The 72,089-nt window shown below is 39.8% G+C and overlaps 1 protein-coding gene, 1 long non-coding RNA gene and 1 other non-coding gene across 4 annotated transcripts; 1 reads left to right on the top strand and 2 right to left on the bottom strand.

The window, feature by feature from the left end:
• Nucleotides 1-24,826: 24,826 nt before the first annotated feature.
• On the bottom strand, nt 24,827-26,646 carry LOC122194765 (uncharacterized). Of its 2 annotated transcripts, XR_006184593.2 has the most exons (3): nt 26,287-26,646; nt 26,172-26,212; nt 24,827-26,083 (listed from the first exon to the last, which is right to left on the bottom strand). It is a non-coding gene; the product is annotated as an uncharacterized LOC122194765 (long non-coding RNA). The 2 variants fall into 2 exon arrangements; XR_006184591.2 differs by having other exon boundaries at nt 26,172-26,646.
• Nucleotides 26,355-26,437, bottom strand: LOC111899592 (small nucleolar RNA snoR35). Its single transcript, XR_002853006.1, has one exon. It is a non-coding gene; the product is annotated as a small nucleolar RNA snoR35 (small nucleolar RNA).
• Nucleotides 26,647-28,431: 1,785 nt separating the features above from the next.
• On the top strand, nt 28,432-49,110 carry LOC111899569 (subtilisin-like protease SBT5.4). Its single transcript, XM_052767436.1, has 15 exons — nt 28,432-28,582; nt 29,462-29,576; nt 42,413-42,443; nt 42,538-42,543; nt 43,279-43,311; nt 46,042-46,136; nt 46,261-46,358; nt 46,450-46,614; nt 46,740-46,842; nt 46,957-47,494; nt 47,593-47,687; nt 47,763-48,008; nt 48,101-48,215; nt 48,303-48,492; nt 48,572-49,110. Exons 1-15 carry the CDS (start codon nt 28,432-28,434, stop codon nt 49,108-49,110), a joined length of 2,520 nt encoding a protein of 839 aa, XP_052623396.1.
• Nucleotides 49,111-72,089: the final 22,979 nt, after the last annotated feature.

The raw sequence follows: 72,089 nt of genomic DNA, 5'->3' as shown, positions 1-72,089 counted from the left end.
TTTAGGGTAAAGTTTCTAGTCCCTTTCCAGCAACAAAAGTCGATATTCTGCATTCTGAACCTTCTACTCGCCGAGTGCACGAACCTACTCAGCGAGTAGGATGAATTTTGCCTTGAACTCGGCGAGTCCCCCCCCCCCCCCATGGACTCGGCGAGTCCATCATGCAGACAACAAAATCTTTGACTTTTTTCACTATTTTGCATCAAGTATCAAACAAGCAAGCCTAGGCTCTAACACCACTGTTGGGTTTTGAGCAATCTAACACTTCCTAAGTGTGCATGCAAACCTAATAAACCTTGGATCTATGTTTGTCTAAATACATGCAAAATAATAATTTTCCAAGGTTCATAACCTATCTAACATGGCATGGGGGTACTTTTGAACATAAAAGTATTAGATGAGATTACATACCCTTTGATGAGTTTGATTCCTTGGAGTTTGAGAGCGAAGCACTAATAGTATGAATGCCTCAAATGGAAATCACAAATCACCACAAATACTTGGAAAACTTTGAGAGAGTGTATACACACTTAGAAATTCGGCCACGCACAAACACACACACTAGTGGCTCTAATGTCCCATGCATGCACGTAAAGTTTGTAACTTTACGTGCTAGATCGAGTTTAGGGGCCTGGATCTATCATTTGGTTAAGTGTTGTACATCAGAAATCAAAGTTCTTAGTAAGGAATGTGATAGACTCGGCGAGTCCAAGGGTTTTGGTCCCATATCAGTGAGGGTCATAAGGACCACTTGAGTGTGGAAGCGTTTTAGGAGTCCCGGGGAGTGACCCAATGTTCTGGACTAAGCAAAGTGTTCTGGGAGTTCATGGTACTCGGCAAGTGCATGAACGGACTCGGCGAGTCCAAGACAATCTTCATGGTACTCGGCGAGTTGTTCATCAACTCGGCAATTCGAGGACAGAACATGTTCATAAGATGAAGAGTAACTCGACGAGTTGTTCATACAACTCGGCGAGTCAAGATAGGACATTGGTATCAGTTGATGATGAACTCGACAAGTTGTTCATACAACTCGGCGAGTCGGATGTGGATTCAGTCGGTGTTTATTTAAAAGGAAAACCCGTCCAGTCATCGCCTAACTCGAAGAGTAGAGACGGGTATGAGGTCTGATGAAAGGATAGGGACTCGGCGAGTTGGCGAGCCAACTCAGCGAGTCAGGTCAACTAGAAGTTGACTTTGACTTTGACTTGGTCAAGGGGTAAAATGGTCATTTTACCCTAAGGATAGATGTCAGTTTCTGACTGAGTGTTTTGTGGGAATTATAGCCGGAGGATTTCCGGATCTGCGGCGGCAGCAGTCAGAGGATTCCCGCGCAGTTCAGCAGCTGCGAGGTGAGTTACCTTCCAGTAAGGGTGGGTCTAAGGCCACAATGCCGACCCACCATTCAGGAGTATCTAGAAGATAATTGTCTTTGTGATAATTTATCTTGGTTTGGTAGGCGTTTGGTTATGAGTTATATATGTATGATATGTTGCATGATAGGGATAGTTTCCCTAATAGTGGTCCGTAGGACCAAGGGTTAGGTCAGTACCCGGATATGTCTGAATGTGTGCTTATATCTTGATATTGTATGCTAGTGGTAGGGGTGGAATAGTCCCTAGTTACCGGTTAAAAGATACCGATCATGGTTATCGGTTGAAAGGTACCGATGATGATTACCGGTTGAAAGATACCGATGATGATTGTCGGTTGAAAGATACCAATGGTATTGTATGGTATGTGGTATGATGGGGGAACTCACTAAGCTTTGTGCTTACTGTGTCAGTTTTTGGTTTTTGGTACCTCTTCATCCAAGGGGAAGGAGCCGGCGGCGTAGCACGGCATCACACACACACTCGCGTATGATTTCTGCATGGTGTTTTCTGGGATTGTACTCTGATATGACATTTGTTCATGGTTGTGGGTTTCAAATATGATACTTGGTTTTGAGATGATGCATTTATACAGTATTTTCTAATGAATGTTTTATGAATTAATTAATCAAAAATGAAATTTTTGGGCCCGAATTTTGGGATGTTACAAGTTGGTATCAGAGCCCTGGTTTGAGGGATTCGGACACGCCCTCCGGGGTGTCTGGACTCAAACTGAGGGGCCAAAAGATTTTTACGATAAAATGGTTTTCTTAAAATCTAAGCGAAAGGATTTTACGAAAGACAAGGTGTGTGATGCATGCGACCGGCCGGGCTCAAGTAAGTTTTCCCCAAGATACCCATACATGTTATGTTATGCTATATGGCTTGATTCAGAATTGCATGCTAGAATAGGACTAAGGATATAGGAAGATGCCTTGTGTGCCTGATATATGATTCTGATAATCCCATGCTAGTTAGGGCTAAGGATCTAGGAGGATGCCTTATATGCCTATTGTATGAGTTGTATGCTAGGGATGTTTAGTCAGCAGTAGGATGGCCTATATAGGTTATGCCTGATTTGGTTACTCGATGCACGAATGCTGCTTTCTTTGTGCTATAGGGGTTCTGGCTATTTCCAACTAACTAAGGAGCATATATGTAACAGTACCTGCAAGCTAGTTAGGGGGAAATGGTAGGGACTCCTGCGCAGCTAATGGCGGAGAGTAGGTCGGAGAGTGCCCTAGGGAAGCCTAGGATGAGGTTAGTTGAAAGGGGTATCGGTAAAGGGACCTGGTGAAGTTGAAGCAATCCTTAAGGAAAACACGGGTAGATGTGGAAGGTAGTATGGGCCCGTACTACTGAAAGCAGAGGACCCGTACTCGAATCAAGGAGGGCCTAGATGAAATTGGGAACCTTGGGGAGTGTGTTAGATCTCTTGAGTGTATGTATGATCCTGATGTTTATGCATGTGTTTTCAGTATGGTGACCACACGACATGGAGTAGGAGGTTCCGGATCAGGATCAGGATCGGTCTCGGGTTCGGGATCCGAGTAAGTTAATGACGGGCTACGCGAGTTCATCGCGTCTGAGATCACGAGAGGCATCCTCGAGTCGACCCCAATCATCTTCGGGTCGATCAAGGAGGGGATTGTTGAGCTGGTGGAGGATCGTCTTCGATCATTCAGGAGTGATATGGCGTCTAGCCAGATGGGTACGCGCACACTGTCCTTTAAGGACTTTCATGGGAGTGGTGCGCCGGATTTCCGTGGGGTGAAAGACCCCATTGCTGCTAGGAGATGGATCGCAGACATTGAGTCTGCGCAGCTGACGAGCTTCTGTCCAGAGGGGTCGAAGGTGAGGTATGAAGCAGGATGCTTGCGAGACAGGGCTAGGGATTGGTAGGAGTCTGTTGGCGACTCATTGGGAGCCTCGGCTGTTGAGGCTATGACTTTGTCGGATTTTGTGACCAAATTCAGGGCGGAGTTTGTGCCAGCTGTGGAGCTTCAGCGGCTGGCCAGGGAGTTTTTGGATATAAGGCACACTACGGAGACTGTGGCGGAGATCACCGCCAAGTTCTGGGAGAGGGCATTGCTGGTGCCCCAGTATACGTGTGATGAGGATATGAGGAGGACCCGCTACCACGACATGCTACGAGCTGACATTCGGGAGCATGTTAGTTTTTCGGCTTGCCCTACCTTGGATTCCATGATTGCCAGGGCTATGGAGAGGGAGATTGATCTGGAGCACATCCAGAAGAGGAAGGCAGTAGAGGGGCTTACGACTGGGGCTTCAGGGAAGAAGCCCAAGGGATCTGATGGTAGGCCGAAAGGCCAGGCAGGACGGGACCAATGTGGGAAATGTGGTCGGTCACACGAGAGAGGTTGTCACACTGGGCTGAGTTCGGGCTGCTATAAGTGTGGAAAGGTGGGGCATTTTGGCAGGGATTATACTGCCTGCGCCTCTGCGTTACAGATGACAGACCTGATTTGCTTCCATTGCAATCAGAGGGGCCACAAAAGGGCCAATTTCCCGAGATTGATAGCAGAATCAACAGCAGTGCCAGCGACGGCGCGGGTTACAGATGGCCGGAAGGTCAAGGCAGAGGTTTTAGTGGTGCGGAGCCGAGCTTTCCAGCTGACAGCTGCACCCGACGTGGTGACGGGTATGATTCTTTCCCTCTGGTCTTTTTTTTGTTGTTGACATTGTGTTATTAATATGTGCTCTGTTTAGGATCGTTCCATGTGAACGGCATCCCGGTTTTGGTATTGTTTGACTCGGGGCGCTACCCAATCATATTGTGTCTCTTGTGCTTAACAAAAGATTTCCCGAGTATTCAGGCATGTTGGATTGCCCTCTAGAGGTAGAGATTGTAGACGACCGTTCGGTGCAGGCATCGACGGTAATTCGAGATTGTGTGCTGAGGTTATTTGAGGAGCGCTACTTGGTAGACTTGGTTCCCATTCCTTTGTGTGGGAACAAGGTGATTATAGGCATGGATTGGCTCAACCCGAATGGGGAAGTGATCGACTGCGCGTAGCAGTTGGTGCGGGTCAGGACCCCAAGTGGGGGAGAGCTGGTGATTCAGGGCGAGAGGCCCCAGCGAGGACCAGCTTTATGTTCAGCAGCGAGAGCTAGGCGTTACCTTCAGCAGGGTTGCGCAGGTTATGTCGCATATGTTATGGATACCCGGGAAATGGGTAGGGCGATGGTGGATGATGTACCTATGGTACGGGAGGTTGTGGACGTATTCCCCGAGGAGTTGTCTGGGATACCTCCGGAGCGACAGGTGGAATTCAGGATCGACCTAGTTCCTGGTGCGGCTCTGATAGTCAAGGCACCATATCAGTTGGCTCCTCCTGAGATGCAGGAGTTTTCTACACAGCTGCAGGAGCTGTTAGACAAGGTTTTCATTAGGCCGAGCAGTTCACCCTGGGGAGCCCCAATTCTGTTTGTGAGGAAGAAGGACGGGTTGCATCGGATGTGCATAGATTATCGGGAGCTGAACAAGGTAATGGTGAAGAACCGCTACCCACTTCGGACGTTTGATGACCTCTTTGACCAGCTATAGGGAGCATCTTGGTTCTCCAAGGTTGATTTGCGTGCAGGGTATCATCAGATAAGGGTCAGAGAGGAGGATGTGCAGAAGACTGCGTTTCAGATGCGTTATGGCCACTATGAGTTTGTGGTGATGCCTTTCGGGCTCACCAATGTTCCTTCCGCGTTCATGGATCTCACGAACCGCCTGTGTAGACCGATGTTAGATTGGTGTGTGATAGTATTTATTGATGACATCTTGGTTTATTCCAAGACGCGGGAGCAGCATGAGGAGCATCTGCGGGAGGTTCTGGAGACTTTGAGGAGGGAGAACTTGTATGCTAAGTTCTCCAAGTGTGAGTTCTGGTTGCACGAGGTGCAGTTTCATGGGCACCTTGTCAACCAGAACGGGATTTCGGTAGATCCGGCCAAGGTAGAGGCTGTGATGAATTGGTAAGTTCCGAGGTCTCCATTTGAGATTTGGAGCTTTCTAGGATTGGCAGGCTACTATCGGAGATTCATTCAGGACTTCTCCAAGATAGCAGTCCCACTCACCCGACTGACTAAGAAGTCAGTGGTGTATCGCTGGGGGCCTGAGCAGCAGGCCGCATTTGAGACACTGAGATAGAGATTATGCGAGGCGCCGATTTTAGTCCTGCCAGAGGCATGGAGGATTTTGTTGTGTACTGCGATGCATCCATCGCAGGATTGGGCGCAGTATTGATGCAGAGAGGGCATGTCATGCCTACACGTCGAGGCAGCTGAAGCCTCACGAGGCGAACTACCTGATGCATGATTTGGAGTTGGGGGCTTTTGTGTTTGCCCTCAAGATTTGGCGTCATTACCTCTATGGGGTTCGTTGTACGATTTACACGGACCACAAGAGTTTCAGGTATCTCATGGACCAACCAAATCTGAATTTGAGGCACCGTCGGTGGCTTGATGTGGAGAAGGATTATGATTGTGAGATCCTCTACCATCCAGGGAAGGCCAACGTCGTGGCCGATGCGCTTAGCCGCAAGGCAGCGCCGATCAGCGATATCTATCTAAGGATAACAGTGGTGACTCCGTTTCTGGAGCGGGTCCGGGAGGCTCAGCAGGAGGCTATGAAGGAGGAACATCGAAAGATTGAGCGGATTGTGGGGCAGGTTTCCTATTTTGACTATGATAGCCGAGGGTTATTGAATCTTCACCGTAGGGTGTGGGTCCCCTATCATGGAGGAGTGCGCCAGGTCCTGATGGAGGAGGCGCACAAATCCCAATTCTCCATACATCCCGGGGCGACGAAGATGTACAAGGACCTTCGTCTGGACTATTAGTGTCCCTGCATGAATTGGGATGTGGCATGGTACGTGGAGCGGTGCTTGACCTGCAGGAAGGTCAAGGCCGAGCATCAGAGACCTCACGGCAAGATGCAGCCGTTGGATACCCCGCTGTCGAAATGGGAGGATATTACGATGGATTTTATCACGAAGCTTCCCATGACCGCGCGGGGGATGGATTCGATATGGGTCATCATGGATCGATTGACCAAGAGTGCCCACTTTATTCCGATTCAGGAGAGCATCTCGGACGAGAAATTGGCCGATATCTATATCAGGGAGGTGGTGGCGCAGCACGGAGTGCCAGTTTTGGTGATTTTAGACAGAGACGTGCGGTTTACTTCCAGGTTTTGGAAGAGGTTTCATGACGAGCTGGGTACTCGTCTGCATTTTAGCACCGCTTTTCACCCGCAGATGGACGGCTATAGTGAGCGGACCATCCAGACTCTGGAGGATATGCTGCGGGCATGCGTTTTAGATTTCAGAGGTAGTTGGGATACCTACCTCCTATTGGCGGAGTTCTCGTATAATAACAGCTATCATGCGAGTATCGACCGTCCTCCCTTCAAGATGTTGTATGGGAGGAGGTGCAGGACCCCGATATGGTGGGGCGAGGTTGGCCAGAGAGTCATAGGAAGCACCGAAGTAGTGCTCGCGATTACAGAAAAGATTCAGCAGGTCCTGAGCAGGCTTCAGACTGCTCAAATTCGGCAGAAAAGTTATGCCGATAAGCGTCGATCGGACCTAGAATTCCAGGTCGGGGATATAGTTCTCCTGAAGGTGTCGCCATGGAAGGGCGTCATCCGATTCACTAAGCGGGGCAAGTTAGGCCCAAGGTATATCGGACTGTTTAGGGTTGTAGCCGGGGTGGGCTGGGTGGCGTACCGGCTGGATATGCCAGCCGAGCTCAGTCAGATCCACAACACTTTCCACGTCTCTCAGTTGCGGAAGTGCCTAGTGGACGATACGGTGGTGGTACCCTTGGAGGACATTCAGGTTGATAGCAACCTGAATTACATCGAGCGGCCTGTGGCGATCCTTGACCGGAAGTCGAAGGATCTGAGGAACAAAAGAGTAGAACTCGTGAAGGTGCAGTGGCAGCACTGGAAGGGGTCGGAGTGGACTTAGGAGCCGGTGAGCGTGATGATGGAGCACTACCCCGAGCTGTTTCAGGATCGAGTGGCAGACTTCGAGGACGAAGTCTAAAATAAGTGGGGTAGATTTGTAGCACCTGGTTCTTGGTATGTATTCTGTTATTAAATCTTCATTTATTTTGCATTTTTGGCCTTGGACTCGGCGAGTCGAAGGACTGACTCGCCGAGTAGAAGCGGGATGAGGCGCGGGGTTTAAGTTGCGGACTCGGCGAGTCGGGTCCCGGACTCGGCGAGTAGCCGCTATTTGGACAAAAACCCTAATCCAGGGGTTTGCACCCTATTTAAGTGACCTTATGCAGCCTCCTTTCCCCCTTTATGCTCCCAAACACTCCTCATAGCAACCCTAGATGTTTTTGTGAAGATCTAAGACTTTTGTGTGATTCTTGTGAGTTTTGATCTCAAGGAAGAAGGAAGACCATAGAAGGATCAAGAAGGGGCTGAAGGATTTGGGTTTGGTTCATCATTGTAGTCTTTGGAAGGTATAAAGTCTGAACCTTGCTCATTCATTTGTTAGACCCCCCTTTGGGGTGATTTAGGGCTTTTATAAGCCATTTTTGGTAGCCAACCATGTTTGCAAACATGGTTGGCGGTTGGGCTTCTTTATCATGTCATTTTATGAGCTACAAGCCAGATCTAGGTTGCTTTTTGCACCAAGGAAGGCCCCATGCAAAAAAAAAAAGAACCATTTTAGAGCCTTTTAAGCTCTAATGTCCCATGCATGCACGTAAAGTTTGTAACTTTACGTGCTATATCGAGTTTAGGGGCCTGGATCTATCATTTAGTTAACTGTTGTACATCAAGAATCGATGTTCTTAGTAAGGAATGTGATAGACTCGGCGAGTCCAAGGGTTTTGGTCCCATACCAGTGAGGTTCATAAGGACCAGTTGAGTGTGGAAGGGTTTTAGGAGTCCCGGGGAGTAACCCAATGTTCTGGACTAAGCAAGGTGTTCTGGGAGTTCATGGTACTCGACGAGTGCATGAACGAACTCGGCGAATCCAAGACAATCTTCATGGTACTCGGCGAGTTGTTCATCAACCCGGCGAGTCGAGGACAGAACGTGTTCAAAACATGAAGAGTAACTCGACGAGTTGTTCATACAGCTCGGCGAGTCAAGACAGGACATGGGTATCAGTTGATGATGAACTCGACAAGTTCTTCATACAACTCGGCGAGTCAGATGTGGATTCAGTCGGTGTTTATTTAAAAGGAAAAATCGTCGAGTCATCGCCTAACTCGAAGAGTAGAGACGGGTATGAGGTCTGATGAAAGGATAGGGACTCGGCGAGTTGGCGAGCCAACTCAGCGAGTCATGTCAACTAGAAGTTGACTTTGACTTTGACTTGGTCAAGGGGTAAAATGGTCATTTTACCCTAAGGATAGATGTCAGTTTCTGACTGAGTGTTTTGTGGGAATTATAGTCGGAGGATTTCCGGAGCAGCGGCGGCAGCAGTCAGAGGATTCCCGCGCAGTTCAGCAGCTGCGAGGTGAGTTACCTTCCAGTAAGGGTGGGTCTAAGGCCACAATGCCGACCCACCATTCAGGAGTATCTAGAAGATAATTGTCTTTGTGATAATTTATCTTGGTTTGGTAGGCGTTTGGTTATGAGTTATATCTGTATGATATGTTGCATGATAGGGATAGTTTCCCTGATAGTGGTCCGTAGGACCAAGGGGTAGGTCAGTACCCATATATGTCTGAATGTGTGCTTATATCTTGCTATTGTATGCTAGTGGTAGGGGTGGAATAGTCACTAGTTACCGGTTGAAAGATACTGATCATGGTTACCGGTTGAAAGATACCGATGATGATTACCGGTTGAAAGATACCGATGGTATTGTATGGTATGTGGTATGATGGGGGAACTCACTAAGCTTTGTGCTTACGGTGTCAGTTTTTGGTTTTAGGTACCTCTTCATCGAAGGGGAAGGAGCTGGTGGCATAGCATGGCATCACACACACACTCGCATATGATTTCCGCACGGTGTTTTCTGGGATTGTACTATGATATGACATTTGTTCATGGTTGTGGGTTTCAAATATGATACATGGTTTTGAGATGATGCGTTTATACAGTATTTTCTAATGAATGTTTTATGAATTAATTAATCAAAAATGAAATTTGTGGGCCCGAATTTTGGGATGTTACAGGTAGGGGTGAAATAGTCCATGTGACTGGGTGAGATAGACCGGAGGGTATGCAGGCATCTCAGAACGGATTGACACGGGTAGGTAAGCACCCAAGAATTGACCGACGGTATGTATGATTGTATTGTATGTGGTATGATGGGGGAACTCACTAAGCTTTCTGCTTTCGGTTTCAGTTTTGGTTTCAGGTACCTCTTCATCTAAAGAGAAGGAGCTGGCAGGGTAGCAGCACATCGCACACACATGATTCCGCATTTGAGAGCCTTGGGATTGCACTTTGATATTATACTATTTGACATTATGGTTTTTTATACATGTAAATATGGATTTGTGGTTTGATGTGACAATAGTACTATTTTTCCTTCAACAACTTTACGAGTATTATAATTAAAAACAAAAATTTTTTGTCTTGATTTTTGGTATGTTACAATATTGGGGTTTTGAGGTCGGATAGGATTTATGCCAAATTCTCCGAGTGTGATTTCTGGTTACAAGGGATCCAATTCTTGGGACACCTCATTAATCAGAATGGGACATTGGTCGATCCGGCCAACATTGAGGCAATTATACGATGGGAGATGCCGAGATCTCTATACGAGATCAGGAGTCTTCTGGGATTGGTCGGCTACTATCGGAGACTTATCAAGGATTTCTCCAAGATTACAGTTCCTCTCACCAGATTGACCCGGAAGGGTGTTACTTTTGTTTTGGGGCCCGAGCAGTAAGCATCATTCAAGACTCTTCACCAGAGGTTATGCAAAGCTCTGGTGTTAGCCCTTTCTGAGGGAGTGGAGGACTTTGTGGTCTATTGCGATGCGTCTATTTCAGGGATGGGTATAGTGTTGATGCAAAGGGGTTACATGATAGCATATGCGTCGACGCAACCATCATTCGAGTATTGGTATGCCTCCCTTTCAGCTTCTATATGGGAGGAGATATCGGACTCCCATTTGTTGGGGAGAGGTAGGGCAGCGAGTGATGGGTGGCACTGATATAGAGCCGAAAACGACCGAGCAGATTCAGCAAGTCAGACAAAGGTTACTAACAGCCCAGAGTCGCCAAAAGAGTTATGCGGATCGACGACGATCCGAGCTAGAGTTCCAGGTTGGAGTTTTTTCCTCCTAAAGGTATCCCCATGGAAAGGGGTGATTCGATTTAGGAAATGAGGCAAGTTGGGGCCCCGATACATTTGTCCTTTCAGAGTGATCACCAGATTAGGTAGGGTGGCCTACCGGTTAGAGCTAACAGCAGAGTTGAGCAAGATTCATAACACCTTCCACGTGTCTCAGTTGAGGAAGTGTGTAACCGATGAGATGGAAGTGGTACCCTTAGAGGACATTCAGGTGGATGTGATCCTGAATTATATCGAGAGGCAGATTCCGATTTTGGATCGAAAAGTGAAGGTTTTGAGAAACAAAGAGGTGCCCCTGGTTCAAGTCCAGTGGCAACATCGATAGGGATCCGAGTGTACTTGGGATCCGGAGTCTAAGATGTGCGAGCAGTAACTAGAGTTGTTTTCGGAGCCTGACTTCGAGGGCGAAGTCTGATTCTAGTGTGGGAGAATTGTAACATCCCGACTCCCAGGTATTTGTTTATTATTATTTATTAATTATACTTCATGTGTGACCCGACGAGTTGTGAGCCTACCTCGTCGAGTAGAGTGTGATTAGACCACATGGGTTTAATGATCGACTTGATGAGTTAGAGAGCCGACTCGCCGAGTAGGCGCTATGAGGTGAAACCCTAAATCCTCAGGTTTAGGGCCTATTTAAGGAAACTTATGTCCTCATTTCCCCCTCACCAGCTACCCTACTTCCCTGAGTGAAACCTTAATCAGTCTTTGAGCTAAGAGAGAGTGTTAGATCTTATATTTGAGTGTTTCCGTGAAGCATTGGAAGAAGAGGAAGGGAGATTAAAGAAAGGAACAAGTAAAGGCCATGAGATCCAGAAATCATACACTTGGAGCTTCTGTTGGAAGGTAAAATTCGTTACCTTGATCATCATGTTGTTTAGATCTTGTTAATCAAAAACTTTTTAAGGCTTTTTCCATATTTCCTTGAGCTTTGGTATGACTTGTCCTTCCCAAGCATTGAGACATTAGATCTAGACCTTGTGAGGTCCATATAGTCCAAAGGTCCCAAATTTATCCAACCATAAAGAGTTATTGTGCTTAAACACCTTGGTTAGAGCTTTTATTAGGCATTATGGAGCAAACATGCCATGCATGATGTAACGCCCCATCTCTGGTATGTTGTTTCTATGGCATTTATTTAGAAGTTTTCTTGAGGGACTCGGTGAGTCTATGGCCTAACTCGTCGAGTAGGGTCGAGTTTTCGAGCACGTGTTAGTCGGCGACTCGACGAGTCCATATTAGGGACTCGGCAAGTCTGCCTGCCAGGTAGAAACCCTAAATCCCCGGGTTTGCACCCTATTTAGACCACCTTATGAGCCCCCAAACTCGTCCCCTTCACCCTCAGAGCATCATTTAGCAAACCCTAATCATTTCCTTGAGTAATTGTGCATTTCATGTGTGAATCTTGAAGTTTTGAAGAGGAAAAGGAGGCTAGATCCAAAGGAGAAGAAGAAGATCCAAGGTCTTGCACCCATTTCAGAGTTTATTGAGGTATTAACTGAATTCCTGCTGTTTCTATGATTGATTTCTCTTTAACAAGCATATTTAGCCTCTTTTAGCCATTCCTTAGCTTGTTCTTAGTAGAGAGATCACATTAGATTGATTAGCCTTCGGATCTAGCCATGTTTCAGTTCCAAAATCGTAGATCTATCACCTTTATGGAGCCATTTTGCATGATAACCCTAGATCTACTCTTCTAAGTGCCTTTTTAGCCTTTATCTTCTTTTTCATGTGTATGTACACGTAAAGTTGGAAACTTTACGTGGTAAATCAGCCTTAGGAACTCAGATCTACAATTTGTATGCGGTGGTTTTGATCAGAACCGAGTTTTTAGGATATGCATACATGTGACTCGGCGAGTCATTCTTTGGACTCGGCGAGTCAGGTCGCGAGTCCCCAATCTTTACCCCTTTGAGTGATTTCGAGTGGAAGCCAGTGAGCAGTAGGATGGACTCAGTGAGTCGGAGGTTAGACTCAGTAATGGAGGGACTCGACGAGTTGTTCATACAACTCGGCGAGTCCAAGACAATCTTCTTAGATCGAAGAACAACTCGTCGAGTTGTTCATATAACTCGACGAGTCGAATGCAAATTGCCTGAGCTTTTGAATCAAGAGGGTACTCGTCGAGTCGATGTCGTGCTCGACGAGTAGCCACGAGTAGGGTTGAGAAGTGAGACTAGGGACTCGGCAAGTTGGCGGCCCAACTCGGTGAGTCAGGTCAACTGTAGGTTGACTTTGACCGGGAGAGTTGACTTTAACCAGGGGTAAAAGAGTCATTTTACCCAATGCAATGATTAGCATCTGATTGAGTGTGTTTATGGATTTGTAGCCGGGGAGATATCGGAGCTGCAGCAGTTAGCTTCCAGAGCCATACACACAGCAGCCAGTTCACGAGGTGAGTTTCCTTCCAGTAGGAACGGGTCTAAGGCCACAATGTCGGCCCATTCAGTTAGCAGTAGTTTCTGGACTTCGGTCCAATGCAGTAGCTAGTATGTTTGACGCCTCTGTGGCTCAGACAGGATTTATGTGTTTATGCTAGTTGATATGTTATGCTATGCTGTGTTCAGTTAGTCCGGACTTCGGTCCGATGCAAGGGACGGGGTCCCAGTCGGTTTCGGACTTCGGTCCGATGTAGGAGACGGGGTCCCAGACAGTTTTGGACTTCGGTCCGATGTAGGGGACGGGGTCCCAGTCAATTTTTGGACTTCGGTCCGATGCAGGGGACGGGGTCCCAGATAGTTAGTCCGGACTTCGGTCCGATGCAGGGGACGGGGTCCCAGTCAGTGGGCAAGGCCCAGGATGTGCTTTATATGTAATTGTATGGTATGTGGTAGTTTGGGGGAGCTCACTAAGCTTCGTGCTTATAGTTTCAGTTTTGGTTTCAGGTACTTCCGCAAGCAAAGGGAAGAGCTCGGGATGATGGCATCGCACACACCACAGCTTCAGTTTTGTCCTGGGAGTTGATTCAGTTTCTTGATATGTTTGGATACAGTCGTGATACAGTTTTTCTCACAGTATTTTATTATGGTTTTTGAAACTCGCAACGTATGGTTTTATTATGTGATACTCAGTTTCGTGGTTTTTGTTATAATAAAAATCGAAATTTTTGGGTCGTATTTTTGGGTTGTTTCAAGTTGGTATCAGAGCCTTGGTTTGAGGGATTCGGATACACCTCCGGGTGTATCTGAACTCAAACTAAGGGAAAGATAAAAAGATTTTCAAAAAGGAAAAATGTTTCGAATGAAATTTTGAAAAGCACTTAGAAAGAAAAGATTTTTTTTTAAAACAAGATAAGGGTGTGGTGCATGCGATCAGCCGAGCTCAAGTAAGTACTCCCAAATTACCCATACAAGTTTTATTATTAATTGTTCCAGTTTCAGTAGAACAGGATGCTAGTATAGGACTAAGGATCTAGGAGGATGCCTTATGTGCCTGCTATATGTGTTTCAGCTTTATGAGAATTGCATGCTAGTATTGAGTAGACAACAGTAGGATAGCGTGTTTAGGTTATACCTGGTAGCGCGAGCTTAGCATTGTATGCTAGTACAGTTTCTCATTATGAGAGTAGATTTTCTTGAGTAGTTTCCGGTGTCCGAATGCTGCTTGCTTCGTGCTTTGTAGAACTCTTGGTGATGAGAGTTAGCCGTTAGGTGAATACGTCACGTCATATGGGATCAGGGTTGAATAATCTCAGAGTATTGGATTTGGCTCTATTGCGCAGCTCTTGTTTGAGTCTAACCGTTGTAGGGACGAGCCTTTTACTCGAAGGTTATCCGAGCCTCATCACATGTGATGGTATTCAGGTGATGGCTAATTAGCATTACAAGGCGGCCTTCAGCAGCTGAGGACTGGTTTGGGTGGAGTTAGAGATTTCCCTAGGGCAAGCCTAGGATGAGAGTAGCAGATATCAGTAGTAGTAGAAGTGACTTGGTGGAGTCAAGGCAGTTGTTGAGGAAAGTACGGATAGATGTGGAAGGTAGTATGGGCCCGTACTATTGAAAGTAGAGGATCCGTACTCGAATCAAGGAAGGCTGAGACAAGACCAGGAAGCTAGTAGTAGTATCAATGATCCCTTGAGATATTTCGGTTTTCTGATGTTGCTATGATGTGTTTCAGAATGGTGGTTTTGCGTTCGAGGCCAGCAGCCGGCAATGGAGGTGCCGGGGAGGGATCAGGATCAGGCTCGGGGGACGAGCGCATGGATGAGCAAACCAGAGAGTTTCTTTCTTCAGAGATTTCTCGTATCATTTTAGAGCAGACTCCTGTGATCTTCGGTTTGATCAAGGAGGGTATCCTAGAGCTGATGGATTAGAGGTTGGGCACCTTCCGTGCCGAGGTGGCGGCCATGATGGGGTCACGCACACTTACGTTTAGGGAGTTCAGGGCATGTGGAGCTCCAGACTATCACGGGGCGTAGGACCCCATAGCGAGTACTAGATGGTTGGCGGATGTGGCCAACGCGTTCCGCACGAGCAGATGTCCCGAGGAGGACAAGGTTAGATTGGCGTCCTGTCTTCTGAAGGACAGGGCACGGGATTGGTGGGAGGAGGTCGGACATACCATTGGAGATGATGCAGCGTTGGATGCCATGACCTGGGCTTATTTCTCTACCAGGTTCAGGGCGGAGTTTGCACCGGTTATTGAGGTGCAGCAGTTAGCCAGAGAGTTTCAGGACGTCACCCAGACTACAGAGACCGTGGCGGAGATCACCGCCAAGTTCAGGGAAGAGGGCTCTTCTTGTTCCTCAATATGCATCCGACGAGGAGATGAAGAAGGCCCGTTATCATGAGATGTTGCGGAGCGATATCCGCCAGTTTGTGAGCCGGTCCAGCTGTAAAATGCTGGATGACATGATTGCTAGGGCTCGAGAGAGGGAGATTGATCTCGAGATGGAGAAGAAGAGGAAACCGGAGGCAGTTTCGGGTTTAGGAGGTTCAGGCAAAAAGCCCAAGGTTTCAGATCACAGATCCAGGATTCAGCCGAGCCACGGTCGATGTGGCAAGTGTGGGAGGATGCACGATGGGGTGTGCAAGGCAGGGAGTTCCGACTGCTTCAAGTGCGGTCGGACTGGGCATTTGAGCAGGGATTGTACGACCCCTGCTACTGCCATTGCAGCATCAGATCTGATTTGCTTTCAGTGCAATCAGAGGGGACATAAAAAGTCCCAGTGCCCGAGTTTAGCCGCAGTAGGGAAGGTGGCTGCACCTGCCCCTGCTACTTTGAGGATTACAGATGGCTGGCAGGGCCAAGCCGAGGCGCCAGTGGCGAAGAGTAGGGCTTTTCAGATGACAGCAGAGGAGGCGCGAGCGACTCCTGATGTGGTGGCGGGTATGTATCTTCCCTTCATCTCTATATTATTATTGATTGATTATTGCTTATGATTATATGTTTTATATAGGGTCGTTCTCTGTGAACGGCATTTCTGCTATGGTATTATTCGATTTGGGGGCTACCCGATCATTTGTATCTCTTGCGCTTAGCAAGAGATTTAGTAGAGCTCCAGGGGAGCTGGATTGTCCACTAGAGGTTGAGATAGCAGATGACAGGACCGTGAGGGTCGCCAGAGTGCATAGAGGGTGTTCTCTTCAGTTGTTCGACGAGCAGTTTTTGGTGGACCTGGTTCCTATTCCCCTGCGATGGAATAAGGTTATAGTAGGCATGGATTGGCTGAGTCCCAATGAGGCGGTGATTGATTGTGAGCAGCAGCTAGTGAGGGTTCGCACTCCCAATGGGGGAGAGTTAGTGATTCAGGGCGAGAGGCCACAACGCGGACCAACCTTTTGTTCCGCCGCGAGAGCAAGACGCTATTTTCAGCAGGGTTGCGCGGGTTATGTAGCTTATGTCTTGGATGCCCGGGAGAAGGGCAAGGCGACAGTTGATGATGTTCCGATAGTGCGAGACTTCCCGGATGTATTTCCCGAAGATTTACCGGGAATACCTCCTGATAGGCAGGTTGAGTTTAGGATCGACCTGATTCCTGGTGCGGCTCCGTTAGCCAAGGCACCATACCGTCTAGCTCCCCCTGAGATGCAGGAATTGTCTACGCAACTGCAGGAGCTGCTAGACAAGGGTTTCATTCGACCGAGCAGTTCACCTTGGGGAGCGCCGATCCTATTTGTGAGGAAGAAGGATGGGTCGCACCGTATGTGTATAGATTACCGGGAGTTGAATAAGGTAACGGTGAAGAACCGTTAACCACTTCCGAGGATAGATGATTTGTTTGACCAGCTTCAGGGAGCGTCTTGGTTCTCCAAGATCGATCTACGCTCCGGGTATCATCAGATGCGGGTTAGGGATGAGGATGTGCAAAAGACTGCTTTCAGGACCAGGTATGGTCATTATGAGTTTGTGGTGATGCCATTTGGGCTCACCAACGCTCCAGCCGCGTTCATGGATCTCATGAATCGCGTGTGCAGGCCGATGCTGGATCGGTCAGTGATAGTATTCATAGATGATATCTTGGTGTATTCCAAGACGCAGGAGCAGCACGAGGAGCACCTGAGGGAGGTGCTGGAAGTTTTAAGGAGGGGGAGACTTTTCGCAAAGTTCTCCAAGTGCGAGTTCTGGTTGCGCGAGGTGCAGTTCCTTGGTCACCTCGTCAACCATAGGGGTATTTTGGTGGATCCGGCCAAGATAGAGGCCATGATGCAGTGGGAGGTCCCGAAGTCTTCATCCGAGACTTGGAGCTTCCTAGGGTTTGGCAGGGTATTACCGGAGGTTCATTCAGGATTTCTCCAAGATAGCAGTGCCGCTCACCCGACTGACCAAGAAGTCGGTGGTATTTCGTTGGGGGCCTGAGCAGCAGGCAGCATTCGAGACCCTCAGACAGAGATTGTGCGAGGCTCCAATCCTTACCTTGCCATAGGGAGTAGAGGACTTTGTAGTCTACTGTGATGCCTCAATCACAGGTATGGGAGCAGTGTTGATGCAGTGAGGCCATGTGATAGCTTACGCCTCGAGGCAGTTGAAGCCTCACGAGGCTAACTATCCTACCCATGATTTAGAGCTGGGGGCGGTTGTGTTTGCCCTCAAGATTTGGAGACATTATCTTTATGGGGTCCGTTGTACTATCTACACGGATCACAAGAGTTTGAGGTACCTTATGGATCAGCCGAGTCTGAACATGAGGCAGAGGAGGTGGTTGGATGTGTTGAAGGATTATGATTGTGAGATCCTTTACCATCCAGGGAAGGCCAACGTGGTGGCCGACGCCCTAAGCCGCAAGGTGTCGGCAACCCCTATCATAGATTTGTGTTTGAGGATGACAGTGATTACTCTGTTGTTGGAACGTATCAGGGAGGCTCAGGTTGAGGGCCTCAAGGAGGAGAGGCAAAAGTGTGAGAGGATAGTGGGCCGAGTAGCTTCGTTTGATTATGACAGTCGGGGATTGCTGACGCTTCATGGGAGAGTATGGGTACCGTACTAGGGTGGGGTACGGCAGGTGTTGATGGACGAGGCTCATAAGTCTCGATTTTCTATCCACCCAGGGGCGACGAAGATGTATAGAGATCTTCGACCCGATTATTGGTGGCCATGCATGAAGCGGGATGTCGCCTGGTATGTTGAGAGGTGCCTGACCTACAGGAAGGTCAAGGCGGAGCACCAGAGGCCTCATGGCAAGATGCAGCCGTTAGATATTCCCGTGTGGAAATGGGAGGACATCACCATGGATGTTATCACCAAGCTTCCCAGGACCGCACGAGGGGTAGATTCGATATGGGTAGAAGTGGATCGGTTGACGAAGAGTGCTCATTTTATCCCGATCCAGGAGAGTATATTAGCTGAAAAGTTAACCGATATCTATGTGCGTGAGATCGTGGCACGTCATGGAGTGCCGGTATCGGTGGTGTCAGACCGAGATATCCGTTTTACATCCAGATTCTGGAAGCGGTTTCACGACGAGATGGGTACTCGTCTCCATTTCAGCACCGCTTTCCACCCTCAGACGGACGGGCAGAGCGAGAGGACGATTCAAACTTTCGAGGACATGCTCAGGGCATGTGTTCTAGACTTCGGTGGCAGTTGGGATACGTATCTTCCATTAGCGGAATTTTCGTATAACAGCAGTTATCATGTGAGCATTGACCGACCTCCCTTTGAGATGCTTTATGGGAGGAAGTGTAGGACCCCGATTTGTTGGGGCGAAGTCGGTCAGCGGGTCGTTGGGAGCACAGAGGTGGTGCGTAGAGTCGGAAGAAGAGCTACGCCGACAGGAGGCGTTCAGACTTGGAGTTCTAGGTAGGCGATATGGTCCTTCTGAAGGTCTCACCCTGGAAGGGTGTCATCAGGTTTAGGAAGAGGGGCAAGCTGGGCCCCAGGTTCATTGGTCCTTTCAGGGTTTTGGCCCGAGTGGGTCGGGTTGCTTATCGGTTGGACCTTCCAGTAGAGCTTAGCCAGATCCACAACACCTTCCATGTGTCTCAGTTGAGGAAGAGTTTGGTGGATGAGTCAGCAGTTGTTCCCCTAGAGGATATTCAGGTTGATAGCAGCCTGAATTATATTGAGAGGCCGGTCGCGATTCTGGACCGGAAGACAAAGACCTTGAGGAACAAGGCAATTCAGTTAGTGAAGGTGCAATGGCAGCACCGAAAGGGGTCTGAGTGGACATAGGAGGATAAGGAGGAAATGAGAGAGCACTACCCAGATTTATTTGCATATTCAGTCGTAGCAGACTTCGAGGACGAAGTCTAAGACAAGTGGGGGAGAATTGTAACGCCCCATCTCTGGTATGTTGTTTCTGTGGCATTTATTTAGAAGTTTTCTTGAGGGACTCGGCGAGTCTATGGCCTGACTCGTCGAGTAGGGTTGAGTTTTCGAGCACGTGTTAGACGGCGACTCGACAAGTCCATATTCGGGACTCGGCGAGTCTGCCTGCCAGGTAGAAACCCTAAATCCTCGGGTTTATACCCTATTTAAACCACCTTATGAGCCCCCAAACTCGTCCCCTTCACCCTCAGAGCATCATTTAGCAAACCCTAATCATTTCCTTGAGTAATTGTGCATTTCTTGTGTGAATCTTGAAGTTTTGAAGAGGAGAAGGAGGCTAGATCCAAAGGAGAAGAAGAAGATCCAAGGTCTTGCACCCATTTCAGAGTTTATTGAGGTATTAACCGAATCCCTGCTGTTTCTATGATTGATTTCTCTTTAACAAGCATATTTAGCCTCTTTTAGCCATTCCTTAGCTTGTTCTTAGTAGAGAGATCACTTTAGATTGATTAGCCTTCGGATCTAGCCATGTTTCAGTTCCAAAATCATAAATCTATCACCTTTATGGAGCCATTATGCATGATAACCCTAGATCTACTCTTCTAAGTGCCTTTTTAGCCTTTATCTCCTTTTTCATGTGTATGTACACGTAAACTTGGAAACTTTACGTGGTAAATCAGCCTTAGGAACTCAGATCTATAATTTGTATGCGGTGGTTTTGATCAGAATCGAGGTTTTAGGATCTGCATGCATGTGACTCGGCGAGTCGTTCTTCGGACTCGGTGAGTCAGGTCACGTGTCCCCGATCTTTACCCCTTTGAGTGATTCCGAGTGGAAGCCAGTGAGCAGTAGGATGGACTCAGTGAGTCGGAGGTTAGACTCAGTAATGGAGGGACTCGACGAGTTTTTCATACAACTCGGCGAGTCCAAGACAATCTTCTTAGATCGAAGAACAACTCGTCGAGTTGTTCATATGACTCGACGAGTCGGATGCAGATTGCCTGAGCTTTTGAATCAAGAGGGTACTTGTTGAGTCGATGCCGTGCTCGACGAATAGCCACGAGTAGGGTTGAGAAGTGCGACTAGGGACTCGGCGAGTTGGCGGCCCAACTCGGTGAGTCAGGTCAACTGTAGGTTGACTTTGACCGGGAGAGTTGACTTTGACCATGGGTAAAAGAGTCATTTTACCTAATGCAATGATTAGCATCTGATTGAGTGTGTTTATGGATTTGTAGCCGGGGAGATACCAGAGCTGCAGCAGTTAGCTTCCAGAGCCATACACACAGCAGCCAGTTCACGAGGTGAGTTTCCTTCCAGTAGGAACGGGTCTAAGGCCACAATGTCGGCCCGTTCAGTTAGCAGTAGTTTCTGGACTTTGGTCCGATGCAGTACCTAGTATGTTTGACGCCTCCGTGGCTCAGACAGGATTTATGTGTTTATGCTAGTTGATATGTTATGCTATGTTGTGTTCAGTTAGTCCGGACTTCGGTCCGATGCAAGGGACAGGGTCCCAGTCAGTTTCGGACTTCGGTCCGATGTAGGGGACGGGGTCCCAGTCAGTTTTGGACTTCGGTCCGATGTAGGGGACGGGGTCCCAGCCAGTTTTCGGACTTCGGTCCGATGCAGGGGACGGGGTCCCAGATAGTTAGTCCGGACATCGGTCCGATGCAAAGGACGGGGTCCCAGTCAGTGTCAAGGCCCAGTATGTGCTTTATATGTAATTGTATGGTATGTGGTAGTTTGGGGGAGCTCACGAAGCTTCGTTCTTACATTTTCAGTTTTGGTTTCAGGTACTTCCGCAAGCAAAGGGAAGAGCTCGGGATGATGGCATCGCACACACCACAGCTTCAGTTTTGTCCTGGGAGTTGATTCAGTTTCTTGATATGTTTAGATACAGTCGTGATACAGTTTTTCTCACAGTATTTTATTATGGTTTTTGAAACACGCAACGTATGGTTTTATTATGTGATACTTAGTTTCGTGGTTTTTGTTATAATAAAAATCGAAATTTTTGGGTCGTATTTTTAGGTTGTTTCACATGAACTTAAAGATCGAAGCTTTATGTGACATTCAACCCTTGGGAGGCTAGATCCAGAGTTTAGGGTGATAGGTCTGCCTTAAAATGTCAAAATGAGATTTTGACTTAACGGACTCAGCGAGTCAAAGAGCTGACTCGACGAGTCGGCTAGTGTTTTCCCCGATGAGTCTGGACGTGGGTAACTCGACAAGTTGACGGGACAACTCGACAAGTTGAGTTGGGTTTTCGCGAGGTTCTGAAGGAACAAGCGGGACTCGACGAGTCACATAGATGCACTCGGCAAGTCAGGTCAACATGGACAGTTGACTCGAGTGTTGACTTCTGTTGACTTTTAGGTTTAGTTAAGGCAGTGGTTATGGGAACCATGGTGGGGTAAAATGGTCTTTTACCATCCCAAGAGTTTGAGAGAGAGATTAACCTAGTTTATTTTGAGTCGTGATATAAGTGTTAATTACAGATTATTATCTTATATGATAGGCGGAGGCTAGTTCGAGATTCGTGTACGAGATTATTACTTATTTGATTACGAGGTGAGTCTTCCCACTATACTTACCATGAGTGGTATCATTGTGTGATCGAGATTTCTTATGTGCTTACATGTGTATTTTGATATTGTGCATTATGTATTTGTGATTTATGATGAGTATTATTATTATGAGCTTGTTGAGTTAGGATCGGAGGGTCCACCCGAGCTGTACGACCAAAGGGGTCTCCATTGAGACACATTGATCGGAGGGTCATATTGAGTTAGCCTCGAGTGGCTAATGTGATGTGTGTGGTATTTTAGGGAACTTACTAAGCTTCGTGCTTACCGTGTTATGCGTTATGTCTTTCAGGTACCTCTCAGGATCATGGGAAGGAGCCTACTTCATCGTACACACACTTGAGTTGGAGATATGTTTTGGAGGATCCTGTATTTGTGTTATAAACAATTTTGGGACATGTGTTTTGATAAATTAATGGTTGTGAGATTTTTGGGATTTTGGAAATGAGATAATTGTGTTTTTAAATGAAATTTTTTGTTTGAAAATTTACAATGTTACAAAATATCTTTCCATCCTAACTTTCCAGTGATCATACATTTCAACAACTAGCAGTGGGGCACGAGAAGGGTAACCCACACTATTTTCTATTTGCATCGAATACATTTGTTGAGTTTGATTTGGAGAAGCCATTGAAGTTAGAGTATTAGAGCAGAAGCGGTATATAGAAGAACTTTTATCCTAAACACAGAAATGATTGAAATACCAAGGTAATCTCATATCAAGTATAATTTGTTCATATGGATTCAAAGGACAGCCACTCAAGCTCTGATACCAATTGTGAGAACAAGATTCAATGCGCGGACAAGGTTTGAAAGCTCAAACCTTGAATTAACTCTTTAAGATGAATGTGTTCTTCTAATAAGTTGGTCCAGTCAAGTCTGATAAACCAGTCAAGACTTGAAGATAATATTCAACAAAGTATTTAAGTGAGTAAACTAAAGTAAGATTGAGTATAATCAAAGTAAAGGCAATTTAGAACAAGTAGAATGTAAGTGAAAGAAATTTAACATGCAAAAGAGTAATAAATTGATGTGAAGAGAATATCGATTGATTGCTATTCATGGTGTGTTTTCATGAAAAAACTACACCTTAAATAGTAAAAGTGAGACATGGTATAAACCAAGATATGTTCTAAGGACTAGTTAAACCTAAGAGTTTGACAAATCTGACTCTTAAAAGATTTGTTGAAATTGTCCTAAGAACTGTTACATCAACAATAGCCAAAAAGCATTGAATTCTTGTACAGACTAATACTTCAAAACATCTTTTTCTCTAATACAAAAGGAATTCAAAGCTTCTTTAAATCTTGGACTTGAGTGCCTTCATATTTGATTTGGATTACTAGAGGTTCACTTTTTATGCATTAGGAGATAGAGGTGAGTCCTCTCACTATACTTGCTTGTGTGGTAGTATGTATGCATGCTGACCAACTGGGTCTTACTTAATATTTGTTGTTATGTGTTATTCGGAGTTGTTGATAACTCTCGGACATGTTGTTAGCCCACTGTGACTACTGATAGTCTCCTGGGTTGCTGATAACCCACTGGATGTGTTGTCAGCCTACTGAGACTACTGATAGTTTCCACGGTTATTGATAACCCACCAGACGTGTTGTTAGCCCATTGGGATTACTGATAATCTCCAACGTTGCTGATTACCCATAGATGTTTATTTTATATTGTGTTGTATGTGATTTTGGGGAACTTACTAAACTTTGTGCTTACGGTTTGTGGCTTATATGTTTTCAGGTTTTGTTAAATTAAAGGAGGGGCCCGACTCGATTGCGTCATATCCATTGGAGATTTCCATACCTAATAAATTTCGATGTTACTCTGATACATGTTTTTGAATCAAATGGTTTATCTAGATCTTTGAAGTTGTAATTTGGAAATACTTTTATTTTTAAATGAAAATTTTGGTTTGAAATTTGGGACATTACATCATCTCTTATCCAAGTAAATCTTGAGGGTTTTCTATGGTTATATTCCTTTTATGTAGGAAGAGGGCACTCATGATGTTATATGTGAAAATTATCACCTAAAATGTCTTAAAATTTAGTTTTTCAAATACTACAAATAGTGATTCTTTGGACTTTTTGGATATTTTTTCTACGTTATATGCTAAAAATATATTAAAAAGAGAGCATATAATTTACAAGGAAAACAATTATTTTCCTTTTCTCTTTTATGTTCTTATTAAATAAAGATATTACTAAAAATATGAAAGCTTCTTTTATTTAAATAAATTGATTTTTTTGGTTATGAGACTTTCAAAAGAAAAAAAGAAGTTTTGCATCGAAAAGAAATATCGTGTATAAAGTGGAGGGTTATAAATTTTGAGATTTTGATTTTTTTTTTTTTTTTGATAAATGTAAGAAGGTATTTGTAGGTTTACGAAAGTAGAGGTTATTTTTGGAAGTTCCTAATTTTGCTTTTTATATTCACACTTCATTCGGCATTTTAATTTATAATTTATTGTGTTGTGTTTATGTATTATATTACCATCATGCTTAATTTGTCATATATCAATGTCATCCCATAGTTTATTGTGCTTTTTTTATTATACTCAAATGTATATTTTGTAGTGCAGACTCATGATTTTGTCAAATATCTATACTTACAAAGCATAAATTGGATTCATAAGGGTATATGTATTTATTTTAAAACAAAAGTATGACCTTACTGACTAAACTTCTATCTATGTAAATTAATAAATATTTTTGCAAATATTTGATTAGTCGATACGATTTCAAATTATGAGTATTGCTTTTTCTTTTCCAACCATGATTTTCACAGGTTTAAACCTAGTAAGGAATATACAGGACATATAAGAAATTGTTAAAATGCATATATTTTACTCTAAGGAGATCTAGAGATGCAAATTAACCATCAATCTTTATTAAGGGTGTTGATTATTCCACGATGTTTTTTCATCCTTCAATGGCATTTTATAGTTAATTGACATATATGTCCATCAGCTTTAATACTTGAATGTTTATACATGGACACTGGATCATGCTACCATCTTAGATCGGGACTCACAACGAGCAAGCATTAAAGACTGTACTGATTGCAGTAACTATCGATGGTGCAGTTTTCGTCTTCAAATGGAGGAATTCTTGGTTGATGCCAGGTTCTTCATTTCCGACACAGGAAACTGTTCATACACCTTTCAAACCCAAGATTTAACATGTTTAATAGATAAGTCTCAAAGAGTTAGGTTAAAGGATAGCTTTGAAAAAATAAAGTCTTAATGAATAAAGACATTTTTCTATCAGTTAACCCATCAAACCCGTTTGTTTATATTAAGGTGAAAAGAAACACGATTTTATATCTGTCAAATCCCTGCTCCATTGAATCAACTCCGTCCTCCATTGAATCAGTTAACATGAATATAAACTTGGTATTCAAATATCACAACAAATATAAACGCCAAAAAAGAGATTTAAGGTGTTCCTGCAAAATAGATAACAAATTAAGAACAATTTATGTAGTTTGAACATATGTATAGCAACTGTAGCATGCGAACTCACACCAGATTCAAAACACATCACATATATAAACCTCACAAAGATTGTTTTAGAGCCTTTGTTGTGTCATTATCACCTCCTATGAGATGGTATTTCCAATTTTACCTCTATCAACAAATTAACAAAGATATGTAACTTTCTTACCAGTGATAGAAGAGGTTAGCCTGGTCAAGCGTTGGATGAAGAGCGTGCAAGAGAAAAAATGTCATCAAAATACATCTTTCTTTATAAAAAGTAAAAACACATCTATAAGCTGCAAATATTTCTAGTTACACGCTCATTAACTGTTCTTCTGTTTAAATCTGCTTACATGAATAACGATAAACTCAAATTTTCAATTTAAAAAAACAAACAGTTGCAGCTATTTCAAAGCAATTTAATCTGGCATTAAGTCGAGCAGTTGGCATGCAGATGAGAATGCATTCTTGATGCTAGAAATCACAATTTTTTTTAAAAAAATTGGCGAATAGCGGTAGAAGCACAATCACCTATCTTAAAGATACATATAGCTTTTTGGGTAGGTTTCCTTCAGATAAATCTTTTCTGAGGTATCTCTACAATTATATGATTCACAAGTTCTTCCCCATACCAATCACCCATTCTCTAAAATGAAAAAATAATACATATTTCTCAACAGTGTAATAATTTTATTGAATATAATTGGAAAAGAATGTCATTATAAATCTGGTACCTTGAGAAAGTTGTATGCAACAGGGGGGGCATCAGAGGGACCTGAATAAAGCAAAAAAGTAGTCTCAGATCATCTTTCATCTCTAGCAGCAGAGCAGGGCAGAATAGTAATTTACCAATCTTTGTGTTGGTATGAAGTACAACAGGGTATATAAACTCAATTCATAATTAAATAATCATAATCTTTGAGGCGGGCGTATTGAAAGACAGTTTTCCACTTCTTTCACTGCTCAGTCTGGTTCACCTTCCTCTTTTTCCAACACACAGTGGTTAGTGCATCTTTGTATAAACATGTTCTTACTTTGTTTATATAAATTTACATAGGAACATTCTTATTGCATAATCTGTTCAAGGGCTCCATAACATACGTGAAGATTATAATTCGATACACATGATTTGAATTTTCAAGATTATCTTGGGATCTTTTGGAATTTGGAAACCAATCATGTGCGTTATCCTGGAGTGAAGGAGGAAGAACGAGGAATAAGGAAACATATCAACCCGTAAACTAAAATACATTGTATATTTAAATGAGGGGTATATATGTCCATTAACTATAAAAAAATCCCGTGGATGGATTATTTATTTATGACTAAGAATAAGAATCTATTCATATAATTAACAAAATGTATATCCATGTATATTTCGATGTTGTCTCATATATAATCATAGGCATTTATATAATTATTTGTATAGAAAAGGAAAAGATTGTAGAAAATCGTGGAGAAATAGTAGTTTTCCTTAAGGTAGCTAGGATCTATATATGTATAACATATTTTAATACTTTTTCTCATCATCAATTACTACCTTGAAAAATGAATAACACTGTAGTCGATTTCCCTGAAAACAATTGTTCATCTAGGAAAGACAACGACAAAGATGATGATCTCGACAAGAATGCGATGGATACTGCAGATAAACCAAAAAAGAAGAGGAAAAATCCGATGGATTCTGCAGATAAACCAAAAAAGAAGAGGAAAAATCCGATGGATTCTGCAGATAAACCAAAAAAGAAGAGGAAAAATCCGATGGATGAACCAAAAAAGAAGAGGAATAACAGGATGACAGAAAACTCTTTGGAAGAAGAAAATGGGAAGAGGAGAGAGCCTATAATGAGCGAACGAGATTTCCGTGCCAAGTATCCTCGGACTGATGCAGGCCTAAATGAGATCGAACTGTTTGAGGATTTGACAAGAGATGAAAAGAAAATGATGAGAAAATGCATGGTTTATAATTCTGAAAAAGAACTCGATCATATGGAAGATGAATGGAATGAGTATCATCTTGAAGAGATAAGGCGTACTAAGAAACGGGTACACTTATTTCACAAACAGTCTCAACTAATTCAGAAAGCCATCACATCCATGAGATCAGCCGCCGCCGAGCAAGAGGAGGATCAAAGTGAAGGGGAGTAAAAGGGTATCCTAAAAAATGTTAGGAAAAAAGATTATACTACTGAAAAATTTTCTTTGTTTAATTACTTTATACTTTATATATCAACCCGCTTGCATGCTTCTTTCTTTCTTATGATCTTATTCTTAGTTCTGTTCGCCTTTCTTCCATGTTCTAGATTCCGGTATCTGGTTTTCATCGTGGTTCAGCAAGTATGAAACTTTCGTTTTTGCCCTTTGTGACTTTTTTTTTTTTTTTAAATCTTATTTTAATTTGTTTACCTTTTAAGAAAACATAAGATTTTGTCAAAATCGTTGGAATGGCACGCCAATTGAAGGTTTAATCAAATATTGTTGACAATATTTGCATTTAATTTTACATATTAATATTTTTTGTATCGAGTTAAAACCAAATTCAAAAGATAGTCAAGGGTATAATAATACTATTCACATGTTATTTTGTACAAATAACTAAGGTTTTGAAATAAATTTAAGAAAACATACTAAGATAGATGTGATAGATACTCTTTATTTTGAGTTTAACAATATATTTATATATAAATATAAGAAAAAACATTATAAATAATCCCTGTGGTTTTCCCAGATTTGAAGTTTAGTCCCTAGGTTTCAAAATTTTGATAGATGATCCATGTGCATTCAAAACTTTTTACGCTTAGTCATTAACTCTCACACCATTAGAACCCAATCGTTAACTCTTATTTTATTAAAATAATAGAAGGGTAAATTGGTCATTTCACTTGTATCCTCTTCTTTATAGCCAAATGCATGTCTGGTCATTTTGAAAACCACCCTTATCTATTCTCATTCTACTGTGCATCCATTTGGAAAACTCTTTTGCAAGTGTCGAAGATGGCGATTTGTAAATGTGGAATGGAAACAACGAAGGTGACCTCGTGGACGGATAGTAACCCTGGGAGGCAATTTTTGAATTGTTCAAGATGTGGGTGCGTAAGGAGGGTTGACCCTCCGATGTGTGCTAGGGAATTGGTGGTGAATCCAGGTTTGATAACATCAATGAATCGATTGGAAGAGATGGTTACGATTACAAGTGCAAAATTGTGGAACTATCGGCTAATGTTGTTTCGAGAATCAAGAAACCAACAAAAAAGACACAAAAACTACTTACCAATTGCGAGATAATTAAGCAAAAACCAACGTCTAGAGTTTTTTTGGTTTTCAGAGATAAGCAAGAAGATACAGTATGCAAGACAGAGAAGCTCCGACAGATAAGAGAGATGGCTAACCAGCTTCAATGATTATCGATCGCAAACATGTACACCAAAAACATGTTGCTTGATCAGCTCTTGGTTTTCATCTATATCGCACTCTTATAATGATGATGTTGATAAACACAAAAATAAATAATCAAAGGGAGATTCGATGAAGAGAAGATTAGTTGTCAAACAATATAAGGGAATTGATTATCTAATAATTTGAATTTAAAGGATTTTAGGCAATAAATACGGAAATGGTAATCAGAGGAGCTGATTTAGAGGAGATGACGGTCGAATAGATGAATAGGCAATGGGTGGGAAAACGAGTGAGTGAATTGTTGAAGGAATGACACGAATTGTTGAAGAAATGACACGTGACAACATAGTAGTTTAAAAAAATGACACTTGACTTTTTAAAAAGTCTTTTATTAAGAAATAGATTTAACATATAAGTTATATGGTTTTATGTTAGAGCACAAAAGAGAAATGACGTTTGTTTTTCTATTATTGACACATACTTCCAAATTTTAGAATTTAATATGTCAAACTTTTCAATTGCACCCTAAATTTTTGATATTTCTTTAAAATATCCGAAATTCGTCAAATTATCTTTAATCCACAATACCAAATATCTATTATCATTTCTATTTAAATCTAATAACTAGATAAGAAACTCCGCTTCGCGGGGGTTAGATTTGCCACTAATGTCAAAGAAAACCCATGGGATCCTCAATATATGGTTGGTAATTTGATGGCCATTGATCATATTGGTATCGAAGTGTAAGTATGTTGCTATTATGGGTAAGAAATAAAGTTACAAAAATTGAATTTGAATCAATTGTATAAGAATTAAAAGTCTAATCTTAAGTTACAAAAGCAATAGTACACTTGGTGATCCTGAAATGACCAATTCACCCCTATTTCCCTTCCTGTCATCATCACCTCTTATCCTAGTTACAGAAGGCATCATCTACACATATAATAACTCATATAAAACAATCAATAGCCAAATATTTTATGAAAATTTCAATTTGCATTCGGTCATGTACCTATATCCCTTATACCCCTTACACATTAAACAAATTAATTTTGCAACATAGGGCATCTAAGTACTCATTTAATCTCAAAAAAGTAATTTCATGCCATAATTTTTGTGTCATCTCAACATATTAAGTCAAATTGTTGAATTATCTGCTAAGCCATAAGACCCCTTAAAACTATAACTTGTAGTAACCAAGCTTCTTAACCACGATGGGTATTTAGAGGAATAAGAAATTATTAAATTAGTCTTAACTCTTAAGGATGGTATGTCATCTCATGTTAACTACCAAAACACATCAAAATGTTATCCTCGTGTAGCTGCATAAAAGCAATAAATGATGTATTAGTAGTGTGGTTCCATGAGTGCAATATCAGAAGCAACCAATTAAAATCACTGTTAACCTAAAACTCTAACCTGGTAATCATTGTATTGAACATAAATAACATACCCACCATCATTAGCTCCTATTCTCCCCATTCTAGCCCCCATTTATCATAATTTCTGTTTAGTCTTATATGGAAAATGATAACAAAAAATTTGTGTATAGATGTTAAAACTTAAAACCCACACTATTTCTCATAGAACACGTTCTTGCTACCAGATTGACATCTAAGTGTTTCAAATATGCATATAAGATGAAAAAAAATCAAAAGACTGTCATTTTGGTGTTGGTCGTGCGTCCTTTCATGATACCCCATCAATAATTTTTTGGATTGTGTGCATCTCAATTTTAAAAATCGTTTTTTTGATAAAAAAAAATTAATTTTTTATTTATCTGTTAAGAAATAATCAGGGTATATAACAAAAAAAAAAAAGGAAAACCTACCTTCCATTTTTTGGAAAATACAATATCATAGTTTAGTAGTCTTCTCAAAGTATAGTAGGGTAATATATGCATGTATCTTCAATGGTGAAGATAAATTAGACCAATAAACAGATGGACGGTAGTTATTACCTTTTGTTTTTTTTGTTTTTCTTTTTGGCTATATAATTTGAGTATTTCTAACCACCAAGCAATCACAAACTGGGTTCTATGAGCACAGTCTAGAAATTGATGTCTGATAGAACACCCGAATCAAAAGAAAGGTAAAGATCCAATATTTTAATGAAATCAGAAAAACTTGAATCATAAAGAAGCGTAAAGATTCAATCTTTGTACGAAAGTTGAAAAAACCCAAATAAAAAGAAAGGAAAAGACTCAATCTTTTTTATAAAACTATGCATGAAAGATGACAAATTTATATAAATTTAATCTTTACCTGATAAAAAGATCATGTAGGAGGAACCTCCCAAGTTGTTTCTCAAAGAAGCTACAGAATTATGTAGATATAAACTAAAACCATACATCATAGCAGGTTCCTGTCCACAGAGACTGCAGTTTAAAAATGATCAAATTTACATGAAATGTTGGAATAATTCATTTTAAAAGTTCGGAAAACCATATTGAGAAGTGAAACGATTGTTTCGTGTTCATATGTATATATATTAGATACTTTTATAAATATTCTTATACATACTTTTTATGACACATGTGAGGTTTCTTTCTTGGTTTCTTTTAGAAAGACATAAAGCCAAATTGGAATTGTTGAACATATTTCATGAAAAACATTCGTTTAATTTAGAAACTTATAAACCAAGAAGAACATGAGGTTTGAGTTTTTTCAACTGCAAAACTGTAACGACCCGTCTCCGGTATGATGATTCCATGGTATTTAATTAGAAGTTTGCAAGAGGGACTCGGCGAGTTCATAGCCTGACTCGCCGAGTAGGGACGGGATTTCGAGCACGTGTTAGTCGGCGACTCGGCGAGTCCATATTCGGGACTCGGCGTGTCTGCCTGCCTGGAAGAAACCCTAAATCCCCGGGTTGCTCACTATTTAAACCACCTTATAGCCCCCAATCTAACCTCCTTCACCCTCAGAGAGAGCTGTGAGAAAACCCTAATCCATCCTTGAGTGATTTAAGTGTTCTTGTGTGATATTTTGAAGGCTTGAAGAAGAAGAAGAAGAAGAAAGGAGCAAGGGGAAGAGGTGTAGAGCAAAGATTCAAGGGAAAATCATAATCCATTGAGGTATTCTTCGGATTTCCTCCCCTTTTATGCTTCAAATTTCCATTAGAACTCTTCTAGTAATAGTTTGAGGCCTTTCTCAAGCCTTATGAGTGTATGGATGCCTTAGTAGATCAAGATATCCTTAGATCTGTTCATTTAGGAGTTGTAGAGTCCGGATCTATTGCCTTTTTGAAGATACTTTGCATGAAAACCCTTGATCTAGCCATTATTATGCTTTTTGAGCCATTTTAGCTTCATGGATGCATATGGGCACGTAAAGATAGAATCTTTACGTGCTAATCGAGTTAAGGGTTAGGGTACATCCGATGTAGATCTCCCCAGTGGATTCGGTTTTCCCATTGGCCATTTCCACCGTATAGGTTTCATTTAGCTTCTGGGGTTGTTGTTTTAATAAATGTTTGAACTTCTCGCTTACGAAACTTCGCTCCGCTCTGGTGTCAAAAAAGATGCATGCATAAGTGTGGTTTAGGAGGAACGTACCGGTCACAACTGCGGGGTCCTAAACTGCATCACTCTGACCCATAGTCAGCATCCTTCCTGCTCCTCTGTTTCCTAAATTGTTGTTGTTAGGGCAATCTCGGCGAAAATGCCCCGTCCTTCCACACCCGAAGCAGGTGTGGCTAGGCCCTGCATTGTTGCCGCCGACATTGGTGTTGTTGTTATTGCGGTGGTTGTTGTTGTTGTTCGGGTTGTTTCCCTGACTCTGGTTCTGAGGAGGGTAAGCCCTGCAGAACCTTGCGGTGTGTCCCCTTCGGTTGCAACTGGTGCAATGGAATTCCCTGCATTCGCCAAGATGGTGAAACCCGCACTTATTGCATTTGGGAAGATTACCGGAATAGGGTCTTGAAGTATTTGAAGCAGCTGAGGCTGGAGCATGTGGTGTGGCTGGAACCGGTGCGGTGACAGCGTTAACTGCCACTGTTTGCTGCTTTTTAGAGGTCTCGGGGCCCTGACGCCCCTTTCTCTTGTTGTTCTTCCCTTTCCTTCCATCACCCTCCTTTTTCTTCTCAGTCTCCACTGGCTTCTCGCCCTTCTTGTTGTTATGATCATATAACCTCTTCGCCAATCTCTTCGCACTGTCAAACGTTTCAAAGTTCGCAGCTATCACATTCCCTTGAATGGGGGATGTCAGTCCCCACATGAATCGTTCAATCTTCTTTCCTTCTGATGTGATCATACCCGGGCACAGCAGAGGTAGTTCGCTAAATCTCGATATGTAGGCATCGATGTTCCCATTCTGCACAGTGAGATTCCATAGCTCCTGCTCCATCTTCTGTATTTCGCCTCGGGGGCAGTACTCAGCCATTAACATTTCTTTCATCTCTGTCCATGGTATAGAGTTGGCTACAGGGAGCGTCATAGCTTCTACGTGTCCGTTCCACCAAGTGAGTGCTTGGTCCACAAAAGTACAGGCGCGAACTTCACCTTCATCTGCTCGGGGCAATCACATATCTCGAATACCGACTCTACCTTCTCGATCCATCGCTTCAGAGTGATCACCCCTCCAGTGCCGTTGAAAGTTCGTGGTTTAGCGTTTGTGAAGTCCTTGTAGGTGCACGTTTTAGTGGGTCCTTGATTCGTCCCGTTGTTCGAACTTCCGGATCCTTGCCCGTTGCCTCCTCCGTTGTTCCCTCGGTGAAGTTGTGCCATAGCTGTTGTGACCGTAGCAGACACGGCTGCCTGGAAAGCAGTGGTGTCAACTTCGGGCGGGGTCAGTTCGGGATTTCTGTGAGTAGCTCGGCGAGGCATCTTTCTGTCATGAAACGGAAAGATGTTGAGTGTATGTGGTTCCTGTGAGGTTGTGATCCTACTAACTAGGTGTATGGTATGAACTTAGACATTTCTACCATCGGGCATACGATCATAACGTCTCAACACATAACAACTGGTAATATCATAGCAAAACACATAAAAGTTCATTAATATTATCCGCATTTAATACAAGAAAATTTGCTCGTAAGAGCATACATAAGTGACACTAATCCGACAGCATAACGGCTCCATGAGTAGTGTAATCACTTAAACATAGAGCCGGAGTACATAGCATAGTTCCTAATGACCTACTATGATAAGTCTATCCCCTAACCGCGATGAGCTGTGTCTGGAGGTGGTGCCGAGGTCATATGCCGAAATGTTGCGCCAGTAGCTGCGCCATCTCTTCCATATCTCCAATAACCTCATCCCTCTCATGCTCCGCTTGCACTGCCCGAGCTTCCATAGCATACAGCTGTTGTCGCAGTGCGGCGATCTCAGCTTCGAGGGAACGGTTCTCTCTTGGGGTGTTCACTGGTGGAGCGGGGTAATCTGGTTGTGCCTCGTTCTCGCATGGAGGGACGGGGTCCTGATCCCCGACCTGACCTTCCTCGTCGTCGTCGTCGATCTCTCCAAATTCGTAGTCAGTGTCTACGTATTCGTCGGGTCCGACGTGGTGTGCTTCCCCTGGATTCTCTCCCGGTTCGTCCTCAAGCATCCCGTGAGCTACTAGGACCTGATGAAACTGGATACCCTGCTGCTCTTCCTCAGTCTCCTCCTCTTCTAACCACCCGTTGTTTCCCTGATTAGGGAAATAGGGGGGGTCTCCAGGGTGATGAAAAACCAGCCATGCTGTCTGCGCGAGTATGTAAATATGCTAACATTATTCCTAGGGTGCTATGACTATTATACAGACTAAGCGAACATTCTCTTTTTGGTGATAAAGATATAGTTTTAGGTTCCCTAGCTATCCCGATCTCATCAAGACGTGTGTTAGTTTTACTTTGGAGAGAATGTAGTTGATCAGGCTACATTCACTCCTTGGTATCACTAAGAACAGTCCCGAATTAACCGAGATACCAGCATTATTGTGTTTGATTCGGCATTAGGTTCTTATCCCTAATGCAAGCAAGTGTGTTTTATTTACTTGTTTTGTTCCGAGTTATGTTAGTCCCTCTTTTTGGTTTATAGTTGCATATCAATGTGTGGCTCGACATGCTAGTTCATTATAAACAAAGCTCTGATACCAACCTGTCACACCCCCGAACCAGGCGGCGGAAACGTTCGGGGGCTGCCGTGACTCAATTGAATACCATAACATTGAACATATATGAAACGTAACAACATTCGTCACCATGCATTAATATAGTACAACCAGTAGAGTTTACATGAAGTACATTGTTTAAACATTACATTCCCAAAAATAAATTGTTCGATTCGTACATAAATAAACTGCAAGCCATCACTGAATATGATTTCCTTTGTTTCACTGGTTCCCTGAGAATACAAGTATTTTGAAAAACGTCAACATGTGAAATGTTGGTGAGTTCATAAGCGGTATTTGAAGAAAAACAATGTTTCGTATCGTTTGAAAACCACCAGAAAATCCGATATTTTCTGAAAAGAAATGCTTTTGAAAACGTTTGTGAAGATCCATAGGTATGCTTGTTTGTTTCTATACTTGTAAAAATTGTTCATTGAAGTTGTATGCATTTCAAATCTGTATGTATTGAAAACCCTAGGAAAACCCGATGTTTTCCTAATTCCTTGAATTCCATGAAGTCACATTGAAACCATTGCATAGCGCGTAGTGTCAGTCCCAGGCGACGTTGGATTATTTTTGAGCATGATTATTTGCTACAAACACACATTACACAAACGACCAGTTTATAGCTATACTAACGATCCCGTAGGCGTCGTCCGTATTAATCACGTTATCCAACCGCCCTGACTATGTGTAGTCCCACATCCGAAGAGAAAGAGGACACGAAGACCTCGATGACTCCATTAACCGGTTGGGGATAAAAATGTACGAGGGGTCCCAGACCCGCCTCGCATGAAATGTAGACTTTACTAGCAATACCAAAGGACCCTTGGGGACCAGTAGTATACAAGCCATTGAAAGTCCTTTTACGTTGTGTCAGATCGGTAAAACCCAACACTTCGTAAGATAGAGGTCTTCGGGCCTTAAGATCAGGTCATTGGGCTAGCTAGGCCCAACAAACAAGATTTTACACTTTTGGGGCCCAAAGATGGTGCGTAGACGTTTGTGCACACTCGCATGTATATTGAATTCCCAAACGTTACTTGTATGAATCGTAATGTCGTAGTGTCGTCGTGTTAGTAGTTTCGAATTTCATTGGTTCGAGACCGAACCAATTCGTTTAACAACGACTTTTGGTATTGTAGTGTATTGTATTTCGTCGATAGTCGCGGTGCCATCATTTGATCAAATTGCGTGTATTGAATTAGCCTTGGAAGTTTTCTGTTTTCAGCCCCTCATTGTTTGTAAAATTTACTTTTTCAACCCTTTAATTAAATACTTTCCGGTTTGATCCTTAAATCAATTTTCTTGACATTTTAACACCAAAAATTATTGAAATTAATATTTTTCAGCATATTTTTCATAGAAAACAGTTTTAGTCCCTGAAATAGCAGTTTTCTCGGTAATAGCCCTTCTTTTTCGCAACTTTGACAATTTTGGCCCAAATTGTAAAATCTTTGCAACTTTGGTCCTTTTTAAATTTAAAAAGCATTTTAAACCTTTGAAAAGGACTTGGAACACTTATAGTCCACTGTTTTACAGGAAAACACAGTTTTGGCCCTCCAAAACAGAAAATCTCGCATAATGGGCCTCATTGGGCCGAAAATGTCATTTTTAGCCCATTAAGCTTGAAATTTATGTTTTTAATCCTCCAAATGAGTATATTTCCAGAAATTGTTTTATTGAAACTGTTTTGACACACCTCATCCATCAGAATTCGTGAAATGTCAATTTGGGCCCTTAACTTTGTATTTTTCACATTTTAGGTCCAAAAATTGTGTTTTTAGCCCAAAGAAAATGTTACTAAGCCATTTAGCTATTTTTCTAGGAACACTTTGTATGTAGAAATATATTTGATGCTAGAATCATTTAACATAAAGTATATCTCGGTTTTGAGGGGTTTTGTGGCTAGATCCAACATTATAACACACAAAAGCACACATATAAGCATGGAAATCATACAAAGCATACAAAACACATATAGATCTACACTTTCACTTGTATTCCCCCACCCCCCCCCCCCCACAAAACTCATAAAAACAAAAAATAGGGGGTATGAAGCTCACCTTAGTGTGGTTTCGGTTTTGACGAGAAAATGGAAGGAAAAATGAAGTGATTTTCGGCCTTAGCACCTTTCCTTGGTAGGTCTCGAGTTTGGTGACTTCTAAGATGCATGAACACAAGTTAGAGTAGATTTAGGAGAGATCTTTGATGGAATGAAATAGCTAGATCATGGATATAACTAAATACTTACCTAAGATGATGATTAGCTTGAAAGATCCTCTTGAAAGCTTCTTAGAATCTCGAAATTATGGAGAGGAAAGGAGAGAGTTTCTTTGAGAGAAGAATGAGTAAATTTTTGTGTGTGTTTGAATGTGGCCGAGAGTGAGAGAGAGGAGAGAAGAGAAGTGATCTTTGAAGTGATATGTGCTTGGAAGTATGAGTTCCATGCATAGATACCCTTTGGTTAATAATGAGGTGGCATGCATTAAGTCAACTCTTCCATTTCCTCTTGGGCTTGGGCATTGGGCCGAGAATTTGGAAAGGAAAAGGAAAAATTTGGGCCTTTGTCCCTAAGCCCAATATTAGAGTTAATCTTGGGTATGTTTTAAGTCTAAAAGAATGTGGTAGGATTTTTATATTTTTATTGGACTAGTTTAGGTTATTCATGTATCAAGGCTTTTAATTCATTTCATTCTAGGCCCAACATGGCCCAAAATGTTGAAATAAATTAGTGTGGGTCCAATTAGAGCCCAATTAGGGTTCTAAGCCCATGATAGTCTAATTGGAAGCTTATTGGTCCCTTTGGATCCAATAGGGAAGTCCTAGTCCAAAATGGACTTAAACAAGGACTTCTAAGGTCTCCAATTGTTTGATGACTATTTGTAGTACTTTGTATGATGTATTTGATTGAAGTTTTTGATGTCATAATCATAGGTGTTACACATGTTCTTAAGCTTTTGATTCACATTAGCTTGAGTGTATAGATTACATGACACAAAATTTCTAGTTGTGACAAAGAACGACTCGGCGAGTCGAGTCACGAGTCCCCGATTTTCCCTTATTGAGTGATGCCGAGTGGGACCAGTGAGTGGTAGAGTGGACTCAGCAAGTTTGAGGTCAGACTCAGTAATGGAGGGACTCGGCGAGTTGTTCATACAACTTGGCAAGTCCAAGGCAATCTTCTTAGCTCGAAGAACAACTCGTCGAGTTGTTCATACAACTCGGCGAGTCGGATGCAGATTGCCTGAGTTGTGGATTCGAAAGGGAACTCGTCGAGTTGATGCCATACTCGACGAGTAGCAACGAGTAGGGTTGAGAAGTGAGAATAGGGACTCGGCGAGTTGGCGGCCCAACTCGGCGAGTCAGGTCAACTGTGGGTTGACTTTGACTAGGAGAGTTGACTTTGATCAGGAGAGTTGACTTTGACCAAGGGTAAAAGAGTCATTTTACCCCAGTGCAGTGATTAGCATTTGATTCAGTGTGTTATGGATTTGTAGCCGGGGAGATACCGAAGCAGCAGCAGTTAGCTTCCAGAGCCATACACACAGCAGCCAGTTCACGAGGTGAGTTTCCTTCCAGTAGGAACGGGTCTACGGCCACAATGTCGGCCCGTTTAGTTAGTAGCAATTCCGGACTTCGGTCCGAAGCAGTAGTTCAGTATGCTTGATGTCTCCGTGATACAAGCACGTTGTGTGTTATATGTTCCGGACTATGGTCCGATGCAGAATGCAGTATGTGAGTTTATGTTAGTTGTTATGTGTTATGCCATGCTATGATGAGTAGTTCCGGACTTCGGTCCGATGCAGTTAGTTCCGGACTTCGGTCCGATGCAGTCAGTTCCGGACTTTGGTCCGATGCAGTCAGTTCCGGACTTCGGTCCGATGCAGCTAGTTCCGGACTTCGGTCTGATGCAGAGGGCAAGGCCCAGTATGTGCTTTATATGTATTGTATGTTAAGTGGTAGTTTGGGGGATCTCACTAAGCTTCGTGCTTACAGTTTCAGTTTTGGTTTCAGGTACTTCTGCAAGCAAAGGGAAGAGCTCGGGATGATGGCATCGCACACACCACAGCTTCAGTTTTATTCCTGGGAGTTGATTCAGTTTCTTGATTATGATATGTTTCAGTTATGATACAGTTTTCCTCACAGTATTTTTATTATGGTTGAGAAACATAGTGTGTGGTTTTATGATATGATACTCAGATTTATGGTTTTTGGTTATATTGAAAAAATGAAATTTTTGGGTCGTATTTTTGGGTTGTTTCAAAAACACCATAAATTTGTCATCCCTATTTGTAAAGCAAAAATGTTGAATTTCACCAAAGTAATACGAGGGGCAAAATGGTCAAAAGTTGAACCGGATAGGAGAAACCCATCTGTTGAAAATGAAATTAGTATTTATGTGAAGGAATGACCATTTCACCATTATGTTTAGATAAAATGACCGTTTTACCCTTATGTTAAAAGTTGCTCCTTTGTAGCTTAAACTAACAGTCATCCCATTTGCTAAAACGTGACATTAAATGTGTACTGAGTTTTTTTGTACTACCAAAAATTGTTTTCTATAATATATAAACAATTTAGTTTTTTTACGTAAATCTCAACCTAAAGTTGTTGTCATGCGTATTGGTTTTAGAGAAATGAAGATATAACAAAGGCATTTTATTGGTTGATATGCAAGAAAGGTACTTGGTTCTATATGATGGAACATAATGAATGAGATTCAACAACATATTTATGCATTGATTTAATATGAATATCATTGAGCAACCACCATCACAAATAAAAAAAATTACCTGGGAAATTTCTGTTCTCCAACAACACCAGCATCATCATCACAACTGAAACCAGTATAAATTTTGAATAATTGTTCACTATCATTTGAACTATAAAGAGAAATTATATAATTCACGAAAAATCCTAATAAAAGATAATCAAGTAATGAATGTGGTAAAGTAAAGTGGAATGAGTACCTTAATTGGCTTAGGGATTTCAGCGAACACCTTATGGGCGTGCATGTCATAGGGTTTAATTTTATAATGAGTTTTGATCGAGAACCTACAACTTTGAGCAACCAAATCAATTTCCAAATAAAACAGACAGATGTTCTTAAACTATGTGAAATACTTAGAAAACGATGTAAGAAAATCATACCCACAACTGATTAATTCAGTTCGCTTGCTTTGGAAGCAATAGAAGGCATATGTGTAAGTGTTGTCTGGGGACCTTATCATGTCTGAACTATCATCAATAGATAGAGAGGAACCCCTATGAAGATGGTCTTTAACGATGTTCTTTATAGCTCAAGATTCGATCAAGGAACAGAAGAGAAGAAACAGAAGGAATGAACCAAATCCTCCTTAATAAATGAAGGTTTTTTTGCCACATGTCAATCTCTTATGAGTTTTGACACTTGTCATTTTATGGAATTTTTGAAATAAATATTATCCACTTGTCAAATTTTGGTTTGTTTCATTTTTTAAAATTAAAGTCATATACTTATATATGTAAAGTATTAAATATCATATATAAGATATTGAATTGCAATTAATATGTTTTTCCTTATTTTAAAGTTGTACAGTAAAAAATATTTTTTATTTACACTTTAATGTTTAATTTTTTTTTAAATCAATCCGTGTAATACACGAGTTTCACACCTAGTTAAAGAATATATGAAAATAAATTTCCAACAAACAATTACCAGAGAAGAACTCTCTCAGCAATGTCACGATAATCTACTGTTTCAAAGTGTCTTCCATAATTAGTATAAAATCGGTGACTTTTCAAAAAAATATTAAATTTATGAATAGAAGTGAAAAAAGGGAACTCCTTACCTAGTTAGAAGTTGTTAATTGAAGTGCTGCTAGACGGTGATGATGGTGGAGAGCAAAGGAACATCGCCTGGTGGAGTTTACATAAGAAGACGGTGCAGGTGGAAGATATCGATTTGCGTCGATGGCATCTAGGGTTCAATTTCTTCGATGTTGGCCGACGACAACCAATAACATCGCCTGAAAACGCATGTCGCCTCCTATCTCAGCCTTCACCTGCCACCGACGACCTCCAATTTCAACTGGTGCACCGATGTCGTTTCTCACGGCTCAAATTGTTTTCATCAGGAGTATACGAAGGAAACTGTATAGAAGGATACAACTAACTGAGAAGTATGGACTCGACTCTGTTTCCCACTGAACCCTAATCGAATAGAAAAACCCATCCGGATCGATCTATTGTCTTCGCCCGTCGACTTCTTACAAAAGAAAGAGAAAAAGAGTTTGGATGAGGAGCGGTGGAAGGAAGAAAGAGAAGAGAACATTTGGATAAGGCGGTGGAAGGAAGAAACTTGAAGTACTAATCAACGTAGGCGTATGGAGATAAGGTGAAGAGGCATTAAACATATCATAATTTGATTAGGTAAAAAACCGTGAGGCAAAGCAAAAGCAAACACGTGTACACACAACAGACATTCACAAAACTAATCCAAACATTTAAAAAATAATAAATGAATAAAAATGAAAAATTACATGGAGCAAATTGTATTTCCTAAAAAGAAATTGGTGAATTATGCCAAAATGGTTAGGAACATTACTGCAACAAAAGGTATAGTTAAAGAACCATTTTCGTTATCCCCTTATCACAAATCCCAAATTGCAACAAAATGAATACTTAAAGGACCATTTTTGCCATCCCTTAGCCACTTTCCTGGAGCTAAGGATGGACAATTTTAATATATATATATATATATATATATATATATATATATATATATATATATATATATATATATATATAGAGAGAGAGAGAGAGAGAGAGAGTTAGGTTCAAATGTTTTTAGCAACTATTGTATGCATGACTGCACCAATAGGAATTTAGGAAAAAATAAATCATTTAAGGGTATTATAGTAATCTTTGTATAGTTAATTATGGTAGATAATTAATATTCCTTATATCACGTAGGAAACAAAATAAATTTAGAACAACCCTAAATCTGATCCACCGCTTCTGCTTCTTCTTCTACAATCGACGGATCCAAAAGGGAGCACACACTCTTGTCTCGCAATCGATGATGGAATCTAGGGTATGATGAGGTTGAAGAAGGGGATGTGGAGGAGCAATGACGCTGTTATGGGGTCCGTGAACGTGAATGAGAAGTGAGGAGCGAACGGGGAGGAAATCCTGGCGATTGCCGCCTCCTGTTCTTCTTTCTCTGGTCCGGTAATCCACATACCCTTGTCCTCGATAAGGGTTATTTCCCCTTCCATCTTCAATTCTTAGTCGACCGATCATCATCATTTTTCTCACTCCCTTTCTCCTACTATTTAATACTTCACGATACTCTGTCACTGTCGGTTCTTTTATATGGCTGCGTCACCACTCACCTCCGCCGTCATTCTCATCCTTCATATTCTTTGTTATTCATCTACTCCTTCAAACTCTCTTATTCTGATTTAAAGTTCAGGTATCTGATTTTAGATTCTAATTTACAGAAACCAAACAACAATCAACACAACAGAAATGGTATATACACACACTCAAATCGTTAATTGATATTTTCAAAGCTCAAAGATAAGTTCTTGATCGTTTTATTTCTCTTTCTGTTTTGATTTCTCAGGAATCGGTAAGTTGTGAAGAGAAACTCTGTGTTGATTTCAAAACCTCCAAAACACCGTTGTGGAGAAGCGGTCATGTTGGTCCGAAGGTCCGATTAATTGATTCAATCTTTGATTTCCAGAAACGTATGTTTTATTTGGATGTTTTACTGAGTCACAGAAGTGGAAACAGTCATATATCCTAATTGATACCTACTGATAGCCACAAGTGGGGGTGTAAACCAACACCGATTTAGGGTAAGTCCCAATTGTCCCATTATCTCTTTACCAAACCTAAAATTATCGATTTACTTTTAATTGGTAAACTTTTTGTGTAAACCAAAAAACAAGAAAATGCTTCATTAATCAATAGAAAGAGTTTATGTATTAATGTGTTACTTGATCATTTTGTTAAAATATACATTAAATCATTCCGGTAGAATAGTTTATTTGAATATTCTGTTAGAATGTACATTAAACCATGATATTAGAATACTCATATGTTTTATGTAATTGTTTAAAAATGTAATTAACTTGTTTGTGTATTATTTTGGTTCAATTTGTGATTTTGATTTCCAATTTCTATTGTCCCTCATTATTTGTATATTTGGAATTTAAAATTATATTAGCATTAAATACGATATTTTTGTATGTATTCTGCTAGAATAAAATCTATGTATTCTGTCAAAATATACTTTATGCATTCTATGTATTGCAAGTTATATGTTTTTAACTATTATTAGTTTTTGTTGTATTTGTGATAGGAATGGCTGGAAGAATGCATTGAAGACTTAACAGTAATAACTTGAAGAATGAATAAAGTTTGATCATACTCACATTTTATTAATGTTGTTATTTGTTAAGAATTTTATTCATTTTTGTTGATATTCTTTTAGAATATGTATGATTATATTAAAATGTATAAGATTTTTAGTCTGTAAGAATATGTATGAGTTTGTATTTAAGTTCGGATGTATAAGAATATATTAGAATGTTGTTATTTTTAAACATCTGATTCAAAAATTTTGTTATTCTTCAGTAATATTCTAATAGAATAAAATTATGAAAGAGTATCATTCTAACAAAAAAAATATTCTGACAGAATAAAATCGGTTATTTTTACAAATTACGTTATAATTAAAATTGAATTAATTAAAAATTTCAGATTTTTTAAAAAGACGAGAATTAATTATCCCTAAAAATCCGAAAATTTCCATTTATAATTGTAGTTAATTGTCCAAAATACCCATTTTCTAAAATTTGTGTGATTATATGGTACATGTTATCCCATTGTAATATCATACACTCTCAAATCATGTACATTGATTAATTCCATCCGTCGGTCCAGATCTGTGCATTCTGGCACACAATAGTTACTAGAAACAATATAACCTAACCCTATATATATATATATATATATATATATATATATATATATATATATATATATATTATAAAAGAAATCTCACTATTTCTAAAAATAGATTGAATATAATAATATTATTTTTTTAAGACGTTCAAATCATTAAGCTAATAGTACAAGTAGTCATCAATAAAATAATATTAAATTTTAACTTGTGTTTTGAATCCTTATATTTCTCAACAAATTCTATCTCCTTCCCTGAATTTCGGATAATTCAAAATTTGAAACCATCCGAAAATACATGTTGATTCAAATATCCCTCCTACAGATGACTCTTTCTTAACAGGTTTTTATTTTAATCCTTACATGTAACTGATTTCATCATTTTTAACTTTTTGTATTTTTATCTTATAAATATATTGGGTGATGGCTTTATTATATCAGGTTTGTTCCTAAAAAGGTTTTTACTATGTTTCTTTAATGTGTTGGTTTTGCAGGTTCAAAGAACTCAACCAAGAGGGTCAGTTAGAGCATTGTATTATCATTAGTTTGTATATTTTGGCATCTTACCTTTGCAATAAAGAATGGTTAAACACAAGATTTGACATGATTAAGATAGTTTGTATATTTTTCATCTTGTTTAGTCTAAAAATAAAACATTTTTCATCATTGGTCCTTATAATATCAAGTTTCATCACATGGACTTCCTGATTATGGTGATTATTGTCCTTATTATAAGGTTCTATATAGATTTTGTTCAATATTTTAAGGTTTCGAGAACCTAAATCAATATGAATCCTTGAATTACATACCATCGTTGAAAATGTTTTAATTTGTGACCAAACTTGGTTTAAAATCACAATGAACAAGTTGACACCTGAGTATTTTGGCCTTCTCAAAGGCATATTTATCGACTTCTGAATCACAACACCTGATATTCTAAAGGTTTATTTTTATAAACTATGATTTATATATTTTAGCATTTTCCTTAGTAGGAAATTAAATTAATAAAGGAATTAAGAAAAACGAAAAAAAAGAGGACGATAAACAGTACAAGTGGTTTGGGTATGTATAAATGGAAGTAATAACCATTTAGGGGGTGTTTGGCAAAAAAACTTATTGCTTATTAGTTTATTAGCTTATAAGTTAATAAGTAAGTGTAGGGTAACTTATGAAAAAATTACGTATTAGAGGTTCCCCACCGAAATAAGTTATTTTAATCCAAACACTTTTTTAACTTATAGTGATGTGGAACCTAATAAGTTGTTTTAAAAAAGCTTAGCCAAACACCCCCTTAATATGATATGGTAATGTTTTTGAAAAATAGATGTCATTTAATATTCATTTCTCGAAGTGAACGCAAAATGGTTTTAACTCTAAAGAGATCAAATTATTCGCCGTCCGCCGCTTTGCGCAGGTAGACGGCTAGTGTGTGTGTATATATATATATATATATATATATATATATATATATATATATATATATATATATATATATATATATATATATATATATATATATATATATATTACAACGAATAATGAATAATGTAATACATCAAAATAAATAATTTTAGAATATTTAAATACGCCCATATATATCCAATATTTGACATCCAAAATGATCAATTACTTATCAATTTACGGATTTTTCATAATATGGTTGTTGCATTAAAATGAAGATAAGCTATTGTTGTTACATGGAGATCCTACAAAACAGTTCTCCGCAACTCCTTCCCGATTATTATGGTGAATTTATGAATAATAAATTATCCTAAACAACAAGCAAGAAGAATTCAAATTTCAAACCTCACGTATTTATCTTAATAATTGGATTAAGCTCTTAGACTAGGATGAGACTACGAGTCCTACGCCTACATATCTACATATATATATATATGAAGAACCCGATCACCTAAAACTCCATAAGCAGCCGGCCTCTAAAGATGAAGTTGTTTAGAGGTTTCCTAACCCTCTTAATCACTCTGATATGTACGCTCCAATGGTCTTCTTTAGCCTTCAACAGCAAAAAGGTACACATGCATGTGATCTTATTCAAGTCTATGATTATCAACTTGAAGCAGCATTCATGCATGCATGATCTTCATCGTCTTAATTTCTTTAGCTTTTAGATTAAATATTTGATGTGTATACATTGATGCAGTCTTATATAGTCTATTTGGGAGGACATAACAATGGACTTGAAGCGTCTGAGATTAAAGAGTCTCACTTTGAGTTTCTTCGTTCGATTTTAGGAAGGTAAATCTCTTTACATACATGCATGCATCATGTAAATACATAAAAAAACACACATATCATTTCACCGCAAGCTAGGAATTAAGTACTAATTAATTTTTATTATTATAATATTTTGCATGTACAGCGAAGTGAGCGTTGATGAGGACATGATTTACTCATACGATAAGCATATTAATGGTTTCTCTGCTATTCTTGACGAGGATGCTGCTGCTAAACTTGCAGGTATAATTACTATGCTAATTACAATATACAGTTTTATACTATTTATTATGTTACTATGCAGGGACTTACATTTTTTACTGAACTCATGTAGATCATCCTGATGTTGTGTCGGTGTTTCCAAATAAGGGGATAAAACTACACACAACCCGTTCTTGGGATTTTTTGAAGCTTGAAAGAAATGGTGTCATTGATTCATCCTCTTTGTGGAGGAAAGCAAGATTTGGTAAAAACATCATCATTGCTAACCTTGACACTGGTACGTAATCAATTTTTAGTGTCAGATTTCAGTTTTTGAATCTCATTCATATTTTGTTTAAAAAATTAAATACCAATCGATCCATCATCTTAATTAATTATATGTATATCACCTACATCGATCAGGTGTTTGGCCTGAATCACAAAGCTTCAGTGACGATGGTTATGGGCCCATTCCATCAAAGTGGAAGGGCGGATGTGAGAACCAAACCTCAGTAGCTTGCAACAAGTATGCATTACGTATATGGTTACTTTTCCTTTCTATTCTGCATTAAGATATACATAATTCTTGTGTCCTTAATCAATTATTTATTTATATACTAGTTTAAAATGATGTTTGCAGTAAACTTATTGGTGCGAAGTACTTTAATAAAGGGTACATAGCCTTGTATGGAGCCTTGAGTACTTCAATGAACAATGCACGTGACCATGAAGGACATGGTAGCCATACGTTGTCAACTGCTGGTGGAAACTTCGTATCAGGAGTGAGTATTAATGGAATAGGAATCGGAACAGCCAAAGGTGGTTCACCAAAAGCACGGGTCGCTGCGTATAAAGTCTGCTGGCCTCAAACTATAACGGGAGGTGAATGTACAGAAGCAGATATCTTGAAAGGCTTTGATGTTGCGATTGAAGATGGTGTTGATGTATTATCAGTCTCGCTTGGAGGCCCTCCTTCGGATTATTTCCAAGATGCGATAGCCATTGCTTCCTTCCATGCTGTCGCGAAAGGTATCACCGTCGTGTTTTCTGCAGGGAATGATGGACCCGCTCCCGGAACTGTCACCAATGTCGCTCCTTGGATAATAACCGTTGGAGCTAGTACAATCGATCGCGAGTTTCAAGCTTTTGTCGAACTTCGTAGTGGACTCCGACTAAAGGTTTAAACACTTTTTTTTTTTTTTTTTTTTTTTACTTCGTATGTGAGATATATAACGATCTTAATTATTTTTATTCATGACGATTCTAAAAATAACAGGGATTAAGCCTGTCCAAATCCTTGCCAGATGACAGATTGTATCCTCTACTTAATGCTGCAGATGCTAAAGCTGCAGATGCATCAATGACGAATGCGTATGTTATACTTACTTTTTTTACTTGAATCTTTTTCATTATTTCAGTTTTGTGATTGTAGATATCTATGTGTAGGATGCTTTGCAAGGAAGGTTCACTCGATCCGAATAAGGTGCATGGGAAGATTTTGGTGTGCCTAAGGGGAGGCAATGGAAGAGTTGAAAAGGGAAAAGTAGCTCTTCTTGCTGGTGCTTCTGGCATGATTCTTTGTAATGACAAGTCCAGTGGTAATGAAATAATCGCTGATCCTCACTTCCTTCCAGCAACACACATCACTTATGCTGATGGGCTTCGTCTATACGCTTATCTCAGCTCTACAAAGTAAGTTTCATTAATATCGTTTTATCTCCAATATATCTTACATGACATGTTATACGCTCTACTTACGAGAAACATGTATTATGTTATAATAGTGATCCATTGGGGTACATCACACATCCTGCACCTGTGGTGAACATTAAACCTGCTCCATCCATGGCCGCTTTCTCCTCTAGGGGTCCAAATATAGTCACCCCAGGGATTCTCAAGGTGTCTAATTTTCTCTGCCAAATATATTTTAACAGTGTTAATTATATCGATAATGAGTAACTGAAAGCTATCTTGAATTTTACACAGCCTGATATTACAGCACCTGGAGTGAATATCATTGCAGCATTCACCCAAGATTCGAAAACAGACGTACCATATAATATAGAATCAGGTACCTCTATGTCATGCCCACATGTTTCTGGAGTTGTTGGACTCCTCAAGAGCGTTCACCCTGACTGGAGTCCTGCTGCCATCAAATCCGCTCTCATGACAACTGGTATTAAACTTTCTTCAATTAATATACATTATATATTGTAGTAGGTTAGCGTTTGATTGTTGTTATTGTTTTCGTGCAGCTAATTCGAGAGACAACGAGGGGCAACCAATGATGGATGCGAGTAAGAGTGAGGCGAATCCATTCAGTCGTGGAGCTGGAGATATTTGCCCAAACCGTGCAGTGGATCCAGGATTGGTTTACGACTTAAGTGTAAACGACTACCTTGACTTTCTTTGCGCTAGTGGATACAACCAAACCTTGCTTCAGAAGTTCTCTGGGTACCCTTATGAATGCCCAGAATCAAACAACGCCATCTTAGATTTAAACTACCCTTCCATAACTGTCCATAAACTATCTGGTACAGTCACTGTCACAAGGAAACTTAAGAATGTGGATAAACCTGGTATCTATGTAGTTCGTGTTAGGAGCCCGGTTGGGATATCGGTAGATGTGGAACCAAAAGTTTTGAATTTTCAGAAGCAAGGTGAAGTGAAGAAGTTTCAGATGACAGTGAAAGCTGATGGCACGAAAGTGATTAAAGGTTACGTTTTTGGTGAACTTATATGGTCTGATGGAAAGCACCTAGTGAAGAGCCCCATCGTTGTTTCTGTGGCGTAAATCGTTAGTTAGTAGTTAGAATAAGTAATGACTTGTTACTTGTTCATTAAATTTTAGTTTTGTTTTTAGTTTACAGTTTAGTTTGATGGAACTAGTAATGAATTAGTATTGGATTGCATTTGAGGTATATAATGAAAATTATTATTTCTAGTTACTTTTCATGGATTCGTTAAGAAAACATGCATTGGATGGCTACACTTAGTTCGATAGAGCATCAATGATAATTTGAAAAGCTTCACTTTTCATATAATTCTATATTTTTTACTACAATATTGCATAATGTTCTTTAAAAGTTAAATGACATATTTAAGAATTTCCTTTTCCGATTGAAATAAGCATCGAACTATATAACTGTGAATCTCATTATAGTTAGAGTTTAATATATTCAATCACAACTAACCATTCATGTTGGATCAAACTCTTAAACAACATTAAATTTGCATAAATGTTTATAGGCAACCAGTGTTAATGTCTTACCTAAAAACACTATTGTGGTCTTATTAATTTATTTTATAATTAATTTTTTTATTTATGTATTTATTTTTTATATATTTAAAAAATTAATAAACCCCACATATCTTTATCTCCTCAATGTAATCCTGAAACCACATTTGAGAAATTTAATCTGGGTCTCACCGGTTACCATCCCATCTCTCATTCTCCTCAACTTCTATTTCCTTTCCATCTTTAGTGACATCGACACCTTCACCATTCTTCTTTTTTTGGTCCTTCAACTATGACGAACCAACACCATAACTCACTCTCACTTCATCTTTATTTGTTGTGGTGTTGATTCGACGGAGTTGAAGGACCGAAAAAAGAATGGATGGTGAAGACGTCGATATCACTAAAGATGTAAAAGAAATAGAAGTTGAGGAGGATGAGAGACAGGATGGTGAGGAGATACATATATGTGGTGTCTATTAATTTTTTTAGATATATAATGAATAAATACATAAATAAAAAAATTAATTAAAAAAATAAATTAATAAGGGCACAATAGTCTTTTTAGGTAAGAAAAAGACCAAACGCGCAACAAAAATAAATAGTAGGGATCATCCGAGTTAAAAAAATAAATTAGGGACCAAACATAGAAATTCCCCCAAATCATAGGGAGCATTAGTGTAATTTACTCTTACTTTTCGTCTTGTTCATATTTGGGTAACTATTTTTTTTTGTACACATCTAGGTAACGAACTTATTGAAAATGTTTACATATGAGCATTATGACCTGTTGTAGATGTAACCTGCTATAGCAGGTCATAATGGTCATATATGAACACTTCAACAAGTTTGTTACCTAGATGTATACAAAAAAAGCTAGTTACCCATATGTGAACAAACCAAAAAGTTAATTACCTTAATAATTCATATTCCCTAAAGACAGTGGCGGACGCAGAAAGTTTAAATAGTGTTAGCACTAAAACAAATTTCCAAACAAATCTAAAATAGTAGTGACACTTATATTCCAAGATGTTGCACCTAATAGAAAATAAAATAAAAATAAAAATAAATAATAATAAGATACACTAACGACCTGAATCATTATGGGTTTGAGTCAAAAGAACATCCTATGTGCTCATGCAAACCCTAATATTTGGATCTAGATTTCTCTAATTGTACATGCATTCATCCAAGACTTTCGAAACCTAGATCTAATGAGTATAATTCGAAATTAATGTGACAAATCAGATCTAGATGATTACCTCTTGTTGTTTTCTTGAATCTTCTTGTCTTTGAAGCTTAGAATCACAAGTGTCACTCCTCTAAAGGCTTACAAACACCAATAGCAAAAGAATGATCTTGGAGAGAGGTTACTGATGGGTTTAATACAAACAATCCTATGTGTGCATGCAACCCTAGTATTGGATCTATGTTTTCACTATTAGTTATACAGCTTTATGAACACAAAAAGAAACCTGGCATGCTACTATAATTTTCGAAATTCATATATAAAGCTAGAATACATACCTTTTTGTTGTTATATAGCAATAACAACTAGTTCCTTGAATTTCCTTAGCTCTTGAAAGCAAGTACCACAAGTGTAGTACCTCTAATGGAGTCACAAACACCATATGCAACTTGGATGAAGAGGAGAAGAAAGGGAGGCACCAAAAACGGCTGGAAACCCTAATAGAAGACTTATTCACGTTTTTGGGGCATAGGGGCCCTTTATATACATGTAGGTTATTAGGGTTTACAACTAGGAAACCCTAATTTGACTGCTTAGGCCCTAAGCAGCCCATGGACTCCTTAAACATATCCCTTGGACGATTTCTAATGGGCTACCCATAGAATTCGTCCAACCTATATATTATTTGGTGATCCATAGCCCAATTATAATTATCTTATAATTACAACTTCAGTCCCCTAAGTTTAATTAATCTCTTTTAGCCACAAAATTAATTAACAATTAATTCTTGACTTATATTAATTAAACAATATGATTTCTCCTTTAATATATTATTCTCATAATATATTAATAAATCATATTTAAACCTTTCTCTCCTTAAATCATCCTACATATTGCTATAGTGAAGGCAACCCAAAAGGACCATGCTCATAATCGGGTCAAGTACATACCAAAACAGTTATGGACTTAGACACTAATCCAACAGTCTCCCACTTGGATAAGTCTAATAACTATTTTTCGTATGACTTCAAAACCTGATCAGCAATCGTAGCTTTCAAAAGCCGCTGTCAACTCTGATCTTATCAGATAGCGTGTCCTCTAGATAAGGGATTATATATTCCTCCATTCTCAAGATATCGTATAGACAAAGACATGAATTTCAATCATTCTCTCTATACCTTTTCCCGACTTCCGATTCATGATGACTGATAACAGACTACAATTGAACACATCAACTTAGTCCCGGCTTGGCCAAGCGCTTAGATGTCATCACTAAATCATCGAGAGGCCCACATATATCGCTTTTATCCCACTTTGGGTAAAAGGAATGGATAAACTTCGACTCAAATGCTCGCTTGCATTTACTGATCGAATCACACACAACAATAAGTTTTATAACATCAAGTTACTGGTGCGTTTACTTATTATCAATGTGTAACTGACCAACAAATAACAACTCACACGTCTCGGTTTCAAGAATATACAATATTATCGTCTCACTAATCACTCGTGATAAAACCGTGAAGTGATCCAAGTGAGCGTGGGTTTAATCCAATACTTTAATCTTATCAAAGCATTCACGAACTCTGCAGCAAACTTGTGCCATGTCTAAACACTTCAGACAATCTACAGACAGATTCATGACAGTCTTTATTCATACCTACTCCCAACGTATGACCAACTGTGGATGTTTGAATAACCTAGTTATTCTGGAAGTCAAAACATGCAAATTGAAACATGACAACAATACTTAATCCTATATGGTCCCAAACTTGTGAGAGTAAATAAAACCCTTCTATTTATCCACCATATTGATTACTCATTATTTATCATTTAATGTTTCGGATAATCAACTCATTACTTGAATCATACCAACAATTGTCCCATGCTCTAAACATGCACACTTTGTTTCCTATGGTCCATGCTTTGTGAAATAGATCACCTGAAAACTTTACCAATGATGCTCATTTCACAATTCCTTAATCCTAATTATTAGTGTAGGAACACAAGGTTCTTGCCACTACTATAATATGCTAGATTCTAACATTTTACGCAACGATCCTTTCGTAAAGTCATAGCACAAAAATCACCAAGACTTGGCTAATGAAATTACAAAGTGCTTTCTTAGAAATTGTTACAAGACAATTCCATAGATGTGAAGTCTCACATTCAAAGTACATTCCTTTGAACATCCTTCTTGCATAAAAGTTTCTAATCTAGGCATAGACTCTCAATATCCAACTCCCAATATGGAAACATTTCCACATTTGCCATATGACAACTCATTCTTAATAGAATCTTATCTATTCGTAATAATGTCGATATGTTCCATCCAATACCATACTTTCAACTACTTACAAACGATCAATCCTCAGCGAACTTTGGATCATCCTTTGATAGTTGTTAAATTCTTTCAGTCAAAACCAATTCTATTCCTTTTTCCCTCTTAATGCGCTAGACATTTGGAAAATTTTAGAATGGTAAAATACTATAGCATTTACAATCGATCCTATACCCGAAGCGTATGGGACACGATGCATAATGTCTTACATAAAGATATGATACTTTACCAATCTTTTGCCATAATATTTTATGTGTCATGTTCTCACAATTCGAACTATGAAGAGGGATGCCGTAATCATAATCGAATTTTAAGAACACACAATGTATCCTTGGACTGAAAATATTAAAATTTCTTAATCTAAGCTTTAGATTTTGAAACGGAGTATAATATTCTCTCCCTTAATTATAGCAAAACAACTTTTCAACCCATGCAACTTTGCAAATGGAATCTTTGTTTTTCTATAATTAATATTGCTAACTTGCAATACTCGCCATAACAATCATACAAGCATAACACTTATGCTCCCACTATCATGATGATTATCATATAAGCATAACATTTATGCTCCCACTAGCTTTGACATGTATTCAGAAAACAAATGAACTTTCAGAAAACAATGCCTATTGAATCTCTGAAATCCATATTTCTAATACCAGATGCTTTGATAAGCCTTTATCTAAGCTTCTTAACCTTATACACCTTTGCCTTAGATAGCTCATATGTGTGTTTAAACAATTCATAACTTATGTTACTAAGTTCCAAATGTTGAAACTAATTGCCAAATCTCACAATTCGAACTATGGAAAGGGATGCCGTAACCATAATCGAATTTGAGAATACAATTTTCACAATTGCTATCTTCTTAAAATCTCTCTTAGTGAAAGCATTTCCTCACAGTCATTTTCATGAAGGAGGGAATCTTATGACACTTAGATTTTATGGTGTATGAGTTCCTATCCATGTGAATTTGCCAAAAACAAGGTTTGCGACAAATTCAAACTCATATGGACTGAACTTTCTTAATCTTGACTTCTTGCCCTATGGTAACACGAGTGCCCACCATGTCTTCCAAGTAGTTTAGTAACTTGTCCTTACATATCAATGTACTTTCCATCGACTAAGGCTCTAGTATGCATTCAAATGAGTACTCATAGAACTCACATACGCAATTAACTTAATTGGAATGGCACAGAAAACAAGATAATGTCAGTGCGACAGGTTGTAAACCTCAAGTCGTGTGCTAGTGATGATCGATAAGGTTTATTCTTGATTTGTTCTTGAAACCTTTCAAGACCATTAAGACTCCCACTGACTTCTTGACATATAAGATTCTCTTGTCAAGAAACATTTCTTGACAAACAAATATTCAATAGTTAGTGAAGCATTTATCAAGACAAAACACTTCACACAATTGGTCCTAGTTGGTCTTTGTCTTATCCAAGACAGCACAACTTACCAATTTCAAATGTGCAAGAATAAGAAAACTTTTCCAAATTCCACATTTGATGAGTGTTATAAACCTACTTAAGACTTTTCACTCAATGTCACAATCTTGACTTTAAGACTTGATATTGGAACGAAGTATGATTGACTTATTGATTTAACCATTTCTACAATACTTGATTCCTCTTCTTAGACATGCAATTGCACTAAGACTCACTTAGAGGATCTATTGAGACATGGTTCGTAATCTTTAATACTTATCATAACACACAATAAAAGGTACTCTCCCTTCTTCTTAGAAAAGAGAAACTTTTATCTTTCTGCCTTCTTGATTCTTCTTATTCGTTCTGCTATTGATTGAAACTATTTCAGTTAACTCAGAATTATACTCAATCTTATAAGTATAACCATATTTACTAAACTTTAGCAAATCATGACGAATATCTTTGTCACTCTTGTGGTAGACTTGATCAACGTACGACCTAGTGTACTCGATCTCCTAGTCCTTCAATTGACACTTTGCCAAAGAATTAGTCTAAGGTTCCCAAATGTGAAAGTTTTCCATTCATCATACAATGCACATTGCATGATTCCAAGTTTCTGTCCAATTGAAACTTGGGTGATGAGAAACTCTCCCTATTTGGTAAAAATTTTGACATTTCCACAAATAACACAATTAAGAATCAAATCCATTATTGCTAATAATAGAAACATTCAAACATTAATTCTTTCATACATGCCATCGCAAGGATAAATAAATAAGATAAAGTCAAAATTCATTTTATTGCGGAAAAAAATTTTGTCCTTACAATTCAACTCAATTGAAAAACTATGTTATTACATATTTCTTAACAATCTATTCTAACTCCAAGTAGTAGCTCAAGAATCCAATCTTCAAGTAATGCGATCGAAATCCATTTCTTCACGATCAGATTCAGCTCACTTGTTCCCTTAAGCTTCCTCTCTTTTCTTCGATCCTACAAAACATCAAAATGTAATCTTATCACATCATGTATTAAGAATCTAGAATAGGAACTTAAAAGAGTTAGTTAATGGATTTTACCTGAAGCAGAGTCATACGTCTTGACTCTCCCATCTCTTAGATCTCTCAGATAATTAGGGCAGCTTCGTTTCCAATGCCCCTTCTCTTGGCAATAAAAACAAATAGACTCCTTTGGCACAACACATCGGACAATCACAGACTCAGTTCTTTCTGGACTTCCAATGTTGCCAGTATCCATTGAAGTTTGGGAGTTTGATTCACTAGACAAATTTGCTTGACCAGCACGCCAAATCATTGTTGACTCAACAGCTATAAGCAAGTAGGTGAGATCAATTAGGGTCACGTCGTGGTCCATCATATAGTACTCTCTAACGAACTCACTATATGATTCAGGAAGTGACTGAAGAACCCAGTCAATATCCAACCCACTTGAAATCTCGACACCCAACATGTTTAACCTATCAATGTATGACTTCATCTCTAAGACGTGCGCACACACAGGTTTCCCATCTTCGTGTTTACTTGCCAAAAGGGCTTGAGTGAGCTTGAACTTTTCAAGCCTTTGAACTTGTGGGTCAGGGAGAACAATTGGAGGAGGTGGAGGAAGTGAAGCATGACTCTCATTTCCTTGATCGTATCTCAGAACGTCATCTTCATTTGGAAAGCTTGTTCCAAAGGATTTGGGAAGACTATTGTAAGATTCAGACATCTACAAAACGGGAGAAAATTCAAGTTAAGTTGATTAGAATTCTTGATGCAACACCCAAATGAAACATCAAGCTAGGATCCAACACAATACTCTACAACCTAGAAGAGGGATGCCGTAATCTAGTTGCAGAATATTTGAAGGTAGGTAAATGACGATTTACCAATTTCCACCATGAAAAACGAAAAAGAAGTTTAAGTTTTAAATGAATTGAAACTCCTAGATCTTTTGAGACTCATTGAACTCTTCAATGGCATGTTTAATCTCGATTATGCCCTACTATTCGTGACTGGGATGCCGAGGATCACAAACAAGGTGTGAATAACCATACGAATCACGTGGTGCACCCAATGCCACAATCACCTAATCAATGTGCCGGTTAGCCACACACGCTCCATTGATCTATGACAAACATCGAGTCACCCTTCGCTAACCATGTCATCCCCAAATTAGTGTGCCGGTTAACCACACACGCTCCACTAACGTTTGACAAGGGTACGAAGTGTAATTCCATGGGTTAGCATACAATTTCACCTTTTGCCTAAAGTAACTATGATTTGGGAATTTGAAAAGGCATTTAGTTACTTTGTACTTCATTATACTTATAATGGAAGGTTTCTATCCTATCCTACCCGTTCGGCTAACGACCCTCCACTAGTCAAGAGTGCGGTGGGTAAGAGTGGATACCCATTCAATCGCCATTTTATAGGCAATTTCCTTAAACACCCCTTATAGACTAGCTTCGTGAATGAGGCCTACTAACGGTAAGACTGAATTTTTTGTTATACATATATAATATTAAACTTTTAATGTTATATATAGTACAAGGGTGTATTTTACACTTTTAAAATACTAGGTGGTTGAAATTATACTTTTAATTAACCAAAGTCATTATGGATTTATTAAATCTCTTTTAATTATACACTTAATTAATTTAATAAAACCATAAGGGTTTAATTTGAACTTTTCAAAATCAGGGTTTTGGATTTTAGACTTTCAAAATTAACTTTTAATCAACAATTTAAATTCCAAAACTTGAGGGCAAGTTTTGAAACTCTTCAAAACAATTAGGTTTTAATCTCACTTAAAATTTTGAATTTGAGACATTAAAATTAAAATTTTAAATATTAAAACTGTTGATTTAATAATTACCATAAATTAAACAATTAATTTAAATTATTAAATCACAAGTGATTATCTAGATCATGAGGATAATTACCAATTATACATCTAAGATATCCAAATCCCTTGAATCCATCTCTAAATCTCGAAAATAAGGGATGGGATAATTCAAGATCTTTAATTACCATATTTAACAATTAAAAGATAATTACAAGATATGGGATTTTCCAAATCCCTAAAATTTAGGATCTAACCTTGGGGAAGGAGGTAATTTCGAAATCCAAGGGTTGGAAAACCCTAGATTTCAAAATCTTGGAGGCTAAGGAATGGATTTGGGAAACCCTAGCAAAAATCGCCATCTAGGGTTTAGCAAATCTAATTGCGAAAAATACCTAGCCTTTAGGGTTCATTAGCCATAAACCCTAATATGTCAAGTTCACAAATTTGAATAAAAGCTAATAGAAAACAAAAACCAATGGCTCTGATACCACTGATGGGTTTAATACAAACAATCCTATGTGTGCATGCAACCCTAGTATTGGATCTATGTTTTCACTATTAGTTATACAGCTTTATGAACACAAAAAGAAACCTGGCATGCTACTATAATTTTCGAAATTCATATATAAAGCTAGAATACATACCTTTTTGTTGTTATATAGCAATAACAACTAGTTCCTTGAATTTCCTTAGCTCTTGAAAGCAAGTACCACAAGTGTAGTACCTCTAATGGAGTCACAAACACCATATGCAACTTGGATGAAGAGGAGAAGAAAGGGAGGCACCAAAAACGGCTGGAAACCCTAATAGAAGACTTATTCACGTTTTTGGGGCATAGGGGCCCTTTATATACATGTAGGCTATTAGGGTTTACAACTAGGAAACCCTAATTTGACTGCTTAGGCCCTAAGCAGCCCATGGACTCCTTAAACATATCCCTTGGACGATTTCTAATGGGCTACCCATAGAATTCGTCCAACCTATATATTATTTGGTGATCCATAGCCCAATTATAATTATCTTATAATTACAACTTCAGTCCCCTAAGTTTAATTAATCTCTTTTAGCCACAAAATTAATTAACAATTAATTCTTGACTAATATTAATTAAACAATATGATTTCTCCTTTAATATATTATTCTCATAATATATTAATAAATCATATTTAAACCTTTCTCTCCTTAAATCATCCTACATATTGCTATAGTGAAGGCAACCCAAAAGGACCATGCTCATAATCGGGTCAAGTACATACCAAAACAGTTATGGACTTAGACACTAATCCAACAGTTACAACAGGCACAATTTCGGCTATGATCTTTCTAGGGTTTCAAGTGGATGAAAATTGTAAGCCTTAGGGTCCTATTTATACTGGAGCTGCTAGGGTTTCAGTCTAAACCCTAATGGACAGCTTAGGCGTTAAGCTATCTAAGGAAGCTTCTGGAATAGGGCCTTAGGGCCGAAATTATGGATGGACACATCCTAATTTCGTCCATGCCTAGTCCAAGAGGCTCCTCAGCCCAATACCCATCTATCACACATTTGACAGTTTAATTCCTTGTTATTAAATTAATCTCTTTTAGCCACAGAATTAATTTCTTAATTAATTATTGTCTAATATTGATTTAATTATATGATTTCTCTATTAATATATTATTCATATAACATATTAATAAATCATAATAATCTCTTTCTTAATAAATCATCATATCATGTTGCTTCAGTGAAGGCAACCCAAAAGGACCATGCACAACCGGGTCAAGTACTTACCAAATATAGTTACGGGCTTAGACACCAATCCAACAGTCTCCCACTTGGATAAGTCTAGTAACTACAAATGTAAGCACAATCCGATTAGCAATCGTAGCTCTCAAAGACGCTGTCAAACTCTAATCTTATCAGTAACCTGTCCTTTAGATAAGGGATCGTATAGTCCTCTGTTCTACATATCGTGTGGACAATTACATGGAACATAGTCATACTTATTGTCCATTAGTTTGTTTCTCGATCTATGATTCGTTTGACATACAACTTAATTGAACACATCAATTCAGTCCTAACTGGGCCCGGCACATAAGTCAAACCAAATCATCGAGGGGCCTTGATATCGGTTTTACCCTCTTAGGATAAAAGGAACAGATAAACTTCGACTTATATGCATTTACTATCTACTAATCAAATCATACACAATAATGTGTTTTATAACATCAAGTTACTGATGCGTTTACGCATCATCAATGCACAACCAATTAGCAAAAAATAAACCATATATCTAGGTTTTAAGACCATATGATATTATCGCCTTCCGATCACTCGAGATAAATTCCATGAAGTGATTCCAGCAAGCGTGGGTTTATTCCAAAGCTCAAATCAAACTCATAAGCACTCATGAACGTTGTAGCAAACTTTTGTTATGTCTAATACACTTTAGACAATCTACACACCAATTCATGACAGTCTTCATTCATACCTACTTCCAACATATGAACGACTGTGGACGGTTCGAATAATCTCATTATTCTGGAAGTCAAAACACGCAAAGTGAAATAATAGGTAAACAATTAACGTAAGATGGTAACATTACTAATAAATAATACTCTTTTATTTAATCATCAAATGTTAATTACAATTTATCTATTACACGTTTCTAAACTATCTAATCTAAACTAATATCGTCCTTCATCCCGATGCTCCTAGCGTGCTGCAAGTGCTTAACCCTGCTCAGTCCTTTCGTAAGCGGATATGCTGGGTTATCCTCTGACGATACCCTCTTTACTACGAGGAGTCCTTCTTCCACCTGATGTCGAATAAAGTGATATTGTATGTCGATATGTCGAGATCCGTCATGATCCCTCGGTTCCTTGGTCAAGGCTGATGGGTTTTGAGCATTCTAACACTCCTATGGTGTACATGCAACCCTAAATACTTTGGATTTATGTTTTCTCTATTATACATGCAAATATCAATTTCCAAGGTATTTATCCTAACTATCATATTGTGAAGTACAAGTAATATAAAATATAGTAGAATTACATACCTCTTTGTTGGTTCTTGATTCCATGTAGCTTGAGAGCCTAGTGCCCTAAGTGTGACACCTCAAATGGTTCACACAACATCAAATGCATTTGGAATAACTTAGAGAGAAAATAGAACACTTCAAAATCGACTTGACCTCACTTCTTTCACTTAGCGGCCGATTTCTTCAATTATAAGATCATTATATAGTTAGTCACAATTAGGGTAAACCCTAATTGTCATGGCTTTCCATTTCCTTGGATCCATGGGTTCAAATACACCATGGAGCATCCATGGAGCATCCTATGAGTTTTATCCCAACTTGATAATCCATGGAGCATTAGCCCACTATATAAGTATGGATGATTTACACAATCAACCCATATATTTTAATGAGTCTTCTTTTGATCACTTAATTAATTCTAGATTAATTCTTGATCAATACTAATTAAATAATCTTATTAATATATTAGAATTTATAATATATTAATAAACCTTAAGTGTTATTTCTCTCACTTTAGTCATGCATGATTTCATGCAACCCAAATGGACCATGCCGGGTCGGGTCAATTATATACCAATTATAGTTATGGACTTAGACACTAATCCAACGGTCTCCCACTTGGATAAGTCTAAAACTATTATTGCAAGTACGACTTTATAACCCGACTAGCAATCGTAGCTCTCAAAAGTCGCTGTCGAACTCTGAACAAATCAATGACGCGTCCATTAGATAAGTGATCATATATTCCTCCATTCTAGATATCATATGGACTGAGACATGGATTATAATCATTCTCTATGTCCATTTGTTGTTTCCCGATGTCTGATTCATGACGACCGACTAATTGAACAAATCAAATCAGTCCAGGCCCAGCTGAGCACTTATATTTTGTCATCACTATATCATCGAGGGGCCCACAGATATCGCTTTTATCCCTTTGTGTGTAAAAGGAATGGATAAACTTCAACTCATATACTTGTACTGACTACTTGTTGAATCATACACAAAGGCACGTTTTATAACATCGAGTTACCAATGCGTTTTCGTGCAATCAATGTATAACCAACTCATAGTCAACAACTTATATCTCTAGGTTTGAAGAATATAAGATATTATCATCTCATGATTCACTCGTGATAAAATCCATGAAGTGATTCAAATGAGCATGGGTTAAATCCAATACTTAGAACTTATGAGCACTCATGAATGTTGTAGCAACCATTGCTATGTCTAATGCACCTTAGACAAATCTTACAAGCCAGATTCATGACAGTCTTGATTCATATCTACTTCCAACATATGAATGACTATGGATGGTTTGAATAAAATAATTATTCTGGAAGTCAAAATATGCAAAGTGAAACACAGAAATAATACTAATCTTATATGGCCCCAAAATCTTGAGTGTAAATAAAAACTCTTTTATCTAAGCACCATATTGATTACTCATTATTCATGTTTCGATTAACCAACTTAATACTTGAATTGAAACAATAGCCATGCCATGCACCAAGCATGCATACTATGTTTACCTATGGTCCTTTCTTTTGTGAAATAGATCAATTGAACACGACTCCAATGATGCTCATTTCACAATCCCAATCCCTTTTATAAGAATACCAAACTCTATGTAAGAATAGAAAACTCTTGCTATTTACTGTAATTTGTTAGATTCTAAACTCATATGCAATGATCCCCTTGTAATGACTATGCACAAAAGTCACAAAGACTCGGCGACAGACATTACAGAGTATTCAAATGGAAAGCAATTGCATGGAAATGAAGTCTCAAATTCAAAGTACATTCCTTTGAACATCCTTCTTTGCATTAAGTTCTTTAATCTTACACAGATTCAAAGAATAACTTCCACCTATGGAAACAATTCCATATTCCCATTTTGACCATCACTTTTGAACAAGAGTTGCCTCTTTTCAAAATATGTCAATATGATCCTTACTCTATACTTCCAATTGTCCATGAGTAACCAAACTTTGGTAAACCTCAATTTGTCCTCAACAATTGCTTAATAATTTTAGTCATATCCAGTTCTAATCCTTTTTCCCTTCTTAATGCCCTAAGCATTAGGAAAATTTAGAATGGATAAATATTATAGCACATGCAATCGATCCTATATCCGAAGCATATGGGACACAATTCATGCTATAAAAAAAATTTATTTGTCATGTTCTCAGAATTCGAACTATGAAGAGGTATGCCGTAATCATAATCAAATTTTGGGAATGCAACATATATAGAATTTCCTTATGTTGAACCATTCCAACATAACATTCTTATATATCCTTGACTAAAGTAGATTAAAATCTCAATCTAAGCTTGTAGAATTGGAATGAAGTATAAAATCCTTTCCCTTAATTATAGCAAAACAACCTTTCAAACCCGAATTGAAACTTTTGTTTTCTATAATTAACATTGCTAACTTGCAACACTTAACATAATAATCATGCTCCCACTAACATGATGATTATTAGCATAACACTTATGCTCCCACTAGCTCTGACATGTATCCAGAACTTAGTTGGACTTCTAAAAATCAATACTTTATTGACTTTCTTACCAAAGTTCAGATTTCTGATACGAGATGCTTTGATAAGACTTTATCAGAATCATACACCTTTCCTTATATAGCTCACATGTTTGTCTAGGCCTTTTGCAATTCTCACTAGTTAGTGTGTCGGTTAACCACACACGCTCCACTAACTATATGAGAATGCAAATATCACAACTACTACCTACTTAAAATCTTCTTAGTGAAAGCGTTTCCTCACCATCATTTTCATGAATCGAAGAGAAACCTTATGACACTTAGATTGTAGTAGGTTAGCGTTTGATTGTTGTTATTGTTTTCATGCAGCCAATTCGAGAGACAACGAGGGGCAACCAATGATGGATGCAAGTAAGAGTGAGGCGAATCCATTCAGTCGTGGAGCTGGAGATATTTTCCCAAACCGTGCAGTGGATCCAGGCTTGGTTTACGACTTAAGTGTAAACGACTACCTTGACTTTCTTTGCGCTAGTGGATACAACCAAACCTTGCTTCAGAAGTTCTCTAGGTACCCTTATGAATGCCCAGAATCAAACAACGCCATCTTAGATTTAAACTACCCTTCCATAATTGTCCATAAACTATCTGGTACAGTCACTGTCACAAGGAAACTTAAGAATGTGGATAAACCTGGTATCTATGTAGTTCGTGTTAGGAGCCCGGTTGGGATATCGGTAGACGTGGAACCTAAAGTTCTTAATTTTCAGAAGCAAGGTGAAGTAAAGAAGTTTTAGTTGACAGTGAAAGCTGATGGCACGAAAGTGATTAAAGGTTACGCTTTTGGTGAACTTATATGGTCTGATGGAAAGCACCTAGTGAAGAGCCCCATCATTGTTTTTGTGGCGTAAATCATTAGTTACTAGTTAGAATAAGTAATGACTTGTTACTTGTTCATTAAATTTTTAGTTTTGTTTTTTGTTTACAATTTACTTTGATGGAACTAGAAATGAACTAGTATTAGATTGCATTTGAGGTATATAATGAAAATTACTATTTCTAGTTACTTTTCATGGATTCGTTAAGAAAACATGCATTGGATGGCTACACTTCGTTCGGTAGAGCATCCATGATAATTTGAAAAGCGTCACTTTTCATATAATTCTATATTTTTTACTACAATGCATAATGTTCTATAAAAGTTAAATGACATATTTAATAATTTCCTTTTCCGATTGAAATAAGCATCGAACTATATATCTGTGCATCTCATTATAGTTGAGTCAATGATATGTGGGGTTTATTAATTTTTTAAATATATAAAAAATAAATACATAAATAATAAAATTAACTAAAAAATAAATTAATGTGGTCACAATAGTCTTTTTAGGTAAGACAGGGACTAAACACGCAACAAAAATAAACAGTAAGGACCATCTGAGTTAAAACAATAAGTTAGGGACCAAAAAAACAAATTCCCCCAAACCACAGGACCATTTGTGTTATTTGCTCTTATTTTTCGTTTTGTTCATATTTGGATAACTATTTTTTATGTACACATCTAAATAACGAAGTTGTTGGAAGTGTTTACATATGACCAAGTAGGTTGTAACCGGCTACAACAGGTCATAATGGTCATATTAAAAAAAAAGATAATTACCCAGATGTGAATAATCCGAAAAGTTAATTACCATAATAAGTCATATTCTGCTGTCTTTATACATCAACGTTATCTTGGTTGCCCATAAACATTTATGCAAATTTAATGTTGTTTAAGAGTTTGATCCAACATGAATGGTTAGTTGTGATTGAATATATTTGACTCAACATGAATGGGAGTTTCATGATTTGACACAGACTACTGAGACTGTGGCGGAGATCACCGCCAAGTTCAGGGAGAGTGCCCTTCTTGTTCCGCAGTATGTCGCGGATGAGGAGATGAAAAATGCCCAATACCACGAGATGTTGAGGGATGACATCAGGCAGTTTGTGAGCAGGTCCAGATGCAAAACGTTGGAGGATATGATTGCTCGAGCTAGAGAGAGGGAGATTGATTTGGAGCAGATCCGAAAGAGGAAGCCAGATGAGGTTCAGGTAGCCACAGGTTCGGGAAAAAGGCCTAAGGGTTCAGATTCGAGATCGAGGAATTACCAGAGTCGTGGCCGATGCGGGAGGTGTGGCAGGACGCACGAGGGTGCGTGTAGGAGTGGTAGTGGTTGCTTCAAGTGCGGCCGAACTGGTCATTTTAGCAGAGATTGTACTGCTACCACCACACAGGGATCAGACCTGATATGTTTTAACTGCGGTCAGCGGGGCCACAAGAAGGCCTAGTGTCCCAGTTTGCTTCCGACAGGACAGGTGATAGCACCTGCCCCTGCAACTCTGAGGATCTCAGACGACCGTCAGGTCCGAGCAGAGGCGCCTGCGGTCGGAGGCAGGGCTTTTCAGATGACTACCATGGAGATGTGAGCAGCGCCGGACGTCGTAGGTATGCGACTTTCATTTTCTGTTTCCTTCATTCATGATTATATTGTTATGATTCTGCATCGTTATTGGTATGAGTATTTTAGAATTGTGCGGCTTGCTTGTGATTTAGTTGTATGCCATCTGCATACCTTGGATATTAAAATGGTAGTTAGGGGTTGTGCCCAATGGAAGCAGGTTACTTAGGATGCAGGAACTATAGCATGCTTGTGTGGAACCCAGTAGTGACCCGCTGGATTCAGAAAGGTGTTATTAAGTGATGGGTCGGTTAGATCCCTAGCTATGGCAAGCTCGGTTCTTCAGCAGATTGATTGCGGTATAGCAGAGAGGATTGGGAATTCTTCTCAAGCTTTGAGCAGTGAGGTAGGCAGGATCAAAGTGGGGGAGAACCCTCCAAGAGTACAATGGTAAGAGCACGTAGATCCAGAATGAGTACACGGCCTCTAAGAAGGAAATGAAGTAGCATAGTGATTAATGGATTGAGGAGTTCAGCGTTGGGAGTTTGAGAAACTTCCCGACAGTTAGTTCATGTAATCGAGATGGTTAGTATCTAGTTGGGAATTCAGGTTAGAGGATCGCCTATAAGACTCGAGTGAGTCGGAATGAGGATCTTGAGAACGGTTAGCATGGGATGCTTTTGTGTTAGCAGTCAGTAGCAGAGACAGCATGAAGAGCATGGTAGAGCGGCGGGAGAGCCGCAACATTTTCCAGCAGCAAGTCAGTAGTGGGAAGTGTTGTAAGACTACGGGGTAGCCGTAGCATTCACTAGCGGTCAGTTAGCATAGAAGGTGTTGTAAGACTACGGGTAAGCCATAGCATTCCCTAGCAGCTTAGTCAGCGGAGAGTGGGCGGAGGCCCATAACTCCTAGTTAGCAGAGTTTGGGCAAGGCCCTTACCTCCTAGTGATCAAGGTAAGGATCAGGAATGGATAGTTGATGAGAATAGTATGTAACTAGCCTGAATAGCCCTAGAAAGGTGAGACCTTGGGAGAGGCCGCTCCAGGATGTAGTTGGGTGAGACCCGTGGGTGAGGCCCGTAGGTGAGTAGCAGTATAGGTGAGACCTGAGAGCAGGGTTGCTCGGTAGTATAGTCGGGTGAGACCCATGGGCGAGGCCCGTGAGTTTTAGTAGCATAGGTGGGACCTGGTAAGGACCTTAGGGTCAAGTTAGGGGATCGAGGATCCCAGGACTTGTAGCGCCAGAGTGGCAGGGTAGATGGAGCAGTATTAGGTGGCCGGAGTTTCTTCGGAAGTCGCTGGGAGCGACTGAGAGATTATGATGGGACTAGCGACCGGTAGGAGTCTGGTAATCCAGATATTGATAGATTAGTAGGGACCAGTGTGGTCTCGGTCCATCCGGAAGGCAGATAAGGGGCAGAAGAAATTTTCAGTCAGTGGCAATGATGGTAAGAAGGCTATGGTGCAAGACAGCTATTTGATCGGGGAGTGCTATGTATCTCACAATAGGGATGGATAATCTCAGAGGGAAGGGTTTGACCATGTTGCGCATCTCTTGTTTGAGTCTAACCCTTGCATGGATGAATCTTTTACTCAAAGGATTATCTGAACCATTCGTTGTGATGGGTGCTCAGCGCTAAGCTATAGTAGTAAGAAGTATCCAGTGGGTACTAGCAGTAATGACTGCACTGGAAGTAGCAGGAGTAATGCATTCGGTGAAGGATGAGTCCTTCACAGCGATAAGGGAGGTAGTTAGTTATGGAATGTTGCCTTGGGGAGGCCGGAAAACGCAAAAGGAAAAGGGGGTGAACCCCTAGGATGTCCAGCATAAGTACTCGGGGAGTACCAAAAGGATTGTCAGTTGAGTAAGTTGTGTTTCCAAGATGGTTAGGGTTAGGGTTAACTCGAGAATATTATCCGCAAGGATTAATGGTAGTTAGAATGACCGGGCGGAAGGCCAACGAAGGTAGTCAGCGGGTGTTAGGTCTATCAAGCAGAGTGTTGAAAGCATATTGCAGGGCGATTGGCCGTAGAGAAACTCCGAGGACGAAGTTTAGTTTAAGTGGGGGAGAGTTGTAACACCCAGAATCAGAAAGACTAAGAAAGGAAAGGAAAACCCTAAGTCAAGGGGTAAACTCGTCGAGTCCATAGGTGAACTCGACGAGTCGGAGTGGGATCCGGGTTATGGAATAAGTGACCGACTCGACGAGTCGGCAATTGGACTCGGCGATTCTGGTCTGATCGAGGAAATCCCTAATCTGAGGGTTTGCACCCTATTTAAAGGACCTTATGTCCTCTCCTTAGTCCCCTTTGTCGGCCAAAAGTTGCTATACACGATTCCAAACCCTAAGTTGAGTGAGAGAAGGAAGAAAGTGAGTGCGGGGCTTTTGCAAGAGGAATATTTGGAGGATTTGACCACTAAGGAGCTGGAGGATCCAACCCTTTTGTTGTGAGCATCAGTTTGAAGGTAACAATCTGTCACCTTGCCTTTGTTGCTTCTAGATCTCCTCATGGATGATGTTTTGGGGCCATTTTGGTATGATAAGGAGCCTTTTCGAGTTAGAAGTCCATATCTGAGGTTGCTACTTCAGATCTAGGTGTGTCTTGGCCCAGAGACCCATAAAGTGTCAATTTTTGGTGTGTTGGTAAAGCATGTTTGCCCCAAACCCTAGCCCTAGAGTGTTTTAAGCCTATAGCTTCTTGGTTTCACATAAAGTTTGCAACTTTACGTGAGGAATAGACTTTGGAAGAGTGGATCTACAAGATAGAGCCCCTGCATGGCTCGAAAAGCCACTGTATGGATTAAGAACTGAAGCTACTCGGTGAGTTAGATGAAGATAGGCAGGAACTCGACGAGTTGGAAGAACAACTCGGCGAGTCTGTTAAATATTGCCCTGGACTCGGCGAGTCTGTTCTTGTACTCGACGATTTGGATCGCAGAACCTCAACCTTTTTCTGGTTAAGACTTAGATCGGTGAGTTGAGTGGTAACTCAGTGAGTTGGACAGGATGGGACTCAGAGATCGTTGAACTCGACGAGTCGGCGGGGTGACTCGGTGAGCTGAGGGTATTGTGAGAGTTTCAGAGCATAAGGACTCGGCGAGTCAACAGGTTGACTCGGCGAGTGAAGTCAATCAAGAAGTTTGACTTTGACCAGGACTTTGACTTTGACAAGAGTGGACATAGTTGGCTTCTAGAGTAGCTCGGCGAGCTAGTGGAGCAGCGGTTCAGAGAATTGGCGGTCAGCAGTCAGAGGGTTATCAGCAAAAGTTCAGCAGTGCAGGTGAGTTTCCCTTTGTGTGAATGGGTCTACGACTACAATGCCGGCCCATGTAGTTATGAGTACGAAGACCCGAGGGTTAGCCCTAGGCACTGTTTGCTTGTATGATATTCAGGACCAAGGTCCAATGTTGGTCGGGTGCCCAAGGAATGGTTTGCATGATAGAGTATACTTGTTGTCTGTGTGATGCATGTATGTACGTTGTAGGGAGGTGAGTGTGGTGCGAGGTCTCGTATCTCACCAATAGCAGAGTATGGACAGTGTTCCATATCTTATTAGTAGCAGAGAAGGGGCAAGGCCCGAGATAGGTATGGAGTGAGTGTGGGCAGGGGCCCGTATCTCACTTACAATAGGAGCTTGGACGGGGTTCCATGACTCGCTAGTAACAAGATAGGGGTGAGGTCCAAAACAGGCGGGGCCTTAGGACAGGAATACAGTAGGGTATGTTCAGTTATGTTGTAACTGATGGGTTTTGGTCCTAAGAACTGATGGGTTTTGAGCATTCTAACACTTCCTAAGTGTACATGCAACCCTAATAAACCTTGGATCTATGTTTGTCTAAGATACATGCAAATAATTATTTTTCCAAGGTTCATATCCTAACTAGCATGGCATGGGGAACTTGAATCAAATAAAGCTAGTAGAAATACTTACCTTGTAGTTGTAGTTGATTCCTTGGAGTTTTAGAGCCTAGCACCAATAGTGTGGATGCCTCAAATGGAAATCACAAATCACCACAAACTTGGAACTTTGAGAGAATAGTCACTACTATCTTGAAATCGGCCCTCACCTCAACAAGTGTCAACTAGTGTGATTTCAAGAACCAAAGCCTTCTTTATATAGTGTGGTGGATTAGGGTTACATCCACGTAAACCCTAATACCCATGTCTCTTCATTTCCATGAGATCCATGGGTTAAAGCTCCATGGACTATCCATGGACTTTTCCATGCAAGCCTCGCCCATTCCAAATAAGCCTTAGCCCACACTATATAAATATAGAAGCCCATATTTAATTAGTAATATCTTTGATCTCTAAATTAATCCTAGATTAATTATAGATCAATACTAATTAAATAATATGATCTTATATTAATATATTAGAACTTATAATATATTAATAAATCATAACGTGTACTATTCTCAACAGATTATCCATAAATTGATCGGGTGAAGTGCAACCCAAATGGACCATGCCGGGTCGGGTCAAGTACATACCAAATATAGTTATGCACTTAGACACTATATCCAACAGTCTCCCACTTGGATATGTCTAATAACTATAGTTGCAAGTATGATTTCAGGAACCGATCAGCAATCGTAGCTCTTTAAACTCTGTTGAACTAGAACGCGCCATTCTAGATAAGTGATCATATAATCCTCTGTTCTAGATATCAGTCGGACAAATACATGGAACATGGTCTTTCTTATTGCCCAGTATTTGTTTCCCAATTTTCGATTTGTTTGACATAGAACTTAACTGAACACATCAATTTAGTTCTGACCAAGCCCCAGTACATAGGTCAAAACAAAATCATCGAGGGGCCCAGATATCAGCTTCTAATCCAAGAAGGAACAGATAAACTTCGACTCATATGTTTGTTCTACCACTCATTGAATTATACACAAAGGCACGTTTTATAACATCGATTTACCAATGCGTTTTCGTACAATCAATGTATAACCAACTCATAAGTAACAAATCATATATCTAGGTTTGAAGACTTATATGATATTACCGTCTCACGATCACTCGAGATAAAATTCCATGAAGTGATTCTAGTGAGCGTGGGTTGAGTCCAATGCTCAGAATTTATGAGCACTCATGATTGTTGTAGCCATATCCAACACCTTAGACCTCTGCAACCAATCATGACAGTCTTGTTTCATACCTACTTCCGACATATGACCGACTGTGGAGGTTTGAATAATATGATATACCAAACATAATTATTCTGGAAGTCAAAACATGCAAAAGAAATATAGTAAACAATCGACAAGAGATAGCAACACTTTACTCATAAATAAAACACCTTTTATTCATCATTTAATGTCAATTACACTTTACAAATTTCATAATTTATCTAACTACTAAAACTTATATCATCCTTCAGTCCTATGCTCCGATCATGCTAGAGATGCTTAACCCTACTCAGTCCCTTCGTGAGGGGATCTGCTGGGTTCTCATCCGATGATACCCTCTTTGCCACGAGGATTCCTTCTTCTATTCGATGTCTGATGAAGTGATATTTTCTGTCAATGTGCCTGGATCTCTTATGATCTCTTGGTTCCTTGGCTAAGGCAACCGCACTATTGCTGTCACAGAAAATCTCCATTGGCTCTTTTATAGCTGGTACAACTCCAAGGTCTCTGATGAAGTTCTGTAGCCATATAGCCTCCTTTACTGCCTCGCTCGCTGCTATATACTCTGATTCACAAGTAGAATCTGCCACTGTCTCCTGCTTGGAACTCTTCCAAGTGATTGCTCCTCCGTTTAAGGTAAAGACCCAGCCCGACTGAGAGCGGAAATTATCCCTATCAGTCTGGAAGCTAGCATCACTATACCCTACAACTCTCAAGTCATCACTCCCACCGAGGGTAAGGACCCAGTCCTTAGTCCTCCGCAGGTACTTGAGGATATTCTTTACCGTAGTCTAGTGTGCCTTGCCAGGGTTCCCCTGATACCTGCTAACCATGCTCAAAGAAAAGGCTACATCAAGTCGAGTACACGTCATAGCATACATGATCGATCCTACAGCTGAAGCATAAGGTAGTCGACTCATTTCTGCTATCTCAACCTCAGTACTAGGGCTTTGTGTCTTACTCAATCTGGCATTACTCTGAATGGGTAACTCACCTTTCTTGGAGTTATGCATGTTGAATCTTTTCAACACTTTCTCCACATAGGTGCTTTGACTAAGTCCAATTAGTCTTTTACTCCTATTTCTCAAAATCCTTATCCCTAGGATATAGACAACTTCACCAAGGTCCTTCATAGCGAAACACTTCCCAAGCCAGGACTTTACTTCCTGCAGGGTTGGGATGTCATTTCCTATGAGTAGTATGTCATCCACATACAGTACCAAAAAGCTGACTATGCTCCCACTAGCCTTGATATAGACACAAGATTCATCTTCACTCCTTGAAAAGCCAAATTCCTTGACTTTCTCATCAAAGAAAAGATTCCATCTGCGAGGTGCCTGTTTCAATCCATAAATGGATTTCTCGAGTTTACACACTCTATTGGGGTACTCTGTACTGACAAAACCCTCTGGCTGAACCATGTAAACATCTTCAGCCAACTTTCCATTAAGGAAAGCGGTTTTGACATCCATTTGCCATATTTCATAGTCATGAAATGCAGCAATGGCTAACAGAACCCTAATAGACTTTATATTGGCCACTGGTGAAAAGGTTTCATCATAATCAACTCCCGTAGTTTGAGAATAACCTTTTGCAACTAGTCGAGCCTTATAAGTGTGTAGATTACC

Source organism: Lactuca sativa, chromosome 1 (assembly GCF_002870075.4).
Source record: "Lactuca sativa cultivar Salinas chromosome 1, Lsat_Salinas_v11, whole genome shotgun sequence".
NCBI lineage: Eukaryota > Viridiplantae > Streptophyta > Magnoliopsida > Asterales > Asteraceae > Lactuca > Lactuca sativa.
Note: the sequence above shows the minus strand (reverse complement) of the source record. Positions and strands in the feature narration are given on the sequence as shown.

Bases quoted from the DNA above. Each gene is read 5' to 3' on its own strand.
- LOC111899569 (XM_052767436.1), top strand. From the start codon at position 28,432: ATGGCGATTTGTAAATGTGGAATGGAAACAACGAAGGTGACCTCGTGG. The intron at 46,137-46,260 runs GTAAATCTCTTT...TTGCATGTACAG, and splicing joins CTTCGTTCGATTTTAGGAAG to CGAAGTGAGCGTTGATGAGG. The intron at 47,688-47,762 runs GTATGTTATACT...ATCTATGTGTAG, and splicing joins GATGCATCAATGACGAATGC to GATGCTTTGCAAGGAAGGTT.